The sequence below is a fragment of the Benincasa hispida genome, chromosome 4, assembly GCF_009727055.1.
Source record: "Benincasa hispida cultivar B227 chromosome 4, ASM972705v1, whole genome shotgun sequence".
NCBI classification, from domain to species: domain Eukaryota; kingdom Viridiplantae; phylum Streptophyta; class Magnoliopsida; order Cucurbitales; family Cucurbitaceae; genus Benincasa; species Benincasa hispida.
The window spans coordinates 20,758,955-20,831,043 of NC_052352.1; the positions used below are offsets into that span (position 1 = coordinate 20,758,955).

Consider the following 72,089-nt stretch of genomic DNA (forward strand, 5'->3'; position numbering starts at 1 on the left):
TCATAAAATTAATATTTAAATCATATTTAAATACAATTTAATTAATTCTATTAATTTAATATCAAATATTAAATTAATTAAACACCAATTCCACTACCACGAATCCCTATTCATAAAATTAATATTTAAATCATATTTAAATATTATTCGATTCTCCAATTTTGTTTAATTCGATAATTAAACATGTAATTATATCACATATAATTACTAATTTCCTTAATTCGAATTTGAACGTTTCAAATTAACTCATCATGCTATTCCAAGGTTTATTCCGTTCGTGGGTTAGTAGGGGGATCTAATGGACCTATAGATCATGGGCTCTAACGATCTGAGATTAACCGGCTAAACTCTTTAACTTAATTAACCCTCGTTTGTTAACTACCAGGTCATTCCCCTAAAGCTCAGTAGTTGCACTCCTTTCACTTTAGATATATTGTATCCATTCGATATAATCATAATTAGTGAGTTAACTTTTCACAAGTTGTTCGTAATAACGACTGAGTCAATAGTTGTTTTACCCCTGAGATTACCTCTTGTTCCTTAAGTCCCACTGATCCTCTAATGAACAATTGGTTTGAGATCCTATCATCAAACCGAGTCCCTCTCGGGCCAATGAGAAGTTGAGGCTCCTTGTTCAAGATACAGAGTCAGCACTTAAGAGAACAACCTCTCTATTATCCCTAAAAGCGGGTAGTAGTGAATTCCATCTTGCATCATATGTCCCCAGCTATCTACCCGGTCTTACTCCTGAAATGGGACGCTTATTCGAGCCGACGCTGTTGAGCCAACCTCACGCATCCAAATATAAGGATAATCCTAAATAAACAGGAGTTCATAATTTGCTCAGGATTAAGGTTAAGTTAACTAAGTCATATCTTTGAAATGGTCAGTGTTAAATAGTAAACAACATTATAAAGTAAGAGTAACTTATTTCTTGGTTCGATCTTATGCAAACTTTTTACATAGAGCGCCCCTACTCCTCATGTCACCACATGGACGAATCAGGATCACTTCGTTTGTAGCACTTTACAACAAATTGTAACAACTACAGAGTGGACCGCGTTTGATAATGTTACTAGAATAAGGTACCCAACCTTATTCGTATACTATACATCATTTTGATTATTTATTCGGACCTGATATACTCTTATGTCTCCATATAAAGTTCAAGTACTCATGTAATAGCCATGGATCTTAAGTTTATTGGATTTATTTCTAAAACTAAATGAGCAATTCATATAATCAATAACTACTTTATTGAATCAAACTTTAATAACATCTTTATTGATTTATAGAATAAATTTATTGTTTACAAACCACGAGTTTTAGGACATAAAAGCCAACACTATGTTGCATGCTAAACATGTTCCTTTTGCATTTTGGGGCAGAAGCCTTGAATTCTACTCGCCCTTGTGCTCTAAGTACAAACTACGAAATCTAGAAAGGTCGCAAGCCAAATATTAAGTACTTTCATGTATTTAGAAGTATTTGATATATTCTCACTGATCGTGACCCTAGAAAGAAATAGAATGCCAAAGCAGATGAAGGAATCTTTCTTGGATATTCCTCTGAAAATCGTGTTTATCGTATTTTTAACAAGTGCACTCATAGTGTGATGGAATTCATCAATGTAATTGTTGATGACCTGCACAATTCTGATCATCTGCATGGAAAATATAAAGATCAAGATGTTTTTCCAGATGATGCACCAAGTGTAAGTGACATTAGTCCCCCCGTTGCTTCATGCAACAATATCAGTAAAAATAGTAACTCTAACTCGAAAGACATTGGGAGCGAAGTGATTCCAATATCTAGTCGTGTTTAAAAGAATTATACTCTAAGTAACGTAATAAGTGAGTTAAATACAAATGTCTAAACACGTAAAAAGAAGAAAGTATACTATTTGAAACTGATCGAAAATATTTGTTTCACCTCTCCGATTGAGCCTAGAAACATCAATGGGGCTCTGAAAGATGAATTTTGGATGAATGCGATGCATGAAGAGTTAATTAAATTTCAAGAGAATAAGGTCTAGGAATTGGTTCCTCGTCAAGAATATGCAAATGTCATTGGAAAAAAATGGATTTTCAAAAATAAATTCGATCAACATGGAACATTAACTCGTAATAAGGCCTGACTTATTGCTCAGGGATAGAGTCAGGTTGAACTTGTTGACTTTGATGAGACATTTGCTCTAGTTACTTGGTTGGAAGCTATTCGTCGCTTACTTGGTGTTTCTTGCTTGTTGAAGTACAAATTATATCAAATGGATGTAAAAAGCACCTTTTTAAATGCTTATTTGAATGAGGAAGTTTATGTTGAACAATCGAAAGGTTTCACTGATCCTTCTTGCGCTCAACATATGTACAGACTTTTGAAAGATCTATATTGGTTGAAGCAAGCTTCAAGGGCGTGGTATGAACGGTTAGCATAATTTTTTTTATATAGAAAGGGTGTTCACGAGGCAGTTCAGACAAAACCTTATTCAAAAACAGGTCATGAGGAGATTTCACAATTGTCAAATATATGTTTATGACATCGAATTTAGAGGATCGCCATAGACCTTTGAATCAGTTTATGGATTAGATGAAAGTAGAATTTGAGATGAACATGGTATGAGAGCTGACGTATTTCCTTGGATTTCAATTACTTGACGAGATATTCATATCTCAAGGTAAATATGCCAGAAACATGTCTTAAAAATTTGGCCGTGAAAAGGCTAGCCTCAAACGTACTCCAACTCCCACTCATGCCAAACTTGCTAAAGACAATGATGCTACAGACATTTATCAGAACTTGTATAAAAGCATAATAGGAGTCTTCTTTATCTGACTTCTAGTCGACTAGACACTGCCTATATTGTAGGGGTCTGTGAAAGATATCAAGCTAACCCAAGATAAGTCATCTAACAAGTGTCAAATGAATTCGCAAGTATATCAGTGGTACCGTGGACTATGACTTCTTTATTCCTTTGATATTAATGGGGTTCTTGGAGTATTGTGATGCCAACTAGGCTGGTAATTCTGAACATAGAAAAAGTATCTCAGGAGGTTGTTTCTTCCTAGGAAACAATCTTATATCATGCTTTAGTAAAAAGAAAAATTGTGTATCATTGTCTATTACCATAGCTAAATATATAGCCGTTGGTAGCAATTGCACCCAACTTTAGTAGATGAAACGGATGCTTCAGAAGTATGATGTCACATAGGATGTCATGACCTTGTAATGCGACAACACGGATGCAATGAATATTTCCAATAATCATGTTCAACATAGCCGAACTAAGCACATTGATATCGGGTATCACTTCATCATTGAACTAGTTGAGGCTAAGGTCATATCTCTTGAACATATTAGTACAAATAAAAAAATTGCTGATATCTTTACCAAATCGTTGGATGTTTTCCAGTTTGAATCCTTTCAAGTTGCTATTGGGCTTTGCAAAATTGATTTATAGCAATTAATAGATATTTTTGTAAGTGTAGGGTTTTGGGCTGAATTAAAGATTTTTCAACCCATAGTTAATTCTTACCATATGTCATTAAATGTTGTTTTTCCTTTTAAATTCAAATTCCTCTCTCTCTCTTAGCAGTTCATCTTTTCAAAAGGTTATGGTATTGTTTTACCCTATTTTTCAAATCATGTTCTGTGCAATTGCTTCATTAGATTTTTTTCTATTTCAGTAGTGGGTCATGGTGAATACCTGCAGTGGTACTCATACCTGTAGTGCGATGGCACAACTGTGAAAAATGTTGGTGATGATGTGTCCAAGGTTAGTACTCTTTCCCCATCGAAGCGTGAAATTGATCCTCATTCAATTATGCCTATTGAGTCTTATGTGATTGCCTCTATATCCGTCGATGCCTCTATCTCGGAGGTTGACGGTCCAGAAAGTTATCGATATTTTGATCTAATCAAATAATTATTTTATTTCCTACTCTAATTCCATAGTTTTAAGGGTAGTAATGGGTCGAACTATAGAGATTAATTTTCCTATTAAATTACTTGTTATGAGTAACCAAAATGGGGGGGGGGGGGGGGGGGGGGGGGGAGGTTGATGAGTTGTGAGTAAATGAAAACTATCAATGAGACAAAGTCTAGCTCGAGGTAGATCAAATTTATTCCTAATTTGCTAGTCAGTCATCAATTAAATCAGAAAAGTGCCTCGTAATTTCCATTAGTTTTAACTTAGCCAATCTCTTCTAGAAAAGCTAGAGGGAAGTCTAATTAATCAATTTGTTTTAAGGCTTAGGGGAAAAACCTTTTAAACATGCAAACTAATTGACATTAAGATCTAGGGTAATTGCTAAGTTTAACAAAATAATTAGTAACAGTCTAATTAGGTATTCGATGCGAATTTCTCTTAAGTTAGATAGACGAACGTCATTCGATTGGAGAAGCTAAATCAATACGCAAGTTTAACTTAGCTTCCATTACTTGGCGGTCTAAGAACCTAACAATTACCGATTAGGTGTAAACCTATAATTGTGAATTAATCGTGCATGATAAATTTGTCAGATTAATTCAAACACATTCAACCAAATTAATAAGATCAAAGAGAAAATTCAGTAAACAATTAAAATTACATACCACAATTGTTCATAACCTCATGAGAAAAAAATTAAGATATAAATCCTAAATCCCCAGTTAGGTTATGGTACCTTAGCCTTGATACATGCTTGAATCAACCAAATAATAATCTACCAAGGTCTTAATTGAGTGGGGAAGAAGATAAATGAGGAAAATATCAGAAAATGGTGAGAATTCTACTCCTAAATCGTGTCCAATCATCTCCTTTGAAGACTGAGCAGCTAGGCTAATTAAAAGAGATTTCAGTCGCATTGTCGCAACACTGCATGCAGTTGTAGCAACGCTCCTTCATCCAAGCGCGTATAAACACTTAATTGGAGCTCGTAGTGTCACAACACTATATGCAACATTGTGATGCTTTTAGAAAGGGGGCTCTCGGGTCTACAACGTAATGCTAGCGTCGGAACGCTGCAAGTGATATTGATGTTATTTCCTTTCAACATAACATTATGCTCACATGGTGGGTAATAATACTTTTTAGGGGAATTTTGGTAATTTTGCATTCTTCTCTACGATTGATGCTACAGAGCTCCAATTTGGTGCGTTTAAGTCTTGTTTTGGCTTCGAACATCTGTTTTGCCTCATAGTTGCTCAAAACCTAGTAAATAACATAACAACACATAAAATTTCACGAAAGAGCCCGAAACAAGATAAAGAAGATAGCACTTTTAGATGCTATGAAACACTCCCAACTTAATTCTTGATCGTCCCGAGTAAGGTAAAATCCACAGTCATACACAAAATATGTTTGCTTAATTGCACGACTCATTACTCTCATTTTAGAAGTCTAGTAAGAGCATTTATGTCATCAACAATGTACTCCAAAAGCAATCAATCAAATAAGATAATTTTAAGGAAATTTCTTCAAACCAATCCATGCATAAGTGAGTTCAAAGCCTTCCTACTTAAACCTAAACAAAACTTGGAATAGAATTATAAGGCCCTCAATTCGTTTTTTCCCTACTCTGGCTCGAAAGCTCAAGAACTAAACTTCCTTGCTTTCAAAGTGACAATAACATGCAAAAGCGAAAAACAACCTTATTTCTTGTTATCATTTTTTAAAAAAAAAAAATGGAAGGGAAACCTTTTTTATAGGACTCTAATTACGTTGCAATATCAAAAGAGAAGGAATAAAAGAGAAAAGGGGAAGTCAGCGGTTGAATCGGTTAAGAACGACTTCCAATTCCGTTGGGAGAAGTGGATGTTTAAAAGAAGAAGGAAACGGAAAGAGAGAGGAAGGAATTCTGAATATCAGGAGTGAGGAAGAGAAGCTCTCGAAAGTGGGAGTTTGAAGTCTCTATCGTAGAGAAGCTATCGCAGTGTGGCGCTAATCGTCTACTTCTACTAAGCGATCGTATAACATTTGGTAGACGATCGTATAGAATCTGATAAACGATCGTGTAGTTCTTTGTAAGCGATCGCGGGGTGCTTATAGGTGATCCTCTAGTGTTACGCAACAATCGCGTAGAGATTGTAAGCGATCGTATAGAATTTGGTAACCGATCGTTGGGTCTTTGATAAGTGATCGTCTAGTCACTGTTTTACTCTGATCGTTTAATAAAGACTTCATTCATAGTTTAGTTCCTTTTTCGAAAGATTTTATCAACATGTTACGATAATAAAATTCTTCAAGAATCAGTATCCTAACAAATTGGTATCAGAGCAATCACCTGGGAAGTATGGTTCAGAAACGTTTTGAAGAGAAACTAGAATTACTAGAACAAGAGATCTCTGGATTCAAAGTCAAAATACAGAAATTGCTAACCATAGAGAAGAATTTGGCATTGTTGGTGAAAAGCGTAGAGAATTTGGGATTGCAGGCAGAGAAACATCTACAAATGCTCTTTTCTTATGTTATGGAATTGGCCAAGGGAAAGGTAAAAGTGAAGGAAGAGGTAGAGAGATCGAATACCCATAATGTGTGCGAAGCAAATAGTTCGGTGAAAGCCGCCGGAGAAGATGTGATTTGTGATCGAAGAAAATTCAAGAAATTCGAAATGTCGGTATTTAGCGGAAGCGATCCAGATGCATGATTATTCAGAGCAGACCGTTATTTTCAAATTCATAAGTTGACTGAATCTGAGAAGATAACGGTGGTAATTGTGAGTTTCGATAGCACCGCATTAGATTGGAATTGGTCGAAGGAAGGCAGAGAGCCGTTCAAAGACTGGGAAGACTAGAAAAGGATGCTTGTGCGATTCCGATCTTTAAGAGAAGGATCGATCTATGGAAGATTCCTGGCTATTAAACAAGAAATGACAGTGGAGGCATATCGAAATTTGTTCAATAAGTTAGTAGCACCGTTGTCGCACCTGCTGAACGAAGTTCTTGAAGAGACATTCATAAACGATTTGGCGCCATGGATAAAGGCGGAAGTTGAATGTTGAGATCCCCAGGTTAGCGCAAATGATGTTGCTGGCACAGAGTGTTGAAGATAGAGAAAATGCACGATCAAAGCCGGACGAGCGCGAACATACGGAGGTAAGTTCCAAAATTTGAATGCTTCAAAATCCAATTCTGGAAATGTGAATAAATCAGTAAGCGAAAATGATCCGAAAGAGGAAGAGAAGACCGGAGAGTCATTTTCGATGAGGACCATCACCTTGTGAGGAACATCGAGTAATGATAACCGGAGAGAAGATTAATAGATGCTGAATTTCAGTCGAAGAGAGAAAAAAGGCTTTATTTCCGATGCGATGAAAAATACACTGTCGGACATCGGTGCAAAGGGCGAAGGTTGAGAGAATGAGATTGATTGTGGTGCAGGTGTCCAGAGAGGAGTGGAAGTTGCAAGAGGAAGACAAAGCAAGAGAATAGACATTAGAATTTTGTATGCTGGCGCTGAGTAGGGAAATTTTATCTATTGCTGAATTGTCCGTGAACTCAGTTATGGGATTGTCGAACCCACGAACAATGAAGATTAGGGTATAAAAAAAGAATTGGTAGTGGTATTGATAGACTGTGGATGTACACATAACTTCATATAAGAGGATTTAGCCAATTGTCTGCAGTTGAACATCACAACTACGATCAATTATGGAATAGTTTTGGGATCTAGACCTGCTCTGCAAGGCAAGGGAGTATGCAAAAATATGGAAATGAAACTGGGAGATTGGAGAGTGTATGACAGTTTCATTCCATTGGAGTTGAAAGGTGTTGACGTGATTTTGGGAATACAGGGGCTACACTCTTTGAGGAAAACAGAGGTCGATTAGCAGAACCTAACAATATCATTTTTTTGTAAGGGTCGGAAGATTATTCTACAAGAGAATCCAAGTCTGACAGACATAGGGGTTAGTTTGAAATGTATGATAAAGGTATGGGATGAGGCCCTGTGAGTACTTCAGAAGCATTTGAGAGTGACTCAAGAGAAAATGAAGAAGACTGTCAAAAAGGTAGCTGGACAAACAAAACTTTACCTTGAGGACAAGGTGAAAGTGGAGGGGGGAGGTAATGATAGGACTCCAATTACGTTGCAATATCAAAAAAGAACGAATAAAAGAGAAAGGGGGAAGTCGGCGATTGAATCGATTAAGAATGACTTCCAATTTCATTGAGAGAAGTGGAGGTTTAAAAGAAGAGGGAAACGGAAAGAGGGGGGAGGGAATTTTGAGTATCAGGAGTGAGGAAGGGGAGCTCTCTGATAACGGGTAGAAATGCACGTTATTACAGTGCTAAATTCTTAAACAATGATGGCTTGCGTTGATAAAATATGTTAGATTGCGTCCAAAAATCATTAAATTCATAACATTGTGGTCGCATGTGTGCATCGCATAGAAACAGTTGGTTTTTGTATTTTTATGCAGAATATGCGTTGACACAAGGCAAAAAGAGCGATCACAAGAAATCAACAGACGGGCGCAACATTACCGCAAGAATTTGCGGTGATTTGTGTTTCAAACATCTGCTCAAGAAGGATTTTCACATAGAGCCGGCGTAACTTGGTGGGCGCACCTGGGTGAAAGGCATAATTCATCACGATGGGACAAAAAGCTGATGACGGTCGAATCCGAATTAAGTTGACAACCGCTAAAGATAACGAGTACATTCAACTTTTCGGTGACAAATATTCGGCACATCAGTTAGGGAATTAAAGCCATCCCATCTGTGCAATCATAAGACAGAAACCACCCTTCACCCAAAGCTCTACAAATACCAAAGGCATCCTTTAGAAAAGGGGTTCAGCTGCTCACGAGTTCACAAGTTCTGTTCATAGTTTAGCCTGTTCTTAGATTTTATTTTACCTTAAGGTGGAAATGAGAGAAGGAGGTTGTGCCAATAAATCGTTCGGGTGAGCTTAGAAGAGCGCCGGAAGCTTCAAGATCAGAGAGAGGGCCAGCTCTTGCGGAAGCAGGAATATCTTTTGAATCGAATAGAGATTACCAGTGTAAAAGCTCCGGTTAGTAAGGGATTGCTACCAGGCTCTCTACCTTTATCTTCCATTGCTATTTTTATTCAAACTCATTTATAAAAATGGAATTTACTTCTCTATATCTTTTCACTCTGTGCTATTTACGCATGAAAATCTATTGAATGAGTTAAGAAGCACTTAGCTAGCTTAACTGGGGATATTCATTCTATGTGATCATCTTGTATTATGTATACTTTATTCGTCCATTAGAGATACTCGAGAGGGTAGTCTAAGGACAGGATCTAGGCTTGGAAAAGTCAGATTAGAATCTAGGCTTGAGAGAGTCAGATTAGAACGCATAATCAAGAGATGAGCTTAGGAATAAGCACTGTTTTCAATTAACACATCGCATGCATCCTAGAGATAGGATATGATTGTGTGTGGTCACCATGCCTTTGTGCATCTTGCATCATCGCATAAGAAAAGAGTAGAGACTTAGGAATAAGCTCTATGGACACTTTTGCATTCAACACATGCATCCTAGACTTAGGAGCACTGCATTTGCATCGGAAAATGACTTGCTGTGCATGGGTGTAGCATGATCGCATAGTCTGATTCATTCCCAAGTAACGCTAGCTAAAGACCTTCTCAACCCGTTCATTCGTATACTCAGTGCATCTATCACACAATCAAACTTTTCTCAAATCGCCGCATTTATTTATTTCATCACCGCAACAAACAAAACCAACAACTATTTGAGTTACCGGTTACCACAAGGTTTTCCTAAAAATTACCACCGCAACCTGTTTTTTGAAGTCCCTGAGTTCGACCCTAGACTTACCAGGAAACTCAGTGGGGTTTACACTTGGATTCCACTGAGAAAACTTGAGTGCTCAACGCATTTTCATCATCGCATTTCATCCATAATTCCACATCATAAAATAACGCATCACTCTCGAGAGTAGAAGTTCGGAAGGCTCTTTCGTGAAGAATTTATTGTAGTGTGGCACTCATCATCTACTTCTACTAAGCAATCGTATAACATTTGGTAGACAATTGTATAAAACTTGGTAAACAATCGTGTAGTAGTTGGTAAGCGATCGTGTAGTTCCTTGTAAGCGATCGCGGGGTGCTTGTGGGTGATCGTCTCTTGTTACGCAGTGATAGTGTAGAGATTGTAAGCAATTGTATAGAATTTGGTAAAATGATCGTTGGGAGTTTGATAAGCGATCGTTTGGTCACTGTTTTACTCTTATTGTTTAATAATGAATTGATTCATAGTTTAGTTCCTTTTCCGAAAGATTGTATCAACACGTTACAATAATAAAATCCTTCAGAATCAATATCCTAACACTTCTCCAAAAAAGATGCTGTAGTTTTTGGTTGCCCACACAGGTTATATGAAAGACATCCAAATACAAGTCGAGTTCTTTCAAAGGTGCCTAAGCTACTCATTCCTTGAGGACACTTTAGCTCAGAGGGAAACTACGGGTATCATAGTTGCCCTAGGTTAATCCTATCCTTAAGAAAGCAGAATAAACCTCAATTTTAAAAGGCAAAAAATAAAAAAGAAAAATAAAAAAAAAAAGTAGAGAAATAGTTTGTTTGCACCTAGTGCTTGTATTGCTAAATTGAAATCTAGGGAAGTCCAATTTTATCACTAAGGCCTTTAGGGTGATAGCAAAAATATGGGCTCTATAATGTCATTCTAAGCATGCAAGACCTTGGATAAACAGGTAAGGAACTCAAATTTGCATGCAAAAACGAAGAATTTTTTTTAAAAGAACTAAAAAATCATTATTAATTTATTCTTACATTGTCTCAAACATGCAAGTTCTCAATGAGTGCATCATCAACGATCATAATAACGAGCATAGCAACAAGGCAAATAAACATTCAAAAGCAACACAAATCCGAGCTTAGATGCTCTAGGACTACCAGACATGCATCAATCATAAGTATCAAAATACCAACACCCCTCCCCCAATTTTTAAAAATACACATTGTCCCCAATGTGGGAAATCAAGAACGTAACGGAACAAAAAACTTCCATGGAGGGCGGATGGGGGAAAAAGGCTCCTCTCCAAAAAGCATTCCCAACTCAAAAACTTAAGAAAACAAGAAGATGAGAAATATTAAGAGAGAAAAGAGAGAAAAATTGAAAAAAAAAATTAACTAAGAAATCAGTAAAGATTTAAAGTCTGGCTACCTCTAAGAAGTGCAATTTTTAAGGTCGAATGCTCGACCGTATTTGACTCTATTTAAGTGTATACTGATGACGGGCAGAAATGTACGTTATTATAGGCCTTTTATTTGGAATTATGAGGGTTGATAAGAATAATATGCGGCGATTATTCTAAGAATTCATGAGAAAGTGAGCTTACATCGATCAATAATGAAAATCTCGGCTAACCCACTGTTATGCGTTATTTTGCGTCCAATTGTCTATTTTTATAGCTATCTCAGAGGCGATCTCATACGTTCGATGCATGGATGTTGCGGCCATTAACCGCATGCGTCTATCGCATAGTGGTTGCAGCTACAAAGTAATAACCGTAATAGACGGATGAACGAAAGGGTTATGGAATCCAATGATACTTTGGAAACCAAGCACGAACGCATACCTTGGGAGTATCAAAAGGTGATGTTAACATTTCACCTACCACGCCGATTAGTAGCAGAGATTCAGAGCAAGTCCATCACGCTGTTAGCAGCAGAAATTCAGAGAAGAACCATTAATGTTGTCGGCGATTGAGCTCTATAAATAGAAGCCTTAGAGCACAACTTCAATTCATCCGAGCTTCTGCCTTTGGGCAGATCTTTGTGATCCAGATGAAAGCGTGAGGAGATATTCTTGAGTGTTCTTCATTCCTCCTACCATTCCGAGTGACGACCGGAGCTTCACCAGAGATAGATCTCGAGAGAGACTACTCCATCGCCCATCCATGGCACTACCGGCAGCCTTGACACACATTTGATGGAAGCAAGACATTGCCCATCTAGCCCTCCATATCTCTTCTATCTCTGTGTTGTATTACATTGTGGCTTAAGAGATTAATACATAATGTGATCAATGCATGTCTCTGTTTCCTTCGATTCCATCTTCATTTACTTCTTCTTATCATCCTTTACTTTCATTGCAACGACTGAGTAAGATTGCTAGAGTACTGCATACTTAATCATGCGACATAGAAATATGAAGCATGTAGCAAACCACCGAGAGGTGTGCGTCGCGCGGGTATTGTGAGAAAATCCTATTTGCTCAGTGTGAGGCTGAGGCAACGCTTGTCTATAGCGGACACAATGCTTTTCTATGAGCTGATCAACGGTGACTAACTACCCGAAAGGGTAAATAGTGGAACGCACTAAGCAAAGTAAGGAGTGTTCCTAGGAATAGGAATAATCTTATGTCAACCATGCTTTATGTGATTACCTTGTCTTATGAGCGCATCATTCATCATTTAGGTATACTTGGGAGAGTAGTCTAAAAACCAAATCTAGGCTTGGGAGAGTCAAATTGGACCGCATAAGCAAGAATAGAGGCTTAGGAATAAGCTCTGTTTGCTATTACACGGCGTATGCACCCTATAGATAGGATATGAAAGTATGCGGTCACATCGCATGCGTCTAGAAGTAGGATACGGTGGTATGCGGTCACCTTGTTTATGTGTGGGAGCACATGAGCAAGAATAGAGACTTAGACATAAGTTCTATCGAAACTATCGCATATGCATCGCATGCGTCTTCGTCAAGTGTGTATAGGATAATCGCAAAGCTTGCTCTGGCTAGGGTTACCCTTGCAATAAAGCTTATTGATGTGGTAAAGTCATCCCCGCAATTTTATCTATTTTTTCATGCATCTTATTACGCGTTAACAGTTTCCGTGTCTCTAACTCTCATAGTCATACTTCCACTACTTAATATGTTTAGTTAGGAGTAGGAGTAGTGCATAGCCCCTAAACTTCAATATTCTTTTATTCTTCGCCGCAAACACATTACCTCATATAATTTAGCTACAAGTCCTTAAGTTCGACCTCGGATCATCCTAAGAAACTTGCAATCTCGTTAGACTTGGCGAGAGAGCAAGAAAAGTTGTGGCAGGAACGCATGGTCATCAGATGCATATTGCATATCCCTTAGTCCAATGCATGACCAGCGACACATGGAGAACGAATAATGAATGCATATTTATTTACTCCATTTTCCATGCATCATGTACCATTGAGTCCAATTGGTAAGCAGGATCAAAACAATCCAAAGAATCTCCTTCATGAAAAACTTCAATCGATGACCATTAACTATAAATGATTTGTCAGTCTCTAAACTTTGAATTCTCACTACACCATTAGGATAAACATCAGTAACACCAAAAGGACCTAACTATTTAGAACGAAGGTTACCTACCATAAGCTTTAATTTAGAAGTATAAAGAATTACTTTTTGGCCAACTTCAAACTCCTCAGGTGATATCATCCTATCGTGGAATTCTTTTGTTCATTCCTTATAGAAAAGAAAATTTTCTAATGAGTCCAACCTCAACTCCTCAATCTCTTGAATTTGTACAATTCTAATCTCACCTGATGCCTTAAGGTCCCAATTACACTGCTTAACTCCCCAGTAAGGCCGATATTGTATCTTCACAAGGAGGTGGCAGGCCTTACCATAGATCATCTGATAGGGAGACATCCCTATAGGTGTCTTGAAGGTAGTACGGTAGGCCGATAATACACCATCTAGTCTCAGGCTCTCATCCTTCCTGGCAGGGTTCACAACCTTCTCTAAGATAGATTTCACCTCCTTATTTAAAACTTCTGCCTGACCGTTTGTTTGAGGGTGGTAAGGGTGGAAATGCAGTGTTGCACGCTATATTTTTTCAAGAGAGCAGCAATTACCTTATTGCATAAATGTGTATCCTGGTCACTAATGATTGCACGTAGAAAACCAAACCTGCTAAGAATACGAGATCTCAAAAATCCTACAATCACTTTAGAATCGTCAGCGATAGTGGCCTTTGCTTCCACCCATTTGAAAACATAATCCACAACAAGAAGAATATATTTAAATCTGCAAGAAGAAAGAAAATAGCCCATAAAATCTAATCCTCAAACATCAAATATTTCACAAATAACTATAGGGACTTAGGCATTTGATTCCCACGAGATAGACCTCTAGACTTCTTAAATCTCTCACATGTTCTACAAAAGAAATATGCATCCTTAAAAAGTATATTCCAATACAATCCTGAGTCTAACACTTTTTTAACTATGCGCTTAGGACTAAAATGCCCCCTCCCCCCACCCCCCCCCCTCGTAGCATATTCATGAAAAAAAAGCTAAAACAGAGAAAAAGTCATCATTGGGAACACACCTCCTAACTATCTGGTCAACACAAAATTTCCATAGATATGGATCCTCCCAAACATAATATTTTGCCTCACCTTTCAGTTTAGCCTTATGATACCTACTGTGGATAAAAGGGACATCGCCTGTGACAAGATAGTTAAAAGATCAGCATCCCATGGAGTCATTGAGATGCCATTAACCTGGAGCAGAGCCTGATCAAAAAAATCTCCATCAGAGGGCAAACAATCCCCTCCTTCCACAAGCCTACTTAGATGGTCAACAACAACATTCTCCAAACCTTTTCTATCCTTTATTTCAACATCGAACTCCTGGAGCAGGAGGATCCAAGGAAGAAGGCGTGGTTTAGACTCCTTGTCCATAAGATAGCGTAAAGCTACATTATCAGAATAAATAGTCACATGTGAGCCAAAAATATATGATCGAAACTTCTCTAAAGGAAAAACAACATAACAGAGTTCTTTTTTAGTAGTGGTATAATTGTACTGAGTAGGATTCAAGGTTCTCAAAGCATACTATATAACGTGATGCTTCTTCTCAATTCTTTGTCCAAGAACAGCTCCCACAACATGGTTAATTACATTACACATTATCTCAAATGGAATATCCAATTGAGGAGCCCAAATCACTGGTGCACTGGTCAAAGCCTTCTTCAACACATCAAAGGCTTGCTTGCACTCCTCATTGAAGTTGAACTCCACATCCTTCTAAAGCAAGTTGGTCATCGGTAGGGCAACTTTGTTGAAATCCTTAATGAACCTACTATAAAAACCTGCATGGCCTAAAAAGGAACGAACATTCCTCACATTAGTAGGGTCAGGGAGGTTAGTAATAACTTAATCTTAGCCTAATCTACTTCTATCCCCCTAGAAGAGATAACATGCCCTAGAACAATTCCATGTTTAGCCATGTAATGAAAATTTTCAAAATTAAAGACCATATTAGACTCAATACATCTTCCAAGAACTTTAGATAAATTCAAGAGACACTCATCAAAAGACTCACCATAAACAGTAAAATCGTCCATGAATATCTCAATGCTCTTTTCTATGAATTCTGAGAAGATGCTCATCATGCATCTTTAGAATGTATCAGGTGCATTACACAAGCCAAAAGGCATTTGCCTAAATGAAAATATTCTAAATGGACAAGTGAAGGTTGTTTTCTACTGATCTTTATGGGTGATGCGTATCTGATAGAAACCTAAAAAATCAGTAATAAAACAGAAAGGGGGTTTTCCAACAAAACGTTCTATCATTTGATCTATGAAAGGGATGGGAAAATGGTTCTTTTTAGTGACAGTATTTAATTTACGAAAATTAATACACATTCTTCATCCATTTTATACCCTCACAGGTACTAACTTGCCTTCACCATTATTCATAACAGTTATACCAATTTTCTTGGGTACAACATGAATAGGACATGCCCACTCACTATCAGGGATGAGGTAGATAATACCTGCCTCTAGAAGTTTAAAATTTTCTTTCATTACCACCTTCTTTAGGGAGAGGTTCGGCCGTCTCTGAGGGTTTCTACATGGCTTGGATCCTTCCTCCAATGCAATCCTGTGCACAGACCACAGGACTAGTTCCCTTAATATCTGCTAGGGTTTAGCTAATCACCAATTTGTGCTTCTTGAGCACCTCTATCAACTTGCCTTCCTGTTCATGAGTCAAATTTTAAAGAAATAATGACAGGTAGAGTAAATAAGCATACTTAAGATGCTTAGGTAGCTCCTTAAGTTCTAACTTAGGGTCCTGCATGATAGAAGGCAACAATTTCTTTGTCAAACTATTCAATAAAGAATCATGACTTATTAGTTTAGACACTATCACAGAAGACAGATCATCAAAGGAAATGGTGACACCAGAGTCATCCTCATCCTTGTCATAATATACATCCCAAACTACTTCATGTTCCAAAGAATCAAACACATCAATCTGACACAATATAGCACGACTTTAACTAGGGACTCTCGTAGCATAAAAAATGTTAAATTTAACTATTTTCTCATCAAATTCAACTGACAATGTGCCTTCATCTACATCTATCTTAATCTTTGAACTTTTCATGAAAGGTCTACCTAGTGAGATGGATGCAGATGAATGTGCAATATTCTCTTCCGTTTTCAGAATGTAAAAATCAACAAGAAAAATCAATTCTTGGCCTGAACAAGAACATCTTTTACTACTCCCATGGGATGTATAAATGACCTATCGGCTAAATGAATAACTACGTAGCTTCATGCAAATCATTGAATATACGATCCTGATAAATTGAATAAGGCATTACATATATGGATGCTCCTAAATCTAACATAGGCTTTTAAATTTTCTTATTTCTAATCACACAAGGGAGTGAGAACATACCATGGTCTTTCTCTTAAGCATATTTTTCTGTCAGATAACAGAAACAGATTGGCTTACCACAACTCTTTCCTTCTCTTTTGTCTGTCTTTTCCTGGTGTATAATTCCTTTAAAAAAATTTCGCGTATTTGGAAATTTTCTTGACTGTATATAGAAGTGGAATATTGATTTTCATTCTTCTGAATGTATCAAGAAGCTCTCGGTCAACCTCGTTCTATTTGGGTCTCGCCAACTTAGAAGGAAAATGAGCTTTAGGAACAGAAGAATTGAAAGAAAGATGAGGGTTGAATTTTACTCCCTTTGTTCTCTTAGGAGACAGTTCTCCAATAAAAACAGGTTTTGTGGATACGGAGTCCTCTCTAGATGGAATTTCAATAGAAGCAGCAAATGGTGGGAGTTCTTTTCCACTTCTCAATGTGATGGCACTAACATTCTCCCTAGGATTCACCTTAGGCTGCGATGGGAGCTTTGCAGACTGTCTTTCCAACTTTCTTACAGAGGTGGTGAGCTGGGTAATTTGATTCCCCATCTGATCCAAGGTAGTTTTTGTATCCTTCTTAAAACGCAAACTATTATCAGCTAAGTTTTTCACAACGTCCTCAATCGAAATACCTAAACTCGTAGAGGCTTCTTTGTTATTATGAGTTTGCTCATTCTGTCCACCCCATTTAAAATTAGGTTGATCATGCCATCCTGGGTTGTAAGTCTGGCTATATGGGTCTCTCAGTATGTTCTGCCCATTTTTATTAAAACTTCTCAATGCATTAGTCTCCTGCTGGAAATTTAGGCATACATCAACAACGTGCCTAGTCATCGAACAAATCTGGCATTCCATCATTGATTGATTCCTCTTCAATGCCATCTATTTCACAGTAGCAACCAAGTCAGAAATTTGAGTTTTTAACTCATTTACCTCAAATGCAGATTTAATGTTGATTGATCCTCTGGTCCCAAATTGTTGAGTGTTAGCAGCCATGGTAGCAATGAGTTGTTTTGCTTTAGTGGGAGTTTTGTTCACCAAAGCTCCTCCTGCAGCAACATCCACATTACTCTTATCCTGCTGAAGCAATCCCTCATAGAAATATTGTATAAGCATTTAATCTGGATTTTGATGGTTGGGGAAGCTTTCATAGAGTCTCTTGAATCTCTCATAATACTCATAGAGTGACTCATCCTAGTACTGAACGATAGAATAGATCTCCTTCCTAATGCTTGTGGCACCAGAAGCTGGTAAAAAATTTTCAAGAAACTGCTTCTTCATCTCAACAAATGTTGTTATACTTGCAGGTGGCAAGCAATATAACTAGTCCTTTGCTTCATCTTCAATGAAAGGAGGAACACCCCTTAGATTTATCTGTTCTTCAGTGACTCCATATTGTAGCATCCCATCACATACAATTTGAAAATTCTTGAGATGCTTCTGCTGGTCTTCGCCTACAAGATCATGAGAAATAGGGAATAAGTGAATTAATCCTATTTTCAACTCAAACGTCTATTGTTTCTGGATAAATTATGCACAAAAGCTTTTGAGCTGTATCAAGAGCTACTAGCTTTCTCAAAGTATGTTCATGGCTCAGTCATCTCAAGTTCTATTGCAACCTCCTCAAAATTCACCTTTCAATTCTCTTCCACTCCTTGTATCTCCAACACTAATTTGATCAATTCGCGTAGCTCGCACTCTTGCTTCTCTTTGAATTTGCCTGTCCTCTCGTTTTATATATGCAAAATATAACAAACTAGAGTTCTTAAAGGAATGAGTCATACAACAAAGAGGAAACAAAAGTGAAAGAAAAAAATAATGGGCTCTTTAGGAGAAAGTTGAAAAGGTTCCCCGGCAACGACGCCGATTTGACGATCCGAAAAGTTGTCAAGACTTTCGATCCGATCAAATAATTCTTTTGTTTCCTACTTCAATTCTGTAGTATTAAGGGTAGAATGGGTCAAACCATAGAGAGTCTTTTGTATCAGATCGAAACCCTATCTACCTTTAATTTTGGTGTAATTGTGTATAATTAATTTCCTCGGCATATTGACTCATTTGCTATCAAGCTTCCTATTTGTTTACTAAGACTATTTTTTGGTATTTTGATGTCCCAGTGCCTTGCTATTATTGGTCTGAATGATGCTCCTGGTCCTAATCGCAAGAATCTAAATCTGAGTTACAAGAATTTTTTAGAGTTCTCATGTTTCTGACATTGTGCACAACATCTGTCCTCCCAAGACTTCAGACATTCCTCTTCCTGAGGATTTGGTTTCTGATAGTGGTTTATTAATTTTTACTGAGTTTGGGACTCACATCTTTCGCATTTTATCTTCTGAGTAACGTATTCTGAATATCGTTATTCGTGATTTGACAGATTTTTTGTTGAAATTGATGTGTTGGTTCATCTCTTAAGCTTGTCACTTTCGCATTCTGTTGATGCTTCTACTTCTCAGGCTTCGTCGTATGCTTGATTTTATCCTTGGAAAAAAGGGGAGATTGGTTTGATTTGGGCTGATGAATGTTTCAATGTTTTTGTGCTATTTTTATTTCTCTGCTGTTTAGTTTGTTGTTTTTGCTCGGGTTGTATTGGTGGATTCTGTTTATTGTGAAATGTTGTTTTCCTTCACCTCAGTGTGTTTGGTTGGTTTGCCGATTAGAGAAAATTTTATGCCAAGGGGGAGCTTGTTATGATTTTGGTTGGTTGATAACATTTTCTTTATTATACTGGACGTTTTGTCTCTAACTTTATCGATAGATCTCAGGTCTCTTTCCTTATTGGTGGTAGATTTACTAGAGTGATATTTTTCTTATTTGTGTTGTTTTCTTTCGAATGGTTTCCTTGCCTTTTGTGTTTTTGTATTAGTGTTGATCCAATGGTAGGCTTTAGGTCAAGCCATCTTTTTGTTTCTGGATTTTTTTCTTTGGCTGGTTTGTTTTCATTCAGAACTATCAGTGGCTGTAAGTGCTATATCGCGAGAAGAAAAGAAAGTGTTCTGCAATTTTAAAGCTTGGTTTGTTCAAGCCATTCTATTATTGAGCTTTGACGAAATTTTGTTTGTTCGTGCTTTCAACAAATAGGTGAAAAGTTGGTGAGATTGTTGTAGTGGCATCAGATTTAAGGGGATCATGAATCTGCAGACTCGACTGAAGCAGTATTAGTGTTAAGGGGAGCCTAACTTGCTCATCAGTATTCAATTATATGTAAACTGAGATTGTGTAACCTTATTTGAAGTGAATGTTGTAAAATTGAATTATAATCTAGTAGATCTCTTTTCACTTGACAAAAAGCCTCCCAAACATAGGTGTGGTTTGCATCGAACTGGGTCAACAAGTTATTTCTGATAAGTATTTTCTAATCCTTATTCTCTTTTACCTCTTGTCTTTATTAATGTCAGTAACATTATTTCTAGCAAGTGTTCTATCTATGTTTCATCTATTTTTCTTAGGGTTTGATTTGATTAGTGATTTACTCAGTATTAGAGCATGAGATCATGTATTTATGTATACATACAATGTCATTTCCTTCCTAATTAATATTGATTTTCTCTGTTGGACTTTATACAAAATTTTCAAGTCCACAAGCGAGTGACGATTAACTATAACCTATTTCTGCTTAATTAAGCTTCTGGGTTAATTAAGCTTCTGGATTGATTAATCTATGATTCAACAATGGTTGATATCAATAAGATATTTTTTTTTTCTCTTTCTCACTTTTTTTTTTCCTTCGAAGAAGATCCAAATATAATATCAATACTAAATTTTGGATGGCCTTCCATATATTATCACTCAATTACATATTTTAGAAAAGATACGAGTCATCAAATTTTGGATTTGTATTGTCTAGATTGATATATTTGAATTTATTTGATAGTGACATATCTTTAATTCTTTCTTCTTGTCCTTGTAATGGCATCCATATCATTTCTCCTTTTAACCTTATATCTTGCAAAGTACTTTTAAGCCCTACCCCTTGCTAGTTTTATTGCTAATATATATCATACAAAGAAGAAAAAAAAAACTTTGTACCTCTATTCTTTCTTTTTTTTTTTTTTTTTTTTTTTAATGTCTTCTAGCTTTCTTTTCTTCTCTCTCTCCAAAAATTTCCTAATGAAAAAGACATTTGATAGAAGGAAGGTGAAGGTGAAATTTATACCTTTTTCTGTGATGAATATATATTTACTTAATTCATTAAAGAATCAAATGGCTTTGTCGGGGGTTGCTTGTCATTGGCTTGTACCTTATTTTAAAATAATTATTCATATCTTCTCTTCGAACAAATAATTTTAAAACAATAGTTTTATATTTTTGTAAAAAAAATTATTATTATTATTGTACATAGTAATATATGTCGAAAATCCCACATTGAAAAAGTCAAGAAAATTCAATTATTAATTAAGATATAATTAAATTTATTTTTTCCCGAAAAAAGGTAAAGAATGAATAAAGTAATTAATTGGTATCGAATCCAACCTATAAGAATTGAATTTTAAAGGTGTAATTGAGCTTATTGAATGAAGAAGGCAAGGTGGTGTTGATTAGAATGTGGTCCTAAGTGATATAACATTAACATCCAGAAGGTGATGATAGATCAATTAATTAGGACCATCCAGCTCTTATTTATTTATTAGGGAGAGGGAAAGAAAATTAATAACAATAATAATAATAGAAAAAGAACTTTGAAATTATGAATCTGGTGTGGACCAGTGTATATTAATTATATCCTAACGGTTTGATTAGTACGTGAAAATATAGAATATTGGAATGCAAAAGTCAACATCATGCGGTGATAGTTATTAGTCAACACATATAATCACATCAAACAGCCAAAAATCAATGAATAGGGTTTATTCTAATCATATCTTATTATTTCTCTTCTTGAATGTTTGTCAGGAATTTTAATAATTCCATTTTCTTTTTCTTTTCTTTTCTTTTTTTTCCCTATCTCTCCCATAGTTTGAACTTTGAAGGCTAACTTATGAAATTATTACCATTTCTTTTAAATAACATTTGAACATCCAACTTCAGAAAGCTTTAGCATTCCTTCATAGTTTGGAGTTGGCTGATCATTTGATTTGCACAGATTTTTTTAATCGGATTTACGGGTACTAGTTAAAGTGATTTTAATTTCCTTTCCCTTAAATGTTATTCTGAAATAAATTTGAGGTTTGATGATTCAAACTTATATTAAGAGTTTTCAATTTTTCTCTAGATCTTTTATTTGTGTTGTTCATAAATTAGCAAGTTGTGTTGTGTCTAATCAGGAGAGTTGTGAGTGAGTTGGTTATTATCCTTTTTGACTTTTTGATTGTATCAAAGCTGCTATGTCTATGTGTAGTCATTTGAACAGTGTTTTTTCTCAATAAAAGTATCTCTTTTAAAGTTAAATTAAAAGGAAAGAAAAGAAGAAAGTATTCGACTTCAAATAGACGAGTACAGGTCAAAATCAATTGGTTCAAAGGACATTCTTAGATAACATGAGATTCCATCTTATAACTAATTAGTTTTTTATATCAAATTTTTTACTAAATGTCAGTTTTTGCTTTCATGACTCTAATGCCATATTAGATAACATAGAGTTATTGATCTTATAATCATTTTTTTAAGAAACAACGAACGATAAACCACAAATACATTACAAATTAGTATCAATGAACACAAAAAAATATACCAATATTGGAGAAATAAGTGATTAGTAAACAACTTCACCTCACCAAACAATTAAACTTAAATTCTTTGCAACGACTTTTTAGTTTCTTAAATAGCGATGACAACTCATCATCTACTTGAAAACAGGTTTCTTTTTAAATCGTTATTATTATATAGTTTTCAAATTTTGTAAAGTTATAAGTAGGTTTATTTGTAATAATTCTATTATTTGAGGATTTGGATTGTAAAAATTTTTATAGTTCAATTAGGTTGGTTCATGCATTTTGAAATATTTAAGGACTTAATTGTTAAATTTTTCAAATTTAGAGTTCAATTTAAGGATATAATTATAGTAATTTATATTCTTCGTTTGTAAAATATTGATCAAATATTTAACCTTTAAAAAAAATATATCCTTAATAAAATTAGAGTAAGCATGGCTCGTTGATAATTGATATGTACTATTTTTTTTTTTTTAAATCAAAGGTTTTAAATCTCCTTTCTTTTAAATTTATATAAATATCACTAAAGTTAAACATGGCTCACTCGATTTATATCACTAATAGAAATATTTAATTGTAGAGATTTATAGTAAAACAAAGTAAAGTATTTGTTTATTAAAGCAAAAACTTTTACCAATTTCTTTTATGTTTCACCAATCAAATAAATTTTACGAGTTCAGGTAATAAATTTCATGGTTTCTATAATATGTTCTTCTCATTCCAATGTCAATAATAAATAAACAAACTTATGACATGGCCTAAACTAATGCACTTTTAATTCTCATACTTCTAAATTTCCCAAATTAGTGCTATTTCAATCCATCTTACAATTAGTTTAAAGTTGTTTTTTATTACTTGGCAAGGTAATAATAACAATTTTGATTAATTCCTTTTAAACGTTAACAATAAACTAAAAAATCGTAATTGACATATAGTCTTTCTCTTGAAATTAGACGTATTGTACTACATAAGATAGATATTTTAAAATGTAGAATTAAAATAAAAGTGTTTAAAAGTAAATGGATTAAAATGGTTAGTTGGTCTGATGGAGTGTAGACTTAGCACAGCAACAGAACAGATTATGTTGAAAAAAAAAAAAAAAAAAACTAATAGAAAAACTAATAAAAAATCAAAATTAATTCAGATCCGCCCTTTCTTAAAACCAAAAAATCAAATTAAAGAACATAATGCTAGTAAATAAATAAATTTTGAAATACTATTTTGGTTCCAATATTTTTTTTTCCTAATAAAGCTCGTTTAGAATGTTTTAGAAAAAAATATTTTCACAAAATTCATTTTCATTTAAATTAAAAACTTTTGATAAAATTTTTCTAAAATAAAAACCTCCATTTGTTTAGCCATTCTTTTTCAAAAATGTTTTTTATAAAGTTTGTTTGGTTTTTTATATACTAAAAGTATTTTTATTAATGTCAAATTATTATAAAAAAATAATCGTAAAATACAGTGAACTAAAATTTTGAAATAATGGTCGTCGAAGTTGGTAGTATGAAGTGGTCGTCGGAATTGACTAGTGGCATGCACCGATCTCCTAAGGTAATTGCTGGAGATTGACATCGATAGTCACCGGAAGTGGTGACCAGAGGTTGGTCAACAATGGTGGCCAGAGGTTGTGGCTGGTTTTGCCGCTGGCGATTGTCGGAGTGGCCGTCGGCGATGGTAGCTGGAGTTGACCATGGTGGTTGCCAAAACATGGTCGTCGGACGTGGGCGGTAGAGGGCGGTAGTAGCCACAACAATATAGTAAAAGTGAGGAATTAGGGAAAGATTGATCATTAAACATTCAAAATTCATTTCTCTAAATTTTGGTTTCAAGTGTTTATTTTAAACCAACTAATTTTATAAACTCTTTTTTTTTTTTTTGAGATTTTCAAAAATAGAAAAATAAAGGAAACTATTTACACAAAACTACAAAATTTAATCTTATTCGATAGAGGTTGATTGAAGTCTATCAATGTTTATCAGTGATCGAAACTGATAGACTTTGATAGAAGTCTAACATTGATATTATGTGATAGACACTGATAGAAGTCTATTAGTGTCTATCAACATCTTTTTTTATTTCTGTAAATAGTTTTTTGACATTTTTTTTATTTGTGAAAATTTTTCCTTTTTTCTTAAAATTCATTTTAAGTGGTTGCCCAAACACTTAATTGTTTTTTTGTAAAATAATTTATTTTTTAAATTAAACATTTGAAAAGGTATTTTAAACACACTATATAACATTTTCACTATACATTTTGAATACGTATTTACATATTACATTTTCTTATCGAAAAAATATTATTATTATTGTTTAGTTAATCTTAATCAAAATTATCTTTGAGAAATTAAATCTAAAATGTATTTAAGTACATGAACTAAAATGAGATAATTTGAACAAATTTAAAAGTATGTAATCCAAATATTACTTAAACCATAAATAAAATTCTCCTCTGTTCTTACTTTGCCGTTCTCTGCTCTGCTTCAGCAAAGGGACCTCCTTATGGCTTCTTTTTTTCTTTTCTTTTTTTTTTCTTTTTTTTTTTTCTTCCTTTTTTTTTTTATCAGAACTATTTCATATCCTTCTTCCACCACGCACGTGCCAAGATTCCAAGGCCCCATATGTATGCAGGCAAAAATTCTAGCATGTACAAAACTTTTCATACTATATATCTCTCTTTATTAGTTACATTTAGAGTAATTGTAGTAGATAATTTGATTTAAGGCCAAACGAAAAGAAATTCACCCCTAACATCTAGTGACGTGTTAAATTATAAATGGAAGCTACATATTATCCTAATACTAGAAATTTTTCAAGACCCATTGTATGCAGCGAAAAATTATTAATATTAGTAGTATGAAAAAAGTTCATAGTAAATATTAGAAATAACATGGGATTCCTAAAATAAATCAATATTTATTTATGATGTGTCAAATTATGAATGATAATAATAAGAATCTGGCATTTGTTATATTTTATGCTTTATAACTATTGGTCAAAATGAACATAATTCAACTAGCATAATGTTTGTATTATCAAACTCAAAGTCAAATATTCAATTCTCCTGTTCTACCTATGGTAAAAAAATGTCATTGGTGAAATGAAAATAAAGTGATGTTTTCGTTATTGTTAATGCTTTTGTTATTCCTCTGTTTCTTATTCCAATTACTTAGAAGGAAAAAAAATTTAAAAAAAATTGCTGCTGATGCTATAAATCTTCCTCTATTTCTAATTTAGCATACTTCTTTATGTCTATTCTCCAAGATTTGTGTGTGTGTGATCTTTCTTTAAACAAAATAATAATAAAAGTTAGAGTTGCATGCCATGTGTTTGTTAAAAGGTCAGCACTAATTTACCCACTTGTTTGAGTTTGTTTTTAACCAAATCTTGATGAGAAATGGGAATGTTATTGCCTTTCTTGAACTTGGGGATTTTGGTTAGATTTTGTTTAACAAATATGGGTTTATTGTTGAGATTTTGATTTGCCATTTTGCTTTGCAAGGACATGTGCATAATTGGCAGGCTTCTCCAAGTGGGAACATCAGAAATAAGGACCAAGTAGTAAGTTTTTAGGCTTTTTAGGGACTTTTTTGGGACTTTTTTGGGACCTCCTTTTTATTATTATTATTTTTTTAATCTATGATATTAGTTTTTATCTTTTCAAGTTTATTTAATTTCAATCATAGGGATCTTTTTAAATATAAAAAAAATATTTAAAAATATTTACACTTTATAACAAAAAAAAAATTACAAAAATTCCAAAAGTACAAACATTTTTGGAACTTTTTACTATAAAGTGTAAATATTTTTAGGATTTTTCTATTAATAATAATTTTCCTGTTAAATATTTAATTTCAGTATCTATACTTTCAATAAATCTTAAATTTAGTTCCTAATACTAATTTATTGTTGATATTTTAAAAACTTTTTGTTACCTATAGCATTTTTACTATAAATTTTGAAAATATATGCATATATTTTATTTTCCTGCATGAAATTATTATTAGTATTATTTAATCAATTTCGTTAAAAATTAACTATTTAAGATATATTGAAAGATAAAATTGGACAATTAAAAGTATAGAAACTAAAATTGAATAAACTCTAAAGTATGAGGACCAAATTTACATTTTAACATTTTTTTTCTTCTATTTTTGTTAAATTATAATATATACACACACAAACATACACACATATATATATATATATATATATATATATATATATATATATATTCTTGAAGTACCTTGTTCTTCCAAAAGTTACAATATTACTATTTACATTTTATAAAATATTTCAAAACTATCGTTAGAGTATAAATCATTTAAACATAGCTTGGTAACAATTTAGTTTTTAGTTTTTAGTTCACGAACTTGTTTTCTACCAACTTTCTTGTGGTGGTTTTATTTTTATAACGGAAACATTTGAAATTGTTATTCAAAATCTAAAAACATAAACACGTTTTTAATAATCATTTCTTTTAGCTTTTAAAATTTGCCTTAGTTTTTTAAAGTAATGATAGAAAGTGTATGAATAATATAATGTATGAATTTATAAGTGAAAGTAGCGTCTATATGCCTAATTTTTAAAAACTAAATAGTATATAAAGTCTAAGATTTTCAAATGAAAATTGAGACTTAGAATAATGTATTCATTATCCGTGATTAAAAAAAGATTCTGATACCATCTAAAATCTCAATTTTCGTCCTATAAAATCCTAACGAAATTCAACTTAAAATATAATTTTGAAACGTAGATGGTTGATAATTCTTACATTGTAAAACAAATGGGAAAGTTGAATGATATTTTCTATTTTTATATATAATTTAGCTTTTTTTCGTATTGAATAGTTTGTTATTGGTTTTCTTTCTTTTGGGCCAAATAAAGCCTTGATTGATTGGTGACCAATGGAGCAAAGATGGAAAGGATTCTCCTGTCCTAAAATAGTGACTGAATGGGAATTTTTCTTTTTTTTTCCAGCTGAGAATTGGATTCTGGTAATATACTTTGTCAAATCGGCTTCTATCAGATCCAATTATAGAAAATGTTTCTACTTTTTTATTTTCTTTTTATTTCTTTTTAAATAAATGTTTTTGCCAATCTGCCAACTGTCACTTTTAGCTGGCAATTGAGACCTTATTGTCTCAAATTTTCCAAAATTAGTTCCAAATATTCAAAACTTTTTTTTAACTTTTTTTTTTCAAAATTGATTTTCTTCCTTTGTTTTCTTAAGAGTGTGTAATTAATTAATTGATGATATGTGTTCTTTGTTTGTATGGGTGTTGTGTGTTTCTTTAAAAAGAATTATTTTTATTGAAGTTTGAATGAATGTTACAAAGTTTGTTTATGATCAAAAGGTTAATTTGCCCGTATTTTAACTATTTGTTTATAGTCTCTTTGCACTTTTAGAATTTTGGTTAAATATAAAATTTTGTCTTAGAAATTCTAAGAGACTACTGTTTCTTTTTTTTTATCTCTAGCTATCTATTGCGAGTTTATAGTGCATTTGAATTTTTAATTTTGTCTAGTAGGTACTTGAACTTTCATTTTGTATTTAAAAGGTCATTAAATTTTAAATTTTGTTATATTAGAATCCTATTTGATATTTTTTAAAATTCAAGACTTTACTGGACACAAAATTGAAAGTTCAATGCTCAATTAGGCATAAAATCTACCTTTTAAAGCGATCAAATTTTTAGAATATTGATTATATAAAAAAAGTAATTAAACATAAAATTGAAAGTTTAAGAACCTATAGACACAAGTCTCATAATTTATCTTTCTTTTGGAGCGTGTGGAAGTTCCACAATAAAATATGTTTAGGAAGGCGGTGTCTAATTTAGCCTCTCTAAAGAGCTCGATTGAAGTCCACATTATTGATCTTGCTAGCAGTGGTAGAAGGCCGAGGTGTGTACGAGTTCCCCTCTGCATCGACCCCTTCCCCTCAAATCATCACCCTGTCCTTGTGTTGTCCTCTATCGAAGTTAGATAACTAGAAACTGAATGTTGATGTGGTTTGATCAAAGGAAAAAGGTTCAAGTGAGCTTTGGGGTGGATTGTGCCATGATCATGAAGGTTGTAATATTTGAGGGTTTCAAGGCTATCAACAAGGGTTGGAGTGTCAATATGCTGGAAGCTAAAGCTAAAGCTAAACCATATTCTTGATCTTGCTACCGTTTTCCCTTTTGTTTTCCTGTGGGGACTTTTGACTTTTTTTTAAAAAAAATCCTAAAATTCCCTTTAATTTAGGCTTGGACAATTAAGTTGGACTTAAATTGGACTAAATTAAAAACTAGGCTAAAGGGGTCCCTAGTTTGACCCCATCCTTTCAAATCGGGGATTCCTTGTCTCCATCGGAGTGAGGCCCTGTGGGAAATTTTGCTAACCCTAATTTATATTCCTAAACTTTGGGGGGTTTGTATCAATTAAAACTTTAAACTAATAATTGTATCAATTTAAATAATGAACTTTCATAAGTGTAACAATTTATCCCCTCCTTTAGATTTAGTTCGACAAAAAATGTGTAAACTTATAATTTGAGTCAATTAAACTCTAAAATTTTTATAAGTTGATCAATTTAGACTCTTCATTTTGATTGTCCTTTGAATATCATCTATTGAGTAATTCTCAAACACGTGAAGACTTCTTCAAATGTTAGTTTTACAAACTGGACTATTAGAGTATATGTATGGAAAAATTCTAAAAAAAAAAAAAAAAAAATTCTTACTAAGAGTCTAAAATTCTTACCAAGGGTCTAAATATACTTATTTATGAATTTTTAGGGTTTTGATTGATATAATTATAAGTTTTACACGAGATTTTCCCAAACAAAATGTAATAAAGGATGTCAATTGATATGCTTACAAAAGTTTTAAACTTAAATTGATACAATTATTAGTTAATGATTTAAATCTATACCGTTATTAATGTTTAGAGATATAAAATAATATTTGGACCAATATTTACTTACATGTTGCTTTTGTAGATTATTTTTTAACATAAGCTACCAATTGATTGTATACAAAAGATAATGGACAACAACTTTTTCATACTATTGGACTGGGCTTATCGTCAGCGGCAATTTGGGATCAGGACGAACATTTCTGGGCTAAGCACTGGGCCCGTCATGGCCCTTTATCATTCAAGGTCTTTTTTTATCCTCTCTCTAGAGGTTTTCTAGAGTGTGTATGTAATATATACGTGAAAAAGAATATAACATAAATAATTATTTTGTTTCTTTCTAAATATCTGTTGGAGTATATTCGACTAGTTAAGAGTATATATCATCGATCAAAAACTTAAAAGTTTAAATTGTCATTATATATAATATTGATCTTAAAAAACTATGTTGAGATAAAATCATAAAATTCATTTTAAATTGAAAACATGTTGGGTTTTAAAAATGAGAAAGAGATATGAACGTAGAAAACGAGTATATGTCAATTACTGTCCTATAATACCCATGTTTAGACGAGTTCATAAAAGCAACAAATGGACACATTTGAAACATGCATATATGTGACATATTGGTTAAAATTGGATGTTTAGATCTTTCAATTTAAAATTCTTCTTTGAAGTTTTTAATAAATATCAACGTTTTTTTTAATATCATTCTCGACCATTTGAAAAACTAAAATTAGAAAATGGTTTTCAATCCAGTCAATTTCTTTATTGTCATTAATTAAAACAATGTACATGTTTTAAAAGATTGATTTCTTTAATCTTAAATTGTTTAACTGAATAATATGTATATAATAAACTCATACTTCAACCGATATAAAGTTTGAGTTTTGAATCTCTGAACTAAAAAAATTCAACAATAATATATTATATCTTTGTTGTGAATTTGAGGAGTACAATGGTACACAACAAGAACACGAATACGATAATAATAATATATAATAAAATAAATATAATATAATATAATATAATATATAAATATATAAAATAAATAAATAACAAAAATTAAAAAAAAAATAATGAATTTCTCCACTTTCTCCAATCTTTTTGGATTGATCAGCAATATGTGTGTCTTTCAAAACACAACAAATGCCACTATTTATAGGCAATTTGACAAGTAAGAAGTAGATTACATGGACACTAATAGTGTGTAATTTTGAGACACATGAACAACACATGGGGTAATGGATAAGTGATACATTACCAATGGATATTAATAATAGGCTTCTACATTACACCTAATTTAACATATTTATAATATTCCCCCTTAGATGTCCATTATATATGAAATATACCTTGTTAAAACCTTATTAGGAAAAAATCCACTGGAAAAAAATTCTAGTGAAGAACTATATCTTGCTAATAAATTTACTGAAAATATAATATTTGATCTTGTATTATTAGCAAGATACATGAGTGCACCAATTGCACTAAGATATAGTACTTTAGGACCAAGAAATTCTTCATTTTCATCTCGAGGTCGAAATATATCTTTATTCACATCTAGTGAATGAATTTCCATTGGAATGATCAATGGATGTGTTTTGTCCATAAAAAATATTTTCAAAACGTTTCCTGTATAAGTTGACTGATGAACAAATATACCATCTGCTAAATATACAATTTGCAAGCCAAGGAAAAATTTTGTTTTTCCGAGATTTTTTATTTCAAATTCTTTCTTAAGATATTCTATCGCCTTTGAAAGCTCTTCATGAGTCCCGATTATATTTAAGTCATCAACATATACAATTATAATAGCAAATCATGACTGTGATTTCTTTATAAAAACACATGGATATATTGGATTGTTTTGATATCCTTCTTTAAATAAATATCCACTCAGTGTGATTGTACCACATTCGTCCTGATTATTTCAATTTATATAGCGATCTCTGTAACTTTATTGAATACAATTCCCGGGAATTTGATTTATATGTTTCAGGTACCTTAAATCCTTTTGGGATTCTAATATAAATATCATTATCAAGACATCCATATAAATATGTTTGACTACATCCATAAGATGCATATCTAGTATGGGTAGAAATGGTTCGGTTTGGTTCGATTTAGTGGTGAAACCGAACCGAATCAAGTTTTCTAATATGTGAAACTGAACCGAATCGATTTATTGGTTCAAACCAAATTGAATCAAACAACATATATGTAATTCAGTTTTATTCTTTAAATTAAAAATGGTTCGGTTTCACTCTTTTTTTTAAAAAAATATATAAATATATAAATAAATAAGTATATATATATATATAGTTAAAAATGGTTCGATTCAGTTTCAAATTTGGTTTTTGAAATTGAAATCGAATTAATTTGATTTTAAATTTCTTCAAACAGGACCGAATCACATTTTTTGATTTCATTGTTCGGTTCAGTTTTTTTTTTTAGAAATGATTCGATTTTTGCAGTTTGAATGGCCACCCCTAACATCCATACCTTCATACACAGTCAGACCAATTAAATATCTTAGTGTAATAGCATCCACCACCGAAGAATACGTCTCATCGTAATCAATATCAGATTTTTGTGAAAAACCTTGTGCACAATCTTGTTTTATATCTTGTGACCTCATTATTTTCATTTCTTTTCCTCACCCATTTGTATCTCACAGGTTTGACACCTTCTAGTGTTTGGACTACTGGTCCATTTTTAAAGCGAGTTTAATTTTGCCTCGATTGTTTTTTTCCTCTAAAGCCAATCTTTTCTATGTTGATATTCTTCAACAGATTTTAGTTCAAAATCCTCATTTTCATATATAATATCAAGAGTCACATTATACACAAAAATGTTGTCAATAACTACATGAGTTCGATTCCATCTTTTTCTTGTCATAACATAGTTTATTGAAATCTCATTATTATCGTTATGTATTCCATCTTCTTCATTAGTCATGTCATGAATTTCTTCGTGGGTATTTACATTCTTAACCAAGTTTTCTTGACTATTAATTTTTTTTTTTTTTAGGATTTTTATCTTTGAAACCCACTGGTCTACCACGCTTTTGGCACGTTCCAAACTCATTACTGATAACTTGCTATGTTGAGATATCAATTTTCCATAGAACATTTGTAGCTAGTATACGTGACTTAGTTACTTTCTTTGCATCTATAAATGCATATGGTAATTGAGTTGCTATATTTTGCAAACAAATTATGTTATGAACTTCAAATTCACATTGATTTGTGCAGGGATCTAAATGCGACAATAACAATGCATTCCATGTAATTTCTTTTTCCAACATCTTAATTCCTCCCCCTGATGTTGGAAAATTTGTCTCATTAAAATGACAATCAGCAAATCATGCAGTAAGTACATCACCCATCAGCGGTTCAAGATATTTGATAACTGATGGGGATCATATCCAATATATATTCCTAACCTCCTTTAAGGATCCATCTTAGTACGTTGTGGTAGAGCAATTAGAACATATACTACACATCCAAAAATTCTTAGATGGAAAATATTTGGCTCATGGCTATAAGCTAATTGTAATGGTGAGTACTTATGATAAAATATTGGCCTAATGTGTACAAGTGATACAGTATGCAAAATAGCATGTCTCCATGCAGATGTATGAAGCTTAACTCTCATAAGCAATGGTATAGCAATTAACTGCAAACGTTTTATGAATGATTCTGCTAAACCATTTTGTATATGAACATGAGCTATAGGATGTTCAACACTTATTTTAATTGACATACAATAAATATCAAAAGCTTGGGATGGAAATTTACCAACATTATCAAGACAAATGGTTTTAATTGTATAATTAGAAAATTGTACTCTTTACTTAATTATTTGAGCGAGTAATCTTGCAAATGCAAGATTTCGACTTGATAATAAACACACTTGTGACCATCTGCTAGATGCGTCTATTAATATCATAAAAGATCTAAATGGTCTACTTGATTGGTTAATAGGTCCACATATATCACTATGAACTCACTCTAAAAATGCAGGTGATTTAGTCCCCACTTTGACTTGTGATAGTCTAATGATTAATTTGCCTTGAGTGCAAGCATCACATGATAATTCATTAGATTGAAGAATCTTCTAGCTCTTCAATGGATGTCCATTTGAATTCTCAAGAATTTTTCTCATCATTATAGACTCTGAATGACCTAATATGTCATGCCAAATTGTAAATATGTTTAAATTTATGAACTTTAGGTTCATTGTTGCATATGTTTCAATTACTCGTATATGAGTATAATATAATCTAGAAGATAAAGCAGGCAACTCTTCCAGTATACGTTTTTCATATAAGATAGTAGATATGATATAAAGATACTCCATATTATTCTTTCTATTAGACTCAATATGATAACCACTGCAAAGTATATTTTTAAAACTAAGTAGATTTCTCTTTAATTAACTAGAGAACAATGCATTGTCAATTGTAAATTTTGTTCCTCTAGACAAAATAATACTTGATTTCAGCATTGCCAATTTAAAAAATATTTTCTACTTGTAAGTATTATATGTGTAGTTGCACTGTCTGCCAGACATAAATCTTCTTTGCTCATTTTTTAGTCACTCAACATATGAAAATGATTCAGATTTCTTTTTCAAAAGAAAATAATTACAATAAGAAAAACAACATTTGGAATATACAAAGGTTAACATCTACTAAGAGGAAAAAAATATGGAGATGAATAAAATAACATTAAGTCTAGATATTTTCAAAGTCAAAGGAAACACTTGATGTTCCATCAATTTTGTCGATTTCTCTTCAAGTGATTCAAAGAAGTCTGTCACATCCAAATTTGTCATATAGGATGGGTCAAATATGTCATTATCCTAGTATTCAAAATTTGCTTCTACATTTTTCTCTTTTTCCTTTAGGGATGCTTGATAGAGATCAACTAAGTGTTTTGACGTATGATAGGTACATGACTAATACCCAATCATTCCGCATTGGAAATATTTATTTTCAACACTTTTTGAACTCTTATCTTGTGGAGTTTTTCCTTTGTGATCATCATTTTGTGAGGTTCTTTTGAAATTTGAATGATTAAAACGACCACCATAAAAATAATAATTATTTCCTCCTCTGCCACAGTCACGTCCTCGACCACAACCACTACATCGACCATGATTATTATTAAAATTCACAACATTCACTTCAGGGAATGGTGTTGTCCCAGTTGGTCGAGGTTCATGATTTTTCATTAATAACTCATTATTTTGTTCGGTCACGAGAAGACATGAAATTAGTTCAGAATATTGTTTAAAAACTTTCTCTCAATATTGCTGTTGCAGGAGCATATTCGAGATATGAAATGTAGAAAATGTCTTCTTTAACATATCAACATCAATAACTTTCTCTCCCATAACAACAGTTTCAAACTGATTTTAAATAATGAGGAGTTGTAATCACTTACTGATTTTAAATCTTGTAACCTCAAGTGCATCAACTTAGAATGAACTTTAGGAAGAATAATTATTTTTTTTATGATCATACATCTCTTTCAAAATTTTCAACAAGATACGGGGATCTTTAATTGTAATATACTTCATTTTCAATCCCTCGTGGAGATGATGATGAAAGAAAATCATAGCTTTTGCTTTGTCCTGACTAGATGTCGTATTTCTTCTTTAATAGTTTCTCCAAGATTCATAGCATCCAGATGGATTTCGGCATCAAATACCCATGACAAATATTTACTGCCACTAATATCAAAGGCGGTAAATTCTAATTTTATGAGATTGTCTTGGCAAGTACTATCATAAAATATTGTATTTATATTAGAAATTTAATAGATATTAAATATGCAAAATAATGTTAAATTTATTAATTATAACAAATAGGAAAAACCGACATATCTTTAGGACCTACTTTTAACGAGGAAAACGATAGAAGCTCGTGCTGATAACGTATGAACTTGAGAAGCACAACGACGCACAATGAGAATACAGTTATGGAGAAAATATAGTATAACAATATATAATAAAATAAATAAATATTAAAATAATATAATATAATCTATAAATATATAAAATAAATAAATAACAAAAAGTAAACAAAATAACAAAGAATGAATTTATTCGTTTTCTCTTATCTTTTTAGATTGATCACCAATATGTGTGTCTTTTAAACCTACAAAATGCCACTATTTATAGACAATTTGGCATGTAGGAGGTGGATTACATGGACATTAATCATATAATCTTGAGACACATGGACATTAATCATATAATCTTGAGACACATGGATAACACATGGGGTAATGGATAAATGATACATGACATGGCCAATGGACACTAATTATGGGCATTTACATTACACCTAATTTAACATATCTATAATAATCTTCTATTTTTTCTATGTTTTTTCCCTCAATTGGACCTGATTTTATACCTGACTCGAGTCCAGTGTGGCCTCTATTCGTGAACACAATGGAAGAAACAGAGAATCTAAACTCAACCCAAACTTTTATTTATGTATATAATATATTTTTGGTTTAGTCCACATTTACATCGGGGGAATGGGTATAAATCAATCTCAATTCAGTTTATGGGCCCATCGGATTATTTTAGCTTTTGTTTACATGTCCATCCGTAATCGTAATTAAAAGTAAGGTCCGCTGTACCATCCTTAATGAAATCTTGTAATCTAATTGAGCTTAGGAAGGTCATCAATCCAATTGCGTTTGAATATGCAGTGGGACCTACATATTTGATACAAATATTTGTTTCTCCATTTCCTGATTTGTCCTTTGAAATAAGGAGGGTTTATAGATGGAATTATCGACATCGATTTCAATCACTTTAACATTTTATAACACCCTTTCTTCGTCTAACCGATCTACCGGTTACCATAGTGAAGTTAATAACAATTAAGATACAAATGTTTTTATCAATTTTATTTTGTTTGATCAGTCTAAACTTGAATTGTTAATTTTTTGTTATAACCACATTCATGCTATAATTATTGATCTACCACTATAATGTTCCATCAATAGGAAAAGTTTATTGTATAATGTAGTTGTCCAATTAAGCCTCATGCATATGAATTTATCAGATCATTTTGTTGGGTTTTATGTCCTAAAACTCATGGTTTGTAAATAATAACTTATTCTGTTAATCAATATAGATGTTATTGAAGTTTGATTCAATAAAATTGTTATTGAATGCATGAATTGCTCATTTCATTTTAGAAATAACCTAAATCCAATAAACTAAGATCCATGGCTATTACATGAGTACTTGAACTTTATGTGGAGATATAAGAGTGGATCAAGTTCGAGTAAATAGCTAAAATGGTCTATAATATATAGATAAGGGTGGGTACCTTATTTTGGGGATATTATCGGATGCGACCCACTATGTAGATGTTACAATTGTTGTAAAGTGCTACAACTGAAGTGATCTTGATTCGTTCATGTGGAGAGATGCAGGTGGAGACATCCTATGCAAAGAATTTGTATAAGATCGGACCAGCAAATAACTCACTCTTACTTTATAACGTTGTTTACTGTTTAAGACTGACTATTTTAAAGCGATGACCTAGATAACATGACCTTAATCCTAAGCTAACTATGAACTTCTATTTATTCGGGTTTATCCTTAGATTTATATGGGTGAGGGTTGGCTCAACAGCACCGACTCAATAAGCCTCCTATTTCAAGAGTAAAACCGGGTTGATAGCTGTGGACATAAGGTGCAAGATGGAATTCACACCTACCCGCTTTTAGGGATAATAGAGAGGTTGTTCCCTTAAGTGCTAACTCTGGGTCTTGAACAAATGGCCCCAACCTCTCATTGGCCCAAGAGGTCTTAGTTTAGTGATTCGATCATAACCAATTATTCATTAAAGAATCAGTGAGACTTAAGAAACAAGATGTAATCTCGGGGGTAAAACAGCTTTTGACCAGTTGTTATTACGAATAACCTGTGAAGGGTTGACTTATTAATCATGATTATATCGAGTAGACACAAATATATCTACAGTGAGGGGAGTGCAACTATTGGGTTTTAGTGGAATGACCCGATAGTTAACGAATGTTGGTTAATTCGGGTTGAAGAATTTAACCGGTTAATCTCGGATCGTTGGAGCCCATGATCTGTAGGTCCATTAAATCCCCCTATTAGCTCACAAATGGATTAAAACTTAGAATAGCGTGATAAGAGAATTTGAAACGTTCAGAATTTGAGGGAATTATTAATTATATGTGATATAATTAAATGTTTAATTATTGGATTAAATAAAATTGGAGAATTGGATAATATTTAAATTAGATTTAAATATTAATTACATGAATAGAGATTCATGGTTATAGAATTGGTGTTTAATTAATTATATTAAATTAATCTAATTAATTAAATAGGTTAATTGATTATTTGGAATTAATTTTATTCAAATGAATTGTTAGAATTAATTTTGGTTAAAATAATTTTACAATTTTTTTTTTCAATTTTTAAAATTTGATTTCAAATTAATTTTTTGGTTTAAAATCAATTAAATTGAAAATTGGATTTCAGTTTTAAGAAATTTATTTTAAATTAAAGAAATTGAAAAGTGTCAAAATTGTGACACAAGTGAGTGGCAAAATAAATTTGATATAGATCAAAGTCATTTTTCAACTGAAGAGATTCATGCATTTTTTGAATATTGGCTGGTTTGAAGAAGAAGAGTTCTTCAACAAACCCATAAAATCTGACTTCTCCTCTCCAATAATTTCTTAAATTCCTACTCATTTTGAATCCCACAATTCAATCTAAAGTCCTATAAAATAGTAGGGAAGATCAAGTGGTGGTCTACAAAATTTTGGAGACAAGATTGAAGCTGAATTGGTTGATTGAAGAAAATTTTCAAAGGTATATCATCAAACCCTACTTTTAGTTCTTGAATATGCTTACTTAAATGTTAAAATTGATGAATTAGATTGTTTAATGATTTTGTTTGATTCCGCTAATTGCATGCTAATTCCAACACATTCATACTCGTGCAATCCCACAAACTAGATATTAGTTATCAAAAGAAAGAAAAAATAGTACACAATGAAAGCATAAACATTCATTCATTTGTAGAAAAAAAGTTTATACAAAATATAGTCAAGTATAATGGAGAAGATGATCATACAATGGAGAGTTAATGGGGTCGGGGTTTTGCTTTCATTAAACCAGAAAAAACCAAAAAACGAATATGCAAACTCCAACCCCCCAACCCTACCACAAGAAGAATAACCCTACTCAGAGTTACTGGATATAACCACAAATGTTTGTCTGGAGTTGTCCTTCTGGACCTTCGTGCTGCTTGGTCCTTTTCCGACACAACATTTCCTCCCCACCTCCTCCACCTTCCTTTTCCTTTTTCGGTCTTTAAGGTAGTTGACTGATATCCGTGATGTTTCACGAGGGGATGGCTGGTTCACAGTTGGTTGTGAACCAATGGAATCAATTCTCACAATCGAAATGGGAGTTGTTTGTGGAGGTGGTCCTTCGATGATGCTCGCATTCCCTTCTACCCCATCCACCGATTCATTGTGTTCATCGGTTGTTTGGGGCTCCGACGTGGTGAGATAAGTGTTAGTGCTAGACTCGTCCAAACCTCAAGTTCATTGATCAGATGAGTAGTCCAAAAAGCGAGCATCCGAGGAGTCGTCATCCTCTCTAGACGACTCATATGTTATTGGTGGTGTGACGGGGCTTGGTGGGTCAGATTTGGAAAGACTGTCGTCGTTCAGACATCTTCTATGCTGTGGGCATAGACAGTAGGTATCAGTCTGACCTAGGCCATTTTCATGTTGTTGACCCATTTAGGAAGTCTCTCATCTCATGGCTACAGTGTTTAGGGGTCACCTACGGAGCATGGGTCTATAGGATCGCCCATGGTTGGACTAAGGCAAGTGGGAGATTTTCTTGTACTGGGCTTTTATGCCCTAGTTTATTGTTTTGTACTAGTTTTTTGTACACCTCACTTTGTTTTAGGATAAGTGGGAGATTGTTGGTGTTGATGCCCTAAAGTCTCGTGTTCTGTAGTTTATAAATAGTTTGTACGAACGCTTGTGTTGTACAATATATGATATTTTCCTCCACACCTTGTATTTTTCTCAGTTGCATATTTTATTTGCTTTAACACAAACCAATAAACATAAAATCCCTGGTTATCTGTATGTAACTCAAGCATGTATGTGGTGGCATACAAATGGATTTGTCTTGAGTGATAACCAAAATGGTCTGTAGTATATGGATATAGGAGGGAAACCTTATCCTGGTAACGCTACGGATGCGGCCTACTTTGTAGAATGGTCACAAGTGTTGTGACTTGTCACAGATGGTCTAATCCTGATCATTCGTGTTGGGGACATGCGAGTGGGGACGTTCTATACAAAGAGTTTGTATAAGACCTGACCACGAAGTATTAACGTCTCGTTATATAACACCGTTCATGATAGAGACTTCACTTCACTAGGATGACCATAGGTAACATGACCTCAATTCTAAGTGAGTTGGGAACTCTTGCCATTGAGGGTGGTCCTTTGATTTGTATGAGTGCGAGTGGTCAGGTCACCGTTTCAAACCTACCATTTTGGGGATCCGTATGATTTGGGAGCTAGAAACTCAGCTACACAAGATGTAATTCACCTTTTCCCCGAGGTAGGGGTAAGTAGATAGATAGCTCCCTTAAGGGTTGATTCCAGGGCTTGAACGATGTGGCGCTACACACCTTCTCTTGGCCAGAGAGGTGTTCACACCTAGTTGGATTATGTTGTATTGTTCATTAGAGGAATCAGTGATACTTAAGGAGTGAGATGTAACTACAGGAGCAAAACAGTAATTTGGCCCAGCTGTACTTACGAGCATCTCTGAAGGGTCATCGTACTCATGATTGGTTATACCCGATGACCACAAAAATGGGAAGAAGAGTTCAGCTGTTGGTCTTTAGTGGAATGTCTGACAGTTAACGAATGGTGGATCTCATGGCTAAAGAGCTTAGTTAGCTATTCACGGACCATTGAAGCTTCGAGCCATAGGTCCATTAGGTCCCCTGGGTAGCTTGGATAAAGTCGAGAATCCGTGTTTGGGTTAATTTGAAATGTTCAAATTGACAAGAGGAAGTTTGATTGTATATGATATCATTGGACTAGTTAATTATATATGATATAATTGACTAAATGTATGAGATACATTATTTTGGAGGAAATTAGATATAAATATGATTTATATCAAGTAGAGGAGAAATTACTTTGTAGATATGTGATATCAAACTATAGGTTAAAAATATAATATGATTATATTTATTAATATTTTAATTGGTTAATTATATGATAATTAACCCAAAATCACGTGCGGACGTGCGTTAGTGGGAACAACGTCGGTTATTATAACCGATGAATAAAAATTAAATTTGTTTCATTTTGAATTGTTCGTCTGGGAAAAAGATCGAAGGAGCGCGTTAGTGTGAAAACGTAATCGATCGCTTAAAATTGAGAGCCTATACGATAGTCGCTCAGTGTCTAAACGATCTTCTACCTAGCGCCTAAACGATCGCACACTAAGTCCTAAACGATTGGTTAGCTTTCCTAAATGATCGTTCAGTAAAATCTACACGATCTTGTAGTTTCTCCTAAGCGATAAGCATCTTGCCATACGATAGCTTCATATTCCCTCCCACTTGCTTATCGCCTACATGATCAGTTCTTCCTCCTACCTCAACCAAACTCACCAAAGACCACGCTTTGGGTTCTCACTCCGAGAATACCTGGGGCTCTATTCTGGTGGTGTCGTCCCCGCTGCGATCATGTTTTTGTGGTTGTTCATGCTGCTGTAGTCTAGGCATTGGTTGATCAGGTAGTGGTCTTCCACTGCGTTGAGTTCTAAAGTTTGAAGACCGTCTTCAATTGGTATGTGAACTCTCTCCCTTGTTATTTTTTTGTTCAAAGCATGCCGTTAATTGACTGGTTGTTTGCATAACTGTGCGTTTGAATATATCTGGTGTATTTCGGTCATTGTGAATATGGAGCGATCCGAACGCGCTCATAGAACTTTTCATTAAGAGATCCTTCAATTGGTATCAGAGCCAGGTTCTGATACTTCGATTTCATATGTTGTAATGAAATGACATTTACGTTCTTGGTGGGTGCATTTCTACACCGTTTAATGGTTAAATTTTTGTGGATGTGCGGATTAATGGATGTTTTCGTGGATGGTAGCCTCGGTTTGATTTAATTCTTTTACATTTGCGGTTGTTTGTAAAGGCCCCTGCTTTTTTTGGACATTAATAATCGTTATCGAGTCTGTATTCAAAGTCTGTTTGAGTTTTGAGTCATTCATGATGAGGATCGGAGCAAGCGTTGCGGTTCTTCGAGGAAGGAGGCGATCAAGGGTTGATTGCATCGTGCAGACGATGGAGTACGCGATCGTTGTTGATCGCATCATGCAGACGATGGGGTACGTGATCGCTGTTGATCACATTGGTTAAACGATGGGATATGCGATCAAGGATTGATCGCATCATATTGACAATCGGGTACGCGATCGCTCGGTTTGTGTAGACGATGGGATGCTTATGTATCGTTTAACGCACACTCGCACTAGACGATCGTTTAGGTCAGCAAGCTTCATCACTTAGTAAATGAATAAACGATCGTTTAGTAATACCAGGTAAATCGTTTATCTGTCGTCGCGTTAAGCAATCGCATAGACGATCAGGCTTTGCAGCCTCATTGTCGTCTATGCGATCGTTTAACTTTGCTTCTATCATCTAGTGCTTGCTGGACGATCATCTACCTATGGCGTTTACTACATGATGGAGTCCTCCTGGCGGTTCAAGATCCATTTCGTCTGTGAACTGGTTTGCTCAATGAAAAATGTAATAGAAAGGGTTATTTATTTTCGGTTTTTTGTAAAGGCTCATCCCAGTCTACTAATCCTTTATTTATTACATGCGATGTATGTTTTTAATATGTCATATGGTATGCACATATAGTAAATCCCACCTCAGGTTATGCAATGATCATGCATCATCTCTTTATTGTAATTGTTATAATTTAGAGAAGCATGATTTACTTATGTAAGAGCATGCTCATGCATCATATAATATAAGATTTATGTTTATGCATGATAAAAAGCATTGGCATGCATCATCTTTATATTATAATTGTTATAGTATAAGGGTGAATGATAGCATGTTTGCTTGGTTGTTACGCGTTATATAAAAGATATATATAGTAATGACCAGAAATTGCATGAAGCATGACACATAGGTTACTTTATAAATGTTATAAACACCTCGTTGCGCAATGGTTTTAGTTGTTTCTTTTTAAAAGTTAAAGAGAAATTAGAAATAAAAGAAATAAAAAAGACATGCATGCTCATTTAGGTTTAATTCATGGTTTTAAAGTGTTTAAAACTTAGATCACATAGACCTAAGATCTCGGTTCTAATACGATTAGAAACCCTAAGGATAATAGGATTAAATTGGCTAGTAAAAGGTTAAAGTGTAGCAAATCTATCTATAAGGGACCTTTTGTCTAAGGTAGGTTCTGTCTAGGCTGGGGTATTTATGTTGACGAAAACATAACACCCCTACCTGGGATCTTATCTGGAAAGGTGAATTAGATAGATTTGATGCATGTATGCAAGTTAAGGATAGTCTATTAAAGTGTTTAAATGTGACTACTTGAACTTGTTCATATTTCATAGACAAACATTATTTATGAACAGAGTTTTAAAAGATGACTTAGACTAAAATCAGTAGCCAGATTATCAAGGTTAATGAACCCTAGGTAGAACATTCAGTGGGAGGTACTTGGGGCATAAGATGCTTCATTTAAACCTTTCAAGTTTCTCTTAAATAGTCCACACTGTGAGATCTACCCTCGGCCTCGCAGCACCTTTGGCGTATCCCCCTAACGGATGGTGTTTGGGTAGGTCAATCTGTTCCCTATGTACGGCTCATTAGGGTGGGACTCTGGCACCGAAAGCGAGGGGTCACACTTACGCGAAATTGTTAAAGGTTAACAGTTCTAAACCAAAAAATGGTGGCTATTAGGTTCAGTTCCAAGAGTTGGATCTGCCTAATGGTTGAGAATGTCTCATCCCAGCGAAAGGGCAACTGATCATCCCACCGATGACGTTTGTCCTGCCTCACTGGGGCATCATTGCAAAATAGAAGTCTATAACTTAGGGTACTTGAAACTGTTTTGCAAAACTGATTGGTTTAAAAGTGGTTTAGCAAAATCTAATAAAATTTTGTTCGTATTTTTAGCAACTTTTTCAAAATGGCAACAACCCCGTTGGCATTGTTAATCGCCGAAAAACTTACTGGCGATAACTTTGCAACATGGAAACACATGATCACGATGATTCTGATCATCGAGGATCTCATGTTCGCTCTCAACTCCTAATGTCGCTCAAAATTTTCGGGAGGCATACGAGCGATGGATAAGGGCGAATAAGAAGCCCCGAGCCTACATCTTGGCAAGCCTTTCTGAAGTCTTGGCCAAAAAACATGAGCCTATGGTCTCATCGCGTGAGATCATGGAGTCCCTGCGGGGGATGTTTGGACAACCGTCTGAACAGCTTATGCATGAGGCTCTTAAATATATATTCAACTCCAAAATGGAAGAAGGCACCTCTGTTTGTGAACATGTGTTTAACATGATGGTCCACTTTAATGTGGCGGAGTTGAATGGGTCTACCATCGATGAAGACAGCCAGGTTAGCATAATCCTGCATTCATTGCCGGAGAGCTTCCTGCACTTTGTTAGCAATGTGATTCTTAACAAAGTGAAATATAACCTTACAACTCTCCTCAACGAGTTGTAGACCTACCAATCTTTACTGAAAAGTAAGGAAAGGAATAAGGGTGAGGCAAATGTTTCTTCATCCTCCAGGACATTGCATAGAGGATCGACCTCAGGAACGAAGTCTGCACCTTCTACTTCTAACTCTGCAAAGGGGAAGAAGAAGAAAGGTGGTAAGGGAAAAGAGAAGGCACCTGCTAACCCACCGCCTGTCGCCCGAAGGAAGCGTCCACAGATTGCTAAGGGAAAGTGTTTCCACTGCAACCAAGATGGACACTGGAAGAGGAACTGTCCTCGGTATCTGAAAGAGAAGAAAACAGACAAGGCTAAGGCCAAGGCTGATAAAGGTAAATGTGATTTACTTGTACTTGAAACTTGTTTAGTGGAGAGTGATGATTCTTCTTGGATAATTGATTCACGCACCACTAACCATGTTTATTCTTCTTTTCAAGGGATTAGATCTTGACGACAGCTGGAGGCTGGTGAGATGACGATGCGGTAGGCACTGGGCACGTCGTTTCAACTGTGGCAGTGAGAGGGCTTCAGTTAGCTTTACAAAATTGGTTTCTTATTTAAATGATGTATATATTGTTCCCGAACTAAAAAGACACCTTATTTCTGTAAAGTATTTATTGCAATGTAAATATACTATCTCTTTTAATATGGATAAAGCGTTTATTCATAAAGATGGTGTTTTTATTTGCACAACAAATATGGAATCGAATTTATATATACTAAGGCTGTTAGCCATTAATTCCTTCCACAATACTGAATTGTTTAGAACCGTCATAACTCAATCAAAACGTCGACAAATTTCTCAAAAAAGAAAACGCCCAACTTTGGCATCTTCGTTTAGGGCATATCAATCTCAATAGGATTGAGAGATTGGTAAAGAATGGACTTCTAAGTGAGTTAGAAAATACTTCTTTACCAGTGTGTGAATCTTGCCTTGAGGGTAAGATGGCTAAACGACTTTTTATTGGAAAAGGTTATAGAGCCAAGGAGTCTCTTGAGTTAGTACATTCTGACCTTTGTGGTCCTATGAATGTGCGAGCCCGAGGTGGCTATGAGTATATTATCAGTTTTACTGATGATTACTCTAGGTACGGGTATGTTTATCTTATGTAACGGAAGTTTGAATCCTTTGAAAAGTTCAAAGAGTTCAAGGCTGAAGTTGAAAATGCATTGGATAGACGGATTAAAACACTTCAATTGGATCGAGGTGGAGAATTTTTGGACTCGGTATTCCAGGACTGTTTGATAGAACATGGGATCATTTCCTAACTCTTAGTGCTGGGTACACCTCAGCAGAATGGTGTAGCGAAGAGGAAAAATAGAACCTTGTTAGACATGGTTCGCTCGATGATGAGTTACGCTTCCTTATCAGACTCGTTTTAAGGTTTCGCAGTGGAGATTGCGGTATACATATCAACTATGTTCCCTCCAAGAGTGTTGCAAGAATACCTCTGGAGATGTGGAACAGGGGTAAAGCTAGTTTATGTCACTTCCGCATTTAGGGTTGCTCTGCATATTTGCTTGAGGCTAATCCCAAGAAGTTAGAACCACGTCCGAGGTTATGCCTCTTTGTAGGCTACCCCAAAGGTACACGATGGGGTTATTTTTATGATCCGATGGAAAATCATGTGTTTGTTTCAACAAACGCTACTTTCCTGGAAGAGGATCATATAAGGGAACACAGTCCACGAAGCAAAGTCTTGTTGTATGAACTTTCCAATGAAACTATTGAAACTTCAACAAGAGTTGTTGAAGAGCCTGCTACATTAGCAAGAGTTGTTGATGGGAGTTCATCCAGTAGGTCGGTTCCACTTCAAGAGTTGAGGGAACTTCGACATTGTGGGAGGGTTGTGAAACCCACCCATTCGCTATCTGGGTTTCACGAAAATTCTTGCTATGGTAGCAGATGGCGACGTTAAGGATCCGTTGTCTTATCGAAAGGCAATGGAGGATGTTGACCGGGATGAATGGTCAAGGCCATGGATCTCGAGATGGAGACGATGTACTTCAACTCAATATGGGATCTTGTATATCAGCCTGATGGGGTAAGACCTATAGGTTGTAAATGAATCTACAAGCGAAAATGGGGTGTTGATGGGAAAGTACAGACCTTCAAGGCTTGACTTATGGCAAAGGGTTATACCCAAGTAGAAGAAGTCGACTATGAGGAGACTTTCTCGCCCGTTGCCATGTTAAAGTCGATCCACATCCTTCTGTCCATTGTAGCTTATTATAATTATGAGATCTGGCAAATGGACATCAAGACGGCCTTTCTAAATGAAAATCTTGAGGAGACATTTACATGGTGCAGCCCGAGGGATTCATAGTCCAAGGTCAAGAGCAAAAGGTTTGCAAACTAAATTTGTCCATTTATGGACTAAAACAGGCATTTCGATCTTGAAACATACGGTTTGATACTGCGATTAAGTCGTATGGCTTTGACCAAAACGTTGATGAACCTTGTGTTTATAAGAAGATCATCAACGCTTGTGTAGTCTTCTTAGTGTTGTATGCAGACGATATCCTACTCATTGGGAATGATGTAGGTCTACTGACTGCAATTAAGAACTGGCTAGCAACCCAATTCCAAATGAAAGATTTGGGAGAGACTCAATTTGTTCTAGGTATACAAATCTTTCGGGATCGTAAGAACAAAGTGCTAACACTGTCTCAGGCATCGTACATTGACAAGATGTTGCTTAAGTACTTGATGTAGGACTCCAAGAGAGGCCTACTGCCATTTAGGCATGGAGTCACTTTGTCTAAGGACATGTGTATTAAGACGCCTCAAGAGGTCGAGGAGATGAGACGGGTCTCATATGCGTCAGCCGTTGGCAGGTTTGATGTACGCGATGCTTTGTACTCGTCTAGACATCTACTATGCTTTGGGAATAGTCAATCAGTATCAGTCTAACCCAGGCCATTTTCATGTTGTTAACTCGTTTACGAAGGCTCTCACAGTTACAGTGTTTGAGGGTCACCTACGGAGCATGGGTCTATAGGATCGCCTGCGGTTGGACTAGGGTAAGTGGGAGAATTTTTTTGTACTGGGCTTTTATTCCCTAGTTTATTGTTTTGTACTAGTTTTTTGTACACCCCACTTTGCTTTAGCACAAGTGGGAGATTGTTGGGGTTGATGCCCTAAAGTCTTGTGTCCTGTAGTTTGTAAACAGTTTGTACGAATGCTTGTGTTGTATAATATATGATATTTTATTTCACATCTTGTATTTTGCTCAATTGCATGTTTTATTTGCTTGATCACAAACGAATAAACATAAAATCCCTGGTCATCTGTATGTAACTCAAGCATGTATGTATGACATACAAGTGGATTATGTCTTGAGTGATAACCAAAATGGTCTGTAGTATATGGATATAGAAGGGAAACTTTATCCTGGTAACACTATAGATGCGGCCCACTTTGTGGAATGGTCACAAGTGTTGTGACTTGTCACAGATGGTCTGGTCCTGATCATTCGTGTTGGGGACATGTGGTGATAAAAATTTGGAAGCATATATGATGCATGTCTTAGGCTATGCATTTCATCTCATGCGTCAGTGGTCATGCGTTGTAATGGAAAGTATGCGTTAATCTCGTATGCAATGACCATGCGTTCCTATCACAAGTTTTCTTGCTCTCTCGCCAAGTATAACGAGGTCGCAAGTTTCTCGGGTGATCCGAGGTCGAACTCAGGGACTTGTAGCTAAATGTCATGAAGTAATATGTTTGTGGAGAAGAATAAAAGAATGTTGAGGGTTATGGGCTATACACTACTCCTTCTCCTAACTAACAGATGAAGGAATGGAAGTATGACTATGAGAGATGGAGACACGAAAACTGTTAACGCATAGTGAAATGCATAGAAAAATAGATAAAATGGCGAGGACTTCTTCACTGCAACACTAAGCTTAACTGCAAAGGTAACCCCAGCCAATGCAAGCTATGCGATCATGCTATGGCCTACCGGTGGCGTCAAGGCTGCCAGTGGTGCCATGGATGGGCGGTGGAGTAGACTCTCTCAAGATCTAACTCTGACAAAGGCTCCGATCGTCACTCGAAATGGATGAAGGAATGAAGAACTTTCAAGACTATCTTCTCACGCTTTGGTCTGGATCACAAGGATCTGCCCTAAGGCAGAAACCTTGACGATTTGAAATTGTGCTCTAAGGCTTCTATTTATAGAGCTTGTTCGCCGATAGCATTAATGGATCTACTCTAAATCTGACACTCGCGACGCGATGGTCCTTTTCTGAATCTCTGCCACTCGCGGCGTGGTTGGTGAAATGTCAACATCATCTTGTTGATAATCCCAATGTATGCATTCATGGCTGCATTCCACCAACCTTGCGATCACCTTCTATTATGGTTATTACTCTGTAGCTGCAGTCTCCCTACGATGACCGCATTCGCTCGATAGCCGCAACACCCATATGACTAACGAATGCGATCACCGCATGTGATCGTATTCACAATAGCCTGGCTTCTGCGCATGCAATCTATTCCTGCGTTTGCTACAAAAATAAACAATTGAACGCATAGTAACGTATAAAAGTGGGTTAGCCGAGATTCTTAATGTCGATCGACGCAAGCCCGTTTTCTCTTGAATTCTTAATATAATCGTCGCATATTCTACTGAACAGCCCTCATAATTCTAAATAAAAGGCTTATAATGACGTACATTTCTGCCCATCATCACACCCCCAAACTTAGAATCATGCTTGTCCTTAAGCATGTTTTATACTTGGGAAATTCATAATTCACCCTCTGGCTTTCCTTTGCAATGACCATCCTCTCAGCATATAATTTCCTCATCCCTCTAACCTTGGCATCAACGCTCTCCCCAACTTCGGCTGCTTCTTTAAAGAGATCTTTTCTAAGCTTAAATCCGGCAAGCCTCTGCTAAAAAAATTTTTATTCATTCCCCGCAACTTTGTGTTTAGCTAACAATGTGTCCGTTGAGAATATTCAAAACCTTGCGATTTATTATTAGAATGCAGCGTTGAACCTGGTTACACTCTTCGTTTTGGCTTGCCCCCACGTGTGTCATGCAGACAGCCTACTTTGGTTGTGTGCCATATTCAACTCAATTATTTTTTTGGTTTAATTTTGCGTCAGACAGAGGAGTTGCTCTTATGCGTTGATCTTGGCCACTTAATTTCGTTTTGGCTTACCTGCACGTGTGTCAGGCGAAGTATCCAACTACGAGTAAGTGCCTTTCACAACTTAACTCTTATCAGCTTGAGTTTCCCCTTTACGCTGACAGTGGAGTTTTTATTCCCGAACTTTTTATATATATATAGAAAAACATCGTAATGTAGTGAATGCATTTCTCTGGGACTGCTACCACCCCCAAACTTAGCGATTGGCAACGCTCTTGCCAAAAAGTTGAAAACAAACTCAACAGGAATGCGGTAAAAAATGTTTGAGCAGAGGTTTACACAGACTAAAACTTAGACTGTCAAATTTTGAAGAAGCTATTAAAAGTGAGGTGAGCCTTGCAATTTTTAGTTGGCGGATGTAGCGAATTATATGTACCATCATAGATGCATCGCAAAGGTAGGCAAGTGGGTAAAAGAGAATTTCAAAAGGATAATGCGTACAAGATAACAAGAAAAGAACCTTTGAGTAGAATAACACTTGTGACCATGCTTTAGAATTCATGCGGTTGTAGCCATGCGTTGAATGATGGAGAGGATTCTTCCGCTATAATTGCGCACCGAGGAGAATTATTGCCGCACCTACAAGGAGCAAACACATCACATCCACGAAAACAGCCGTATATCCAAAATAACAATGAAAATAAACTAAACTAGAAAATTAAGGTAAAGATAGAGTAGAAGACATTCCTAAAGAAATTGGAATGATGTCACCGCAAGGAGTCTTCCATGCAAGAGATTGTTCTCAACTGCTTAGGTCAAGGGGCTCGTCCTGACCATTGGAACTTCCGGCAATTGTTGGGCGCATGTCGGCCGTCATGTGCTTATAAATGCTCTCAGCTCATGCGACTGATTGCCCTTCTATCTTGGGGCGATGCTGGCTTTCGGTGCATCGCCTACACTTCAAATATTGTTTGCAGCCTGGTCGCACAAGCTACAATACTCCCAAGGTAAAAAGTTTGCCTACGGAAACACAAAACTCAACAAACCATTAGCTACCAAGTCCCTAACAATGACGCCAAAAACTTGGTAATAAAAATTTGGAAGCATATATGATGAATGTCTTAGGCTATGCGTTTGTTCTCATGCATCAGTGGTCATTCATTGGAATGGAAAGTATGTGTTAATCTTGTATGCAATGACCCTGCGTTCCTATCACAAGTTTTCTTGTTCTTTAGTCAAGTATAACGAGATTGCAAGTTTCTCGGGAGATCCGAGGTTGAACTTAGGTACTTGTAGCTAAATGTCATGAAGTAGTGTGTTTGCGGTGAAGAATAAAAGAATGTTGAGGGTTATAGGCTATGCACTACTCCTACTCCTAACTAACAAATTAAGTAGTGGAAGTATAACTGTGAGAGATGAAGACACAAAAACTCTTAACGCATAGTGAAATGCATGGAAAAATAGATAAAATGGCGAGCATGTTTTCACTTTAACACTAAGCTTGACCGCAAGGGTAACCTTAGCCAACACAAGCTATGCGATCATGCTATACACACGTGACGAAGACGCATGCGATGTATATGCGATTGTGTCGAGAGGCCTTATTTCTAAGTCTCTTTTCCCACTCACGTGCTCTCACACATAAGCAAGATGACCGCATACCACCATATCCTACTTAAAAGGCGCATATGCTATGTAGTAGCAAATGAAGCTTATTCCTAAGTCCCCATTCTTGCTTATGAAATCCAATATACTCTCCCGAGTCTAGATTTTGTTTTTAGACTACCTTTCCAAGTACGCCTAAATGATGAATGAAGCGCTCATAAAACAAGGTAATCACATAAAATATGGTTGACATAAGATTATTCCTATCTTTAGTGAACACTTGCTTACGTTGCTTAATGCAATCAATTACTTATCTCCCGGGCAGTTGGTCGCTACTGATTCTACTCATAGACAAGCATTGCGTCCACTCATAGACAAGTGTTACTACAGCTTCACACTAAGCAAATAGGATTTTCTCACAACACTCGCGCAACGCATACCTCTCGGTGGTTTGCTACATGGTTCATCTGTCTATACCGCATCATTAAGTATATGATACTCTAGCAGTCTTACTTAGTGATGCAAAGAAAGTAAAGGATGCTATGAAGATGGAGACGGAATCGAAGGAAAATATAGAAATGTATTGATCACAAAATGTATTAATCTCTTAAGCCACAATGTAATACAATACAAAGATAGAAGAGATATGGAAGGCCAGATGGAAGCAATGTCTACTTTTATTAGATGTGTGTCAAGGCTGCCGGTGGTGCCATGGATGGGCGGTGGAGTAGACTCTCTCGAGATGTAACTCTAGCAAAGGCTTCGGTCGTCACTCGGAATGGATGAAGGAATGAAGAACTCTCAAGACTATCTTCTCACGCTTTGGTTTGGATCACAAGGATCTGCCCTAAGGTAGAAACCTGGACGATTTGAAATTGTGCTCTAAGGCTTCTATTTATGGAGCTTGCTCGCCGACAGCATTAATGGACCTGCCCTAAGGCAGAAACCTGGATGATTTGAAATTATGCTCTAAGATTTCTATTTATAAAGCTTGCTCGCCAACAACATTAATGGACCTTCTATGAATCTGACACTCGCAGCGTGATGGTCCTTTTCTGAATCTCTGCCATTCGCGGCGTGGTTGGTGAAATGTTAACATCATTTTGTTGATAATCCCAATGTATGCGTTTATGCCTGCATTCCACCAACCTTGCGATCGCCCTTCTATTATGGTTATTACTCTGTAGTCGCAATCTCCCTGCGATGACCGCATTCGCTCGATAGCCGCAACACCCATACGATTGACATATGCAATCACCGCATGTGATCGATTCCTGCGTTTACTACAAAAACAAACAATTGAACGCACAATAACGCATAAAAATGGGTTAGCCGAGATTCTTAATGTCATTTTCTTATAATTCTTAGTATAATCGCCGCATATTCTACTTAACTGTAACATCCCAGGCCCAAGATTCGGAATTCGGATTTGGCCCCTAATGGCCCCAGCATTCCCCTGCACCCTCTGCGTCCCCTGCGACCTGGCTACATCATCCTCACTTCCCTTGAATGCTTCTAGAAGTGAAATTTGTCCCCACAAACCAACACGGGTCCTTTCAACATGCTTTATTGTTGATTGAGCCACCGAAAAGAAAGGTGTACCTTGTTGGTATAGGTAGTAACTTTCAATTCTTTTAAGCTTTTCTTAACCATACTTTCATGTCCTCAAGATCCCTCTCATTTGGATGGGATATCAGTTCATTCATGTACCCCTTTTGAATTCGGGTCATTACATTAACAACCCTCATAATTCTAAATAAAAGGCTTAGAATGACGTACATTTCTGCCTGTCATCAACATGCGAGCGGAGGCGTCCTATACAAAGAGTTTGTATAAGACCTGTCCACGAAGTGTTAACGTCTCATTATATAACACCGTTCATGATAGAGACTTCACTTCACTGGGATGACTATAGGTAACATTACCTCAATCCTGAGTGAGTTGGGAACTCCTGCCATTGAGGGCGATTCTTTGATTTGTATGGATGCGAGTGGCCAGGTCGCAGTTTCAAACCTACCATTTTGGGGATCCGTATGATTTAGGAGCTAGAAACTCAGCTACACAAGATGTAATTCACTCTTTCCCCGAGGTAGGGGTAAGTAGATAGATAGCTCCCTTAAGGGCTGATTCTAGGGCTTGAACGATGTGACGCCACACACCTTCTCTTGGCGAGAGAGGTGTTCACACATAGTTGGACTATGTTGTATTGTTCATTAAAGGAATCAGTGGTACTTAAGAAGTGAGATGTAACTACAGGGGCAAAATGATAATTTGGCCCAGTTGTACTTACGAGTATCAGTGAAGGGTCATCGTACTCATGATTGGTTATATCTGATGGACACAAAAATATGTCTGTGGTAAGAAGAGATTAGTTGTTGGTCTTTAGTGGAATGTCTGACAGTTAACGGATGGTGGATCTCGTGGCTAAAGAGTTTAGTCAGCTATTTACGGATCGTTGGAGCTTCGAGCCACAGGTCCATTAGGTCCACTGGGTAGCTTGGATAAAGTCAAGAATCAGTGTTTGGGTTAATTTGAAATGTTCAAATTGACAAGAGGAAGTTTGATTGTATATGATATAATTGTACTAGTTAATTATATATAATATAATTGGTTAAATGTATGAGATACATAATTTTGGAGGAAATTAGATATAAATATGATTTATATCAAGTAGAGGAGAAATTACTTTGTAGATATGTGATATCAAACTATAGGTTAAAAATATAATATGATTATATTTATTAATATTTTAATTGGTTAATTATATAATAATTAACCCAAAATCACGTTCGGACGTGCGTTAGTGGGAACAACATCGGTTATTGTAACCAATGAATAAAAATGAAATTTGTTTCATTTTGAATTGTTCGTCTGGGAAAAAGATCGAAGGAGCGTGTTGGTGTGAAAACGTAATCGATCGCTTAAAATCAAGAGCCTATACGATAGTTAGTCAACGTCTAAACGATTGTCTACCTAGCGCCTAAATGATCGTACACTAAGTCCTAAACGATCGTGTAGTGTGTTGGGTTTGCTAAACGATCGCCTTGTATTTTCTAAACGATCGTTCAGTAAAATCTACACGATCGTGTAGTTTCTCCTAAGCGATAAGCATCTTGCCATACGATAGCTTCTTATTTCCTCCCACTTGCTTATCACCTACACGATCAGTTCTTCCTCCTACCTCTACCAAACTCACCAAAGACCACGCTTTAGGTTCTCACTCCGATAGTTTGTGGTTGTTCGTGTTGTTGTAGTCGACGCATCTACTGGGCGTTGGTTGATCGAGTAGAGGTAATCCGCTACGTTGAGTTCCAAAGTTTGAAGACTGTCTTCAACTGGTATGTGAACTCTCTCCCTTATTATTTTTTTGTTCAAACCATATCGTTAATTGACTGGTTGTTTGCATAATTGTGCGTTTGAATGTATCTGGTGTATTTCGGTCACTGTGAAATTGGAGCGATCAGCTCATGGAACTCTTCGTTAAAGAGATCCTTTAACATACTCAAAACTATATATTATAATATTTATATTATAAATTATGTATGACAATGTTATTAATGCATGCAAACATAACACTTATATTATATGATGCATGAGCATGCTATATAAATTAAATAATGTAACTATATATATTATAACACCTATAATAGAAATGATGCATGAAATTATATGCATAACCTATGTTGGAATTTTTACTATATAACATACATTATGACATATAATAATAAATATAAATCATACGTCAAATGCATAATTAAAAAAATTATTGGACCGGAATTGGACACCTTAGCAATTAATTAAATTAATATAGCACTTATATTAATTTAATTAATTAAAAAAATCTAACTATTACAAAATAATAGTCAATCAGTTCAAAAAAAGTGAATCGGGCCTTGAATCGCTCGAATCAAACTGCCCACCAATGATCTCTCAGCAGCCATCTCTTAGCAATCATCTCTTAACAACGATCTCTTAGCAAATGTTACGTGATCGCTTAGTAAATGCTACGCAATCCCTTAGCAAACGCTACGCAATCTCTTAGACACCTTAGCAATTAATTAAATTAATATAGTACTTATATTAACTTAATTAATTAAAAAAACTCTAACTATTACAAAATAATAGTCAATCGGTTAAAAAAAAGTGAACTGGGCCTTGAACCGTTCAAACCAAACTTCCCACCAATGATCTCTCAGCAGTGATCTCTTAGCAAAGATCACTTAGCAAATGCTATGCAATCGCTTAGTAAATGCTACACAATCTCTTAGCAAACGCTACGTGATCTCGGGATCTCTTAGCAGGCGCTACACGATCTCTTAGCAAACGCTACGCGATCTTTTAGCAAATGCTATGCAGTCTCTTGGCAAACACGGAGTGATCTCTTCCTCATTGTAGCGTTGCTTTGTTTTTCTTCTGTAACACATTGGGAATAGCACGAGCAATTCAAAACTTTAAATTACAGACTCGAGCACAAACAATAATGCCCAAAATAGGCCTTTACAAACCAATTTGTAAATTGAAAGTAATAAGTCTAAACAGCCCAATCCCGAAAACATCTAATAATTGTAAACCATTCACATTCACAAACATTCATCACATGAATATATACAGAATGCTACCCATCAATTCTGTAAAACAAAAATCTGCAACAATAAAAATTGGAGATCAAAATCGTGCTCTGATACCAATTGTAGGAACCTTTGAAGGTCCTTGTACAGAAGAGTGGAGATCGATCCAAAATTTATTTTCACAGAATCAAAATTACAGAGTACAAATGTTATGCATAATCATAAATTTACAGCATGCAAACATAAATGAAAAATAAATTGGGGTGAGAGAAGACTTGCCCTTGAAGAAACCTTCTTCATGAATTTTCCTTCTTTGGATTTGTCATGAACAAACCCGATCATGGTCACCACCATGAAAAGAGCCTCATGTATTCTCTAATGGAATGAGAATCACTAAGGAGTTGTGGACTCTTAGAACTTTGGAAGAGAGAGAAAAAGTTTGAGAGATGAAGAGGGGAAGAACGGAGAACTTGAGAACTTTTCTCAGAAAATCATTATGTGTATTCTTTTATGTCAAACTTAAAGGAAAAAGAAGATGGTTGTAACTCCATGTACCACTCCCACTAAAGTACATTGTAGAGAGAAAATGGGAGGACTAAAATTAATTTTTAAAAAATAATTTTAATAAAACATTAATATATATTTATATGATAAACACTTTATAATATATATATATATATTAAACTATATATTATATCAAATATAATATATAACTTATAGTTTAATATTATATCCTATACAATATAACCTATAATTTAATTCTCTCATTAACGATATTTAATATAAATATAATTTAATTTAATTATATGAATCTATTTCACATAATTAATATTTGAATCATATTCAAATATTTATTGTCTCTCAAATAAACTTTATATTATATTGTATCAAATACATTATAGTAATTATATCATATATAATTAATTTCCTCAATTAATTTGAACAATTCAAATTAATCCAAAATTTATTCTCATTTAATCCCTGTTGAGTTACAAAAGGGGCCTTATGGATCTGTAGATTGACGTTTAAATGGTATTTGAATAATTAGTTAAACTCTTTAATTAAATTATTCAACATCCGTTAACTGGCGGGCACTGCACTAAATACCGACAGCTGCACTTTTCGCATTACAAATATATTTCTATGTCCATTGGATATAACCAGTCAATAGTACGATGAACCTTCGCAAATTGCTCGTAAGTACAGCTAGGTCAAAATTACTGTTTTACCCTTGAAGTTACATCTGTTGGGGTTGATGCCCTAAATCTCGTAGGGTCCTAAAGTTTGTAATTGTATTATACAAACATCTTATGTATTTAATAAAATATGTGATGTTTTATTTGACATTTAGCTTTATTAATCCACAAACCAATAAACTAACATCCAAGGTTATTTTGTAGTTTAAACATGTATGTAGAGACATATGGGTGGATAATGTTTAAGTGATAACCTAAATGGTCTGTAGTAGATGGATAAACCTGGATACCTTATCTTGGTGACACTACAAGTACGATCCGCTTTGTAGATGTTACAATTGTTGTAAAGTATTACAAATAATTTGATCTTGATACTCTATACAAAGGAGTTTGTATAAGACTGGACCACGAAATGACTAGTCTCATTATATAACACCGTTCATAATAGAGACATACATTTCACCAAGATGACCATAGGTAACATGACCTGAATCCCGAGTGAGTTGTGAAATCCAGCCTATGAAAGCAGTCCTTTGATTTGTATGGGTAAGAGTGGCCAGATGCCGACTCAACAAGCCTATCATTTTAAGGATTCCTCTCATTGGGGAGTTGGGAACACAGTTACACAAGAAGGAATTCACTCCTTCCCCAATATCGAGACAAGAAGATAAATTGCTCCCTTAAGAGCTGATTCCGAGGCTTGAACAATATGGCACCACACCCTCTCTTAGCCTGAGAGGGGTTTGGTCATAGTTGGACTATGATTTATTGTTCATTAGAGGAATTAATGGTACTTAAGAAGTTAGCTATAACTATAGGGGAAAAACGGTAATTTTGGTCCAACTATACTTATTAGCATTTTGTGAAGGGTCATTGTACTGTTGATTGGTCATATCCAATGGACACAGAAATATATCTGTAGTGCGAAGAGTGTAGTTGTGGATCTTTAGTGGAGTGCCCGACAGTTAACAAATGGTGAATAATTTAATTAAAGAGTTTAATTAATTATTCACGTACCGTTGGAGCTTCAAGTTATAGGTCTATGAGGTTCTCTCGGTAGCTCAATGAGATTTAATGAGAATCTGTTTTTGGATTAATTTGAATTGTTCAAATTAATTGAGGGAATTAATAATATGTTATAATTAATTAAGTTTTTAATTATATATGATATAATTACTATAATGTATTTGATACATTATAATATTAAGTATTTATTTGAGAGAAATTAAATATTTGAATATGATTCAAATACTAATTATGTGAATTGTATTCATATAATTAAATTTAATATAAATGGGATTTATATTAAATATCGTCGTTGAGAGAATTAAACTATAGGTTATATTGTATTAGATACAATATTGAACTATAGATTATATGTTATATTTGGTATAACATATAGTTTAATATATATTATATGATAAAGTAGTTATCAATATATATATATATATATATATATATATATTTAAAAAAAAAACAATTTTAGGGAGGGAGTTCTAACTCCTTCCCCCTTTATTCTCTCCACAACATGTAGAAGTGGAAAACATATTTCTTCCTGAAGAAAAGATACATAGAGAGCTATGTGATCTCAAGTCTTCCTCCTCCTCCTCTCTACCAAGAAAAACCCTTCCCTCTCAAAATTCAAAATAGCCAGAGCCCACTCTTCCTGGGTTCTCATCCCTAAGAATACCGTGGTAGCCATTGTGGTGGTGTTCTTCAGTTCAAGGAATTCATTTAAAGAATCATTCTTCAAAGGTAAGGGTTTCGAACCCATTTTATTTTTACTGTAATTTGTTAAAAGCATGCTGTATTTTTGTTAAATGCATATTTTTTTGTTGTTTTACTATAAAATTTTCATTTTGTGAAATTTGGTAAAAATTGGGACGATCCATTTTTGCTTAAGGACCCTAACAAGGTTCCTTCAACATCTAACTCTTTAAGTACTACCGATCCCTCTAATGAATAATAAATCATAGTCCAACTATGACCAAACCCCTCTCGAGCCAGGAGAGGTTGTGGTGCCACATTGTTCAACCCTGGAATCAATCCTTAAGGGAGTAATTTATCTATTTTTCCCAACGTTGGAGAAAGAGTGAATTCTGTCTCGTGTAGCGGTGTTCCCAGCTCCCCAATCTTTTCTAGTTGGATTGACAATATTTTCCAGAATACTTTTGACCTCACGATTCGACATTTCAGCTTGTCCGTTTGTTTGAGGGTGGTACGGAGTGGCAACTCGATGGTGAACTCCATACTTCCTTATGAGCGCCTCGATGGTCTGATTGCAAAAATGAGTACCTTGATCACTTATTATAGCTCGAGGTATGCCAAACCTAGAAAAGATGTTAGCTCTTAAGAAACCTGAAACTACGACAACAATGTTAGTCCTAGTAGGGATTGCCTCAACCCATTTTGAAACATAATCAACTGCCAAAAGTATATATAAGAAACCATATGAAGAAGGAAAGGGGCCCATGAAATCCATGCCCCGCACATAAAAAATTTCTCATACAAGGATAGAATTTAATGGCAACTCTTTCCTCCAGAGCCTGATCTCTGACATCTCTCACAAGACTTACATAAAGCAAAATAATCAACGAACAGAGAATTCCAAATCAACCCACTATCTAAAACTTTCCTAGCAATTCTCCTAAGACTAAAATGCCCACCACAGGGCATCTCATGACAAAATGCAAGCACAGATTCAAACTTCTCATATGGGACACACTTCCTAATGATTTAGACAGAACAAATCTTCCAAAGTGTGGTGGATCCCAAACAATATACTTTGAATTACTCTTTAATTTGGCCTTCTTAGAATTAGGCATGTCGAAAGGGAACTTACCAGTAACCAGGAAATTCACCATGGAGTGGTTATGGCAATCTGGAATAGGAATTCGTCTGGAAAATCCTCTCATATGGGCATAAGGGCCTCTTCTTGTACTATCCTGCCCAAATAGTCAACTACCAAGTTTTCTGCTCCCTTCCTGTCCTTGATAGTCAAATTGAATTCCTAAAGAATGAGCATCCAACACACAAGTCAGAGCTTTGACTTCTTTTTGGTCATCTGGTACCTGAGAACAGAGTGATCAGTAAAGATAGTAACAGAAAAACCAAGAATGTATGAATGAAATTTATCTAAAGCAAAAATGATAGCCATAAATTCTTTCTCAATCGTGGTGTAATTAATCTAGTTAGGATTAAGGGTCCTTGACGCAAAGCATATGACGTGACACTTCTTGTTGACTCTTTGTCCTAGTACCGTTCCCACTGCTAAATTGCTAGCATTGCACATGATCTCGAACGGTACATCCCATCTTTGAGGTTGCAGAATCGGGGTGGTGGTCAACTTCTCCTTCAAAGTGTCAAAGGCCTCCTGACACTTCTTGTCAAAATCAAATGGAACATCTTTCTGAAGCAATGTTGATGGTGGTACTGCCAACTTCGAAAAATCCTTGATGAAACGCCTGTAGAAACCTGCACTACCAAGAAACTTACGAATCTCTCTAACACATGTAGGATAGGGAAGGTTAGCAATAACATCTATCTTAGCTTTGTCTACCTCTATTTCCCTTACAGAAACTAGATGTCTTAAAATAGTCCCATGATAAGCCATAAAATGACATTTTTCATAATTCAATACCAGGTTAGCCTCAATGTATCATCTCAATACTAAGCTAAGATTATGCAAGCAATCCTCGAAAGACTCTCTGTAAATCGTAAAATCATCCATAAACACCTCTATGCACTTTTTTATAAAATCGGAAAATATACTCATCATACACCTTTAGAATGTACCTGGGGCATTACGAAGCCCAAATGACATCTTTCTGAAGGCATACGTACCATAAATGCAGGTGAACGTGGTCTTTTCATGGTCTTTTTGGGTGATGGGGATTTGGTAGAATCCAGAAAAGCCATCAAGAAAATATAAAAATGATTTTTCGCCGAGCCGTTCCACCATTTGATCTAAAAAAGGTATAGGAAAGTGGTCTTTCTTGGTTACCTCATTAAGCTTTCGGAAATTGATGTATATTCTCCACCCGTTTTGTACACGCATTAACACCGTCCCACCCTTATCGTTCTCCAAAATTGTCATGCCGGTCTTTTTTAGGACAACATGGATAGAACTTACCCATTTGCTGTCAGGAACTAGGTAAATAATACTGGCCTCATTGAGCTTGATGATTTCTATGAGAACGACATCTTTCAAGTTGGGGTTGAGCCTTCTGAGGGTTGAACTGTGGGCTTGGCTCCTTCCTCTAGAGTTATCCTATGCATGCAAAGAGAAGGGCTTACTCCTTTGAGATCATCTAGAGTCCACCCAATGGCCTCCTCGTAAGTTTTTAGAGTTTCAACTAGGGATTCCTCTTGGGCAAGCATTAACTCCCTGGAGTTTATGACTAGAATGGTATTCCCTTCTCCCAAGTACACATATTTCATATGGCTGGGGAGAGCCTTCAGCTCAGTCCCTTGTACCTATAAATCAAGAATATCCAAGTCAAAAGAAGGTTCCTTAAATTGTTAACATCAACAATAAAAAGAGATAAATCATGGGAATCATGCAAATCCAGATTAATGCGTGGAGCAATCAACATGTCAAAACTATTATCATCATCATGCAACATAATATCATCTATAACATCATGTGCCTCAACCAAACACAAGGACAGTTATGTTAGAGTATAGTAACATGTAGGGGAGAAAATCATAATCAATAAGCACTCTAATTATACATAATTTGAGTTTAAAAACATGCTTCAAAGTAACTATTATAGAAGAAGGTTTGTTGAACACAATACCTTTGATGAATCCTCTTCAACACCAGCTGAGTTCCACGTAAAAGTGCTTCAATCTACAAATAGACCACCATGAAGATCTTCTTACTATTCTCTTGCAAGGATTGTGTGGTGGAAGCACTAATTTGAGTTGGATATAAAGAAGACATGAAGAGGGTTTGGAGGGTTATCAATATTTGCAGAGTTCTTGAAGAAGTTCTTTAAAGCTTGAATCAATCATTCAGCCTAGCATTTCAATTTATAAAGCTTTCATCATGCAAATTCATAACTTGCATGAAGGTCAGCTCCTACTTCATGGAGAAAATGGAATTGGATGAATAAGGTTCCTTGCACCATAGTGGAGATTTCCAACTTTTGGAAATCTCCACTTTTGAATTTTCAAATTTGATTTAGTTTTCAAAAATGTTTTCTAAAACTAATTTTCAAATAAAATAATTTTATTTGAATTATTAGTTATATATATATATATAAATTAATTCAATTAATTAATTTTTAAATAAAACTAATTAATTAAACCTTTTAATTAATTTTGTTAATTTAGTATCTAATATTACATTAATAAAAGACCAATTCCATTATAATGATATTAATTTTATACAGTTAATATTTAAATCATATTTTAAACATTAATTGATTCTCCAATTTCATTTAATTTCGATAAAATTAAACATTTCAGTTGTATCGAATACAATGAATAGAAACCCTAATTGAATTTGAGCATTTCAAATTCTAAACCCTAATTTCAAATCTCATTATGATTACTCAATTTACTAATCCAAATTATGAGCTAATAGAGGGACCTTACAGACCTACAGATCATGAGTTCCAGTGACTTATAATTAATTGGTTAAACTCTTTAAACCAAATTAATTACTATTCGTTAACTACTCAAGACATTCCGCTATAGCTCGATAGTTGCACTCTTCTCACTGTAGATATATTTCTATCCATTTTAACCATAATCAGTAAGCCAATCCTTCACAGATTGTTCGTATTTACAGCTGGGTTAAAGATTAACATTTTACCCCTGTAAATACACCTTGCTCCTTAAGCATCCACTGATCCTCCATTGAACAATTGATTTATAGTCCAACTTCTAAATCATAAACATCTCTGCGATGAGAGGGTGGGGCTCCGTTGTTCAAGAAAAGGTATCAACGCTTAAGAGAATAACCCATCTGCTAACCCTAAATCGGGTAGGAGTGAATTCTATGTTACAAAGTTATGTCCCCAACTATCTATTTGGTCTTATCCCCAAAATGGGAGGCTTATTGAGCAGTGTTATTGGACTACTCTAACCTATGCAGATCAAATGATAATCCCGAATAAACAGGAGTTCATAGTTAACTCAGGATTAAGATCGAGTTACCCTAGGTCATTAAGTTTGAGATAGTCAGTTTTAACAGTAAATGGTTATTATAAAGAAAGTGACTATTTCGAGGTCCCGTCTTATGCAAACTCATTGTGTAGGATACCTCCACTCACATGTCTCTACATGAATGATTTTTAGATCACATCATTTGTATCAGTATACAAAATGGGACGCATCCAATAGTGTCACCAGGATGAGGTATCCAATCTCATCCGTATACTTATAGACCATTTTGGCTACATACTAAAAATTGATCCATTTTTATGTCGCTACATGAAGTTAAAGTATTTATATTATAGCCATGGATTCGTTTATTGGATTTTTATAGAAGGATGCAATATTAATAGTAATTTATGGGACAAATCACGATTGGACTAGGGCAAGTGGGAGATTTTGTACTGGTCGTGTTATGCCTAGTTTATTGTTTTGTGTACTTGTAATTTGATTATCTTGTACACCCCACTCACTTTAGGACAAATGGGTGATTGTTGGGGTTGATGCCCTAAATCTCATAGGGTTCTATAGTTTGTAAACCTTTTATGAACAAACATGTATGTGATTAATAATATTTGATATTTTATTCACTTTGTATATGAAATATGTGATTATTTAGTTGCATTAACCACAAATCAATAAACTAACATCCAAGGTTATCATTGTAACTTAAACATGTATATGGAGACATATAGATGGATCATGTTTAAGTGATAACCTAAATGGTTTGTAATATATGGAGAAGGCTGGCTACCTTATCCTGGTGACACTACGAGTATGGCCCACTTTGTAGGTATTTCAAATGTTGTAAAGTGCTACGAATAATCTGATCCTGATCATTCATGTATTAGACATGTGCGAGATATTCTATACAAAGGAGTTTGTATAAGACTGGACCTCAAAATGCTTAGTCTCATTATATAACACCGTTCATAATAGAGACTTTCATTTCACTAAGATGACCATAAGTAACATGACCTTAATCTTGATTGAGTTGTGAACTTCTGTCTATGAGGGCAGTTCTTTGATTTATATGGGTGAGAGTGGCCAGATCGCCGACTCAACATGCCTACAATTTTGAGGAGTTAGGAATTCAGCTACATAAGATGGAATTCATTCATTTCTCGAAGCAAGGGTAAGTAGATAAATTGCTCCCTTAAGGGTTGATTTCGGGTCTTGAACAATATGGCACCACACCCTCTCCTGGCACGAGAGGGTTTAATCATAGTGGGACTATGATCTATTATTCATTAGAGGGATCAATGGTACTTAAGGAGTTAGAGGTAACTACAAGAGCAAAACGGTAATTTGGCCCAGCTGTACTTACGTGCAATTTGTGAAGGGTCATCGTATTGTTGATTGGTTATAACCAATGGACACGAAAATATATCTATAGTGGGAAGAGTGCAACTGTCAGTCTTTAGTAGAGTACCTGATAGTTAACGGATGGTGGATAATGTAATTAAAGAGTTTAATTACGTGCCTTTGGAGCTTAAGCTATAGGTCCATAAGGTTCCCTTGGTAGCTCAAAAGGATTTAGTTGAGAATCAGTTTTCGGTTAATTTGAATTGTTCAAATTAATAAAAGGAAATTTAATTGTATAATTAAATTGATTCAATTATATATGATATAATTGGCATAATGTATTTGATACATTATTGTTTAATTGGAGGAATAAATATTTGGATGTGATTCAAATATATTTTCTATGAATGATATTCATAGTTGTTAAAATTAATATAAATATGATTTATATTAAATGCCATAAAATAGAGAAAAAGAACTATAGTTTATATTGTATATGATGCAATATTAAAACTATAGGTTATAAATATAATATGATAAGTTTGTTATCAAATTTATTTATATTATTAATTATTTGGATAATTAATCCATTTTTCTCTCTAATCACGTTAGTGGGTGGTTAAGTGATTTTTTATGGCAAAAGGAATAAAAAGAAACTAGTTCTATTTTTCCTTGAATGCAACTTAAGATCTGCACAAGTTCAACAGAGCCTATACGATAGACTTTCAGATCTACACGATTGAAGAACTTTGTTATACGATAGTCTTCTACTTCAATCATCTTCCTCCCCCAAACTCACAAACTCCCTCCTAACCAAAATAGTCAAAGCCCACCACTCTTGGGTTTTCACCCTGAGAAGATTGAAGACACCAAGTGGTAGTGTCCTTCACTTTTGGTTTGAATTTGTTGCTGTTCGAGGGGTTCATGACTGTTCGAGGAGTTCGTGATAGTTCTAGGGATTTAGTGAAGAATTGTTCTTCAAAGATATAATCACTTGAACCCTTTTTGTAGTTTAAAAGCATGTTGTAATTTTTATTAAGATGCATAATCTTTGTATTTACTATAAGTGTTTATTTCCAATCAAAATGGAATTTGGTAGATGTGTTTCCGCTCATGGATCTCCTTGTAAACAAGTTCCTTCACCTCTAGACCATCATCAAGTATGATGTCTTGAGTTTCTTTTAAACCCATATAGCGTTCAGGTTGATGAACAATCCTCCCACTAAGTCGAGGCATTCTCAACTCTTGAGAATAATATGATGAAGCAACAACCATTATTGATGGACCAGCTTCATCAACAATTTTTGTTGATTTATCTGTAGTATCTTAGGTCATTTCTTTCAATATTAGTTTACTGTAAGGTTGATGACTTCTAATATGATCTTCTTCCAAGAACGTAGCATTTGTTCAAACAAATACTTTATCTTCTTGGGGATCATAGAACAATCCTCCTTTTGTTTCTTTTGGGTATCCAACAAAGAGGCATAACTTTGAACGTCATTCCAATTTCTTAGGATTTTGAACCAACACGTGTGCTGGACATCCCCAGACCCGAAAGTAATGTAAACTACCTTTACGTCCTTTTTATAACTCTTACGGTGTTTCAGAAACACTTTTTGAGGGAACCATGTTCAGGATATATATCGTAGTCTGCACTCCATACCCTTGAAAGGATTGAGGTAACTGAGCAAAACTCATCATGGATCGAACCATGTTTAACAAGGTTCATTTTCTCCTTTCTGGTACACCGTTCTATTGTGATGTTCAAGATGCTGTGAGTTGGGATTGAATTCAATGATCTACCAAATAGTTCTAGAATTGTAAATCCATATATTTACCACCTCGATCTGATCGAAATGTTTTAATTCTTTTACCCAATAAGTTCTTTGTTTTGGTCTTGAATTTCCTGAACTTTTCGAGAGTTTTAGACTTGTGACTTAGTAAGTAAATATAGCCATATCTAGAATAGTCATCAATAAAATTGACAAAATATTCATATCCCCCTCGTGCTCTTTGAAGGAAATCAGACATGAGGATTGATAACTGGTAGAAATACAAGTTATTGTAGCCTCTTATTTAGAATTATGAGGTTAACAAGAAGAATATGTGGTGATTATTCTAAGAATTCATGTGAAAAGTGAGCTTGCGTCGATCAGCATTGAAAATCTCGGCTAACCCAATATTATGTGTTATTCTGCGACAAAACATTTATCTTTTGTAGCTATCGCAGGAACCGATCGCACGTGGTGAATCCCAGACAATTGCAAGGGTGATCGCATACGTTCATCGCATGGAGGTTGCGGCTACAAAGTAATAACCATGATAGAAGGGTGATCATAAGGTTGGTGGAATGCGGCGATACTTCGACAAAAACGAGCATGAACGCATACCCTGGAAGTATCGAAAAGATGATGTTGACATTTCACCTACCGCACTGTTAGTGGCAGAGGTTCAGAGCTGGACCATCACCCGTTAGTGGCAGAGATTTAGAGCGGGACCATTAATGCTGTCGGCGATTGAGCTCTATAAATAGAGCCTTAGAGCCCAAATTCATGGTATCTGAGCTTCTACCTTAAGACAGATCCTTGTGATCACAGATGAGAGCGTGAGAAGGCATTCTTTGAGAGTTCTTCACTTCTTCACACATTCTGAGTGACGACCGGAGCTTTGTGGGAGATAGATCTCGAGAGAGACTACTCCACCGCCCTTCCATGGCACCATTGACAGCTTTGACACACATCTGATGGAAGTAAGAGATTGCCTACATCTAGCCCTCCATCTCTCTTCTATCTCTGTATTGTATTATATTTTGGCTTAAGATATTAATACATTTTGTAATCAATGCATCTGTATTTCCTTCAACTCCTTCTTCATTAACTTCTTCTTTATCATACCTTACTTTCATAGTAACAAACTAAGTAAGATTGCGAGAGTATCGCATACCCAATCATGCAGCATAGACATATGAAGCATGTAGCAAACCACGAGAGGTGTGCATTATGCGAGTATAGCGAGTAAATCCTCTTTGCTTAGTATGAGGTTGTAGCAATACTTGTCTATGAGCTGATCAACAGCGACTAACTGCTCGAGAGGGTTAGTAGTGGAACTCACTAAGTTTGTAAGCAGTGTTCCTAGAGATAGGAATAATCTTATGTTCAACCATGCTTTATGTGATCATCTTGTCTTATGAGTGCATCATTCACCCTTTGGACATACTTGAGAGAGTAGTCTAAAGATAGAATCTAGGCTTGAGAGAGTCAGATTAGAATCGCATAAGCAAGAAGTAGATACTTAGACATAAGTTCTATTTTCTACTTACACAGGGCATGCACCCTAGAAATAGTGCATTAACACGTAATAAGATGTATACCACCACATCCTATTTCTAGGGAACATGCACTATGTAAGTAGCAAATAAAACTTATGTCATTGCAATGAAAGTAAGGGGTCTTTTTGAAGGTTAAGCTTATGGTCCCTAAGTATTAGAAATATTTTAGGAGGAGACCAGGATAGAAATTAAAAAGATTTTGGTTCATAAAATTTGAATAAGGCACCTCGAGAAATTCTAGGTAGGAAAAAGACGGTTGACTTTCTAAAGAAAATCTTTAGTTTATGCTTCAGGACAAGCATTGTTTTAAATTTCGGGGTGTGATAATGGGTAGAAATGTACGTTATTATAGCGTAAATAAGTAAAACAATGAGAGAATGCGACAGTAAAAATATACAAAATCATGTCCAAAAGTATTAAACCGAGAAAATTGCGATCGCATGCACCCATCGCATAAAAGTAGCTAATTTACTTATTTTATTCAGGAAAAATGCGTTGGCACAAAGGAAATTGCGATCCAAGGAATTAGGTGTCCGTGTGCATTGAAAGATTGTGATCGCAAAGGCATGCAATCATATGCAATCGCGAGAAGTTGCTCAAGAAGATGACCGTATAAAGACGGTGCATCAAGGTGGTGAATGCTTAATAAATCATGATGGGATGGAAAGCTGAGGACAGTCGAATCCGAATTTAGTTGACAAGTCGTTAATGACACAATGTAGCAAGTACACTCAACTTTTTGGTGACCATTAATCGGCGCATCAGAGCAAAAAATTTAATGACCACCCATCATTGCAATCACTATAGAGAAAAGCTTCCTCACCTTGAGCTCTATAAATACCGGAGGCCACCATTGTAAAAGGGTTAACAAGTTATATCATATAAAAAGATAGATAGCCGTTAGTCTGTTCATAGTTATTCTTATATTTAGAAGACAGAGACGAGTGAAGAGAAGAAGACGTCGAGAGATCATTCCTGGACAGCTCGAAAGACTGCTGAGAACCGCTACAAAAGGAGAGAGGGACGACACTTGTGAAAGCAAGGATATTCTTCTGGGCAGAGTTGGAGTGAAAAGACAGTGTGAAAAGCCACGGGAAGCAAGACATTTCTATCGGGCTTTCTATCCCTACATTCCATTGTTATTTTGTATTCTGCACTTTATTTATAGAAAATAGAATTCTCATCTCAACATCTGTTCAATCTCTCCACATTTCACATGAGTAGCTAAATTTTCAAATGGGTTGAGAAGTACTTAGCTAGCATGACCTAAGATCTTCACTTTATACGATCATCTTGTCTTATGTTTGCATCATTCACCCTTTAGAGATACTTGAGAGAGTGGTCCAAAGAAAGAATCTAGACTTGAGAGAGTCAGATTAGAATATAGGCTTGAGAGAGTCAAATTAGAACCTCATAAGCAAGAGATAGAAACTTAGACATAAGTTCTATTTGCTATTATGCATCACATGCACCCTAGAAATAGGATATGATAGTATGCAGTCACCTTATGCATGTGTGTATCATTCATCATCGCATAGACAAGAATAGAGGCTTAGATATAAGTCCTATCGACATTATCATATCATCGCATGCGTCCTAGAAATAGGAACTATGGCATTTGCATTGAAAGATGACATGCTGTTGTGTGTGTGTAGCATGATTGCATAACTTGAACGCAATCTTAGGAAGTGTTAGCTAAATCCCTTCTCAACCCATTCATCGCATACTCGTTGTAGTTCTTGATTTCATCAACTCTTTACTCAAATCCGTCAAATAGGATTTATACTTAAACGAAACACCAATCAACTTATTTGTTTTTGCCACCGCAAAGGAATCAATTTTACTGTCACATAGTAACTCAGCAGTCCCTGTGTTTGACCTTGGACTTACCAGGAAACCTAGGTAGATTTATACTTGGGTTTTACTAGGAAAACTTGCATGTGCAACGCATAACTCATCACCACAAACATACATCATAAGCGCATCACATTTACAACGCATCACTACCCTTGCTTATGGAAATAGGCGAGCGGTCACTCACTAAGAAAAGTACATATAAACCTAACTACCTAGAAAAAGGAAATACATAGGATGAAAGCATAGTAAAAAGAGGTGGAGGCGATCATGCGGCCATGGACAACACGCCCTGGACAAGCATGACCGTGACATTCTCCCCCACTTAATTGGTTGATGTCTCCGTTAACCGACTCTGCTCGAACTCAGCATATTGTTGAGCAGCTGCCTTTGAGGCCTTCCATGCACTCCCAACGAACTTCTCTATTTTGGAGGCTTCTTCACTTCTCCAAGAACTCTTCCCAGCTTGGTCCTGGTCCTTCCGCTCCGTTGCTCCTTCCTGCAAGTCTCTCGTTTGCTTCTTCTCCTACCATTCTCTTCGTTGTGGCCTGCGGACGGGTCACCACCCTACATCTCTCCTCGGCATGGTTGGGATGATAGGGTTATTCAGATCTACAGGTGGATGATAGGATGAATCTCATCCTCGATGGTAATTGTAACACGATATGAGGTTTTCCCAACCTTTTTATGATCTACACCGTCTCCTAAGTTTGTTCATTGGGCGATGTTCCTTTTGTCGTTGAAGTTCAAAATTGCCCTCCAGGCACAAATTTAACTCGAACCTAGTCTCTTGTGAACTCTCGATATCCAGGCTTCCTTCTCTTTTTCCTCGCTTCTTTTGAAAAGTGGGAGACTGTAAAATTGTCCGGATTAACAACACGACCTGTCCAAACACGCAGGATATCTTGGGGGCTTCTCTCTCGGTTTCGTCTGACTCATTGGATAAAGTCCTTTCCAATTGGAGGCCGAGATCCATCTTTATCCCTTTCCGGCATGTTGGTCTCGCATGCCACGGTGGGCTAGACCTGGTGATCACTAAACACTTTGTGGGGGTATCGGATTACTTGTGCTCAAGCAAGAAACTCCATTCCCCAACATCACATCAAAGTCATCCATCTTAAACAATCACGAAATTGGCCAGGGCCATTTCAGTCCCCAACTGTTACGAATTGTCCTCTTTGCCATGTTCTGTATCGGGCAAGGGCCTCAGATTAACTGTTTCATTCACCTAGCACTCCTTCCCAATGGAGAGTTGAGCCAACTGGCTCTGTTTCGGAATATAACATTATGGGTGCCTCCGGAATTCGACCTATGGGACTTTGACGATTTATGGTTACCCAAAGCATAACATACAACCAGTCTGCTCCATTCGGATCCCTTTCTTCTCATACATCCTTTGGAGGGCACTAATATCTCAGGTGCCAACACCGTGGATTCTATCATTCCCTCTTGCACATTCTCGTCTTTCAACTGAACAGTTTTGCCTTTTCCAGTTAAAGCTAATAGAGGCCTTGGGAAAGCATTAAAGATGGCATCGTTTTGGAACAATTCACTCGCCTTTAGTTGGAAACCTTTCATATATAACAGGAAAATAAGCGGCGATTTAAAAATTCTTCTGATTCTTCCCCAACCCACACGATATTTCAGTCATCTGTTGGAGGGAGGTCTACTATCCCCATTGTTAGTTTATCTCCCCCACTAATTCTCGATAGGTCTCGAAACCATTGGCTCTTCCTCCTTATAAGGGGAAATATCGATTATTGGAACAATTTCTTGAAGCATTCATCAATCAAAGTAGATAACCATTCGGCTTAGTATGCGGCTGGGAGATCCTGTATTCTCTACTCATACATTTCTTTTTTTGTGCCACGATTCAGGCCTCGATAAAACAGAAAAACTTTGTCTTTACTTCGACATGTCTCTTATGTCCAACATCATCAGAAAATTATTTCACGTAGTCTAATAGTAATCAGTAAATGTTTATTCCCGTAGGCTCGCGTGAATGCCAAATATAACCAATTTTTAGGAAGAACTGAGGAACGCGAAATCTTATTTCAGGTCTCTCACGTGTCGATGGTAACGTCCTCTTGGAACATCCAAGAAAACGAGACTTCACCATAACTTGGCACGCTCTGCTAGGTCGATTGTCGCTAGCGATCTTACGACCTTATGTCAAACTGTGTTGCAATAGCTCTGAAGTCACGTTCCATGTCAAGAGATAAAATTTTATAGCGCTTTGCTCCGTGGGCCCCACTGAACGTGGTGGGTACTTTTACCCTGTATGAATAGGTTGCACACTCGATTGGGGAATTTCCACCGCGTCTCATGAAAGAGGTTTTAATTTTTGACCAATGTCTGCAAATCTACTGCGTATGACATCGATGATGCTCAAAGTCCTGATATTTCGGTCCAACTTCTGAATGATGTTTCTACGAGCTGTAGTTTTGTGAACATCTCCTTCTATCGGGGGGCAATAGACCCGAACAAGACATTCCCCATAGTCGAGAGCCTATCCATCGTGGTTTTTAACCTCTAGGGTCTCAACCCTTGCAAACAATCCCCTGAATGGGCATCCCGTCTAAGCGGGCCAGCCACTGAGAATTCATTCGGCCCTTGTCGACGGACTCTCCTATAAGGAGTCTCTAGGAATACGACTGGCAATGGATTCTATTAAATAGAGTCATTGTTCTCTTGATCTCGACCAATCGAGTAACAGGAACTTGCCCAAACTGCTTGTAGCAGGACATTGATCAATGACTTCTCACTCTAACGAGCCATTGATATGATACCAACTGTTCAACAATTGCAACTTTTCGAAAGCTTACTAAGTCGATTGTAACGGCACTGTCCCGTTCACGCTCAAGTGCAAAAGCCAATTCGAAACGGGACACCGATGCACATGGGGTGCTCTCTCGAAACTCGCCCCCATTTT

The 72,089-nt window shown here is 35.5% G+C and overlaps 1 protein-coding gene across 1 annotated transcript; it reads right to left on the bottom strand.

Moving 5' to 3' along the window:
• Positions 1–17,974: 17,974 nt before the first annotated feature.
• On the bottom strand, positions 17,975–60,121 carry LOC120076127. Its single transcript, XM_039029904.1, has 6 exons — positions 59,768–60,121; positions 59,474–59,579; positions 59,293–59,389; positions 59,018–59,079; positions 58,804–58,932; positions 17,975–18,105 (listed from the first exon to the last, which is right to left on the bottom strand). Exons 1-6 carry the CDS (start codon positions 60,119–60,121, stop codon positions 17,975–17,977), a joined length of 879 nt encoding a protein of 292 aa, XP_038885832.1.
• Positions 60,122–72,089: the final 11,968 nt, after the last annotated feature.

Excerpts from the sequence above, each read along its gene's own strand:
- LOC120076127 (XM_039029904.1), bottom strand. The coding sequence starts at position 60,121 with ATGGCTTATCATGGGACTATTTTAAGACATCTAGTTTCTGTAAGGGAA. Across the intron at positions 59,080-59,292 it reads AAATTAAAGAGTAATTCAAA|TCTTGTGAGAGATGTCAGAG; the intron begins GTATATTGTTTG and ends GCTTTATGTAAG. Across the intron at positions 18,106-58,803 it reads AGCTATAATAAGTGATCAAG|GCGAAGACCAGCAGAAGCAT; the intron begins GTACTCATTTTT and ends ATGATCTTGTAG.